Genomic DNA, 62463 nt, shown 5'->3' on the forward strand with positions numbered 1-62463 from the left:
GGAATCAGGCTGTCATGGACATAATATTTTTAAAGAAAAGAAGGAAAGGTGTTTCAAGAAGCTGGATCTATTTGTCTTGTTATAGAGGGCTAATAAGTCTTGAGAAAAATGAAGTTTGTTGGTTTTAAAATCTTTTACTAATCTCTCTCACAGGGAAAAATGGCAGAGATGAGTACAAGTGAACATCACACTGCTCTGCAGGACTAGCTTAAGAAGGAAAGCTGGGGAATTCACAATGAGATGAGTAACACCACCCCCCCCAAAAAAAAAAGAAAAAAGAATTAAAAAAAAAAAAAAAAAAAAGAAGAAGAAAAAAAAGTGAGCTGTGGTCAGGGAGCAAAAGAAGGAAATGTGACCATGTCTATAACCACTGTAGCTGCCCCAGGAGGTTTCTTACTGAAGGTTGATCATGCCTCTGTGAGGAGCAAATCCAGGGCCTAAGTTGCACTAACAGCACAGTTCAGACTCAAAACAAGAAGGAGCTGTCAGATCTCAGGTGGTGCCTGGTCTTCATTTTTCTTTTTAGGTAGCAGTCATCTTTTTCTAATGGCTTAATGCCAAAAGTATGCTTGAAGGAGGAATTTCAATGAGGAAAGCTGGCAGTCCTACCCAGGTTCCATTGATTCAGTGGAATTGGCTGCAGTCCTTGTGGGACAAGTGCTCCCTTAATTTTAGACAAGTCTACTTCAAATATAATTAGACAGGAGTCTTTTTTTTTTCTTTTTTGCCCTACATGCTGAGCGAGATGCATTACTTGTAATCATTATATACTAGTTTATTGATTGTGGCTTTTCAGTATTCACTGTAGAGAGGCTTGTTTTAACAGAACTGTCAAGAGACATGTCTGGTTAACAAACAATTACCAGTTGAAGGTATAGAAACAAGCACAGGGATTTTGCCAGGATATACAGAAATGTGCAGACAAAAGATGAAAGGGCTTTTCTCTTGAATCTGGTATTTTTTAAGAGATGTTCCTAAAGTCCATTTAATGACATTTTACAAGTGGTTCAATACATTGTTTTCATCTCTGCTTTCCATATTTCAATATTTGTAAAGATTGAACAAATGGAAATTATTCTCAGGAATATTGCCTATATGGAAAACCTATGAGAGCCCACACAATGCATTACACCAGCTCATTACTTACAATATAGGTTACCATTAAAATATAATCCAGTTATTAGGAAAGCTGGAAGTGAGTCAATTATTTGAATAAACAAACAAAGACCTGGTTGCCCTGTAGTTTAGTGCATCCCTGAGACGTCTGTAGGCTCCTTTCCCACGCCTCCTGTCTCATTCCTAAACTAGCAGAGGCTGTTGTGCAAGGCAGCCTGGCAGCTCCTAATGAACAGGCAGAATTCCTGCACTGTCCACTTCTGCACATTTGCTGCAGGCACAGGGCATCCACTGCAGCTTGTATGTACCACAGGAGGAAAAAAGAGGTTTTGCAGCTTAGGGAAAGAGCAGCATCAGCTTATCAGGCCAAAGGAATGTTACTGTGGTCCCTCCAAAGAGGCCCTGTGTTCTGACTGCTTGGAGAAGCTGAAATGCAGCAGTTTGCTGTGTCAGGCACGAGAAGAAGGTGAGAAGACAAAAGAAGGCGCCAGATTTTTGCTGTCTCCAAAGGACTGGAGAGGGTTTTTTGTGTCTAAAAGATATAAGAAACAGTGATAACTTCAGCAAAAAGAAGTAACTCAGCCTCACAACTGACTGTAGTTTAGAGCCTTGTTAGGAAGCAGTATCCCTACACACAAATTCTTAGGTAATTGAATGAGGACAAACAGAAACAGTACATGAAAGAAACAAACCCCAAACATCCACTGGGACAAAGTATGCATATTTCAGTTCCTTAAGAGTGAAAGTCTGTATTTTCTAAAACAACTAATGTTTCCTGTTTCCATTAAGGTCTCAGACTGGGCATCCCAAACCATGCAAAGCTGTTGGCCAACAGGTTTATATTTGCCCTGGGAGTCAAGGTGAGATTCATGACACTGCTGCTTATTAAAGCTCTTGTTTTAATGTGCTTGGCTTTTGCAAGTTATGACACAGTAAATACATTTGTGTCACTTAGCAACCTCAGTTGTTTCTACAGGCATGTCTTTTGTTCTTGGAAATCTATTATAAATGCAGATTACAAAACAATTATTGGGGAATCTAAACTTGTCTTGTTTGGATGGTGTTCTGGCCTCTGCATTCTGCATTTGAACTGTGCACAGGAAAATCATTTACTTTGCACAAGCACCCTTCATTGACATTATTGTTATGAAGAGAAGCTCTGCATATTTAACAAATATTACAGAAGTTTCTGTAGAAAATAAAGGATGTGAGAAATGCCTGGAGAAAGAAAGGACTGGAAAGGACCTGCTAGTCACTGGGTTCACCCAGTTCAAAGCTGTCTTACTGTTTTGTAAACAACACTATAAATACTTTAATACTGTGATGCAACACTACATAGTCTCTATCATGAATTTATCAACCTGATTCATTTCTACACATGCCAAAGTCTGAGATCACAGACCGTGCAGCTCCAGCAAAAGGGTTTGAAATGTAAACACCTGCATAAATGAACTATTATTTATAGTTTTCACATTGACTGGGTTACAGGGTCTCCTATAACAGATTAGAACATGTGCATGATCTTGAACAGGTAGTCAAAGGACTGAGATTACACTGGAATGCAGACTTCAAAGGATTTAAGGGTTTTCTTTCTTTGTCCTTAACAGGTTTAAAGCTCTGAATTAATCCAGTTGTCCATGTTGTCAGGATCAGTACAAAAGGTAAAATATATAAATTGACCTTGATATTCTGAAATAAAAAGGTATCCTCAGGAAACACAATAAAATTATGTCAATTTTTTTATAGATGGACACAAAATTAATGTTATTAGTACTTGTTTATGAAACTCAGATTTTGAGTTGACTTATTCCTCTACTAGGAATCTCTGAAAGACAAGTATTACTAAAAGCATCTTAAAGACTGTTTTCTAAACATTTGAACAGATAAAGTGAGAGTGCAAGTGAATAATAATCAATAAAAGGGACCAATGACTGTTCTCAACTATAATGTCTTGCTAATAGAATAACTTACATGACAAGTTGCCATGAGAATTTTGGCAATCCCAGCAGACCATACACAGAAATGCATCTGGAAAAAAAAAAAAAAGAATAGCAGCAATGGTAATTTTCTTCTCAGAAAAATACTGTCAGGGGTCATAAAAATTTTGTCAACAGTTTTGCAACTCCTTTTATACTTTTATTTTTAAAAAACCCTCCCCTATCCTTAGTGTTCTATGCTTCGGGGTTTTGGGGATTTTTTTACTTGCAATTACTGTGGTAAACTGCTAAAGTAAAAACAGTGCTGCAGAGCTCATCTCCAGCAGTAGAAGACCAAGTATGATAACCAGGCTGTGATTCTCCTAATTAAAAAGAGAACACAGTAAGTAAGCTATAGCTTACTAAGGACTTGGCCAAATGACCTGATAGCTACAACTGACAAGGCCTCAGCTTCTTTGGGGCTGACCTGGCAGCCAACCCTGTCACTTACGCTCACAAACTCCACACCAGCACACCTATGACAGCCCCTCTATTTGTTGAAGTTGTTCTCATTTCTTTGGAGAGGCACTAGCAAGCAGCCAGCTGTTCAGGAGCTGGTTTCTGCCCGGAACACTGATAACGGCTGCAGACACTTTAGATCTGCCCCTAGCATGGATCGGGGTTAAGCCCCAGAAAGGTCTCTGGGTGCTGACAGACTGAGATCCATTCCACAGATATGACTGCGATGTAAATCCATATTGAGCCCTCTTTGGTACAGTTTTCCCACATCAACAAATCTTTGAGGGAGAACCGCAGATATGGGATATACTATCTTCTCCAGCATTTCAGCTTTTCTCTCATCCTCCAGTGAAAAGAGCAGATAGTACCTAAGTAATGGCTGAGGTTCCCAATTCCTCCAGGAGGAAAATCTGAAACACACTTCTCCTGAATGTCCACAAATCTCATTTTCTTCAGCTGGTAACCTGATCGGTAGCATTCTGTGTAAACATTTGCAGTATGTTTAGTCCTAAAACCCTCAGCAGATACTCAGTCCATTGTCAACGAGTCATCACTAAAATTTTGCATTTAAAAAGATCTGAGGACATCAGGATTCTGCGAATGACTGTGCTCTGAGCTCCCTATCTGTGACACTGATCTGCACGATCCTGCAAGCTTTTCCCAGCACTGCCGTTGGTTAGGGATGCAACGAAGCACGATTTGCGATTATCATTCCCGGGCTCATGAAAGCCCCAGGTGTAGATGTAATCACAAGCAGCACTGAGCTTTTGCTGGTATAGCTTATTTTGCTTTTGTGGGAGAAGAAAAGGCTGGAATAAGCTGTACTGGTTTATTGCAGTTTTGCTTGTATAGAATACCAGATTACCTACTCAGAAGTGATCTGAATATAGATCTCCCTTGGAGCTGAAGTAGATCCATCCACTGCATCTCTGTAGGCCTGCTTCTATTGCTTTTGAATAGATACCACAAAAATAAAGAATAAAGGTGAAAGTGTTTTCTTAAAAATATTTGGGAGTGGGCAGGGGGCAACAAAATCTCACTTTTTCATCATCTGTAGAAAAATGTGATCTGAGTTTTAATTGACAGTTACCAAAAAGGTGCTGGAAATAAGAAAGTCTTAAGTATGCACACGAAAAAATAATATGCAATTACAAAACATGATTTATGCCCAGCTGATGCAAATCTAGGCAGGGGATGTAGTGAAGGGCTTGGACACCTAGGCTAGAGTGACCAGTACCATGTGCACACAGCAGGCATGCTGACAAACACGTGCATTTCTGCACAGGGTCTCCTGCTCTGTACAGCAAGTGGAAGTAGCTCAGGAGAACATGAGGACAAACGGACCAAAGGACATGGCCTCACCTTTGCCAACCGCTTACTGATTAATCAAGGGCACGGTGGTGAGAGCAGTTGTGTGTATGAGCAACTTACGCTTTACAAGCTGTTCCCAGCGGAACCGACCGCATGCCCCGTCACGTGAATAAGCGTGTCCTGGACTATGTCCCCAGAGTTCCAACACCCAGAAAACCTTTTTTAAGGCTCATCATAGAAATTTTAGCCCCTGCTTGAAAGATGCAGTGACAGAAACAAGGGAAGGAATGGGACTGGGACATGAAGAGACAGGACAGAACCTTGATGCAGGTGATGAAGTAAACCGCAGGCTGAGAGAAATCCCGACGGAACACCTGCACAGAGTTGCTGCACGTGTGCAAATCCTAGCGATGCAAAGGCAGGCTCCGAAGGCGATTCTACGCCAAGGAACTAAACCGCAAACCCACGCGCTGCCGGCTGCGGGCACGCAGCGGGCACAGCGAGCAGGGCAAAGACGCTCGCCGAGCGCGAGCCTGGGTCAGAGCCGGGCGCTGCGGAACGAACGCGCCGCGATCCCGGCACGGAACCTCGCGGGAGGCGGCGCTGGCTGACGGGGATTGCCCGCAGCGCCGCGGCCGCTCCCGAGAGGCCGGTGCGGGCCGCTCGCGCTCCGCTGGGAAGCGCCAGCTCCGCTCTCCAGGCGCGCGGTGCCGCGGGAGAGCCGCACGCGCGCAACCGCCGGGCGCTCACGGGGGCACCGGCGCGCGCCCGCAGCGGCGCCCCGCGGGCCGTTAACGGCGGGGCGGGAGCGGCACCGGCCGGGCGCTCACCGGGCGCCGCTCGCGCTCCCCGCTGCCCCTCGCGCCCCCTCCAAGCGATCGTCCCGAGGCGGCGCGGGACCCTCCGCCGCGCCGCGCGCCCCGCCCCCTCCTGCCAATCACAGCGGCCCCGCCCCCGAGACCCGAGGTGCGGGGTTTGAAAGCGGGCCGGTCCACGCGGCGCGCAGACGGGGGGGGAGGGGACGGGACAAGCACCGTCGCCCTCGGTGGTCACGGGGCGGCCTCGCCCGGCCGGCGGCGCCCGGCGACGGAAGCCGCCCCCGCGCTGTTGGCCGAGCCCTCCCCGCGCGGGGCACCGGCCCCGGGAGCGGCCGGCGAGCGGTTGGTCCGGAGGGCCGCCCCCCCTTTCCCCCCCCCCCCCCCGGCCGGCGCAGTGGGAGGCGCCCGGGCGCGCGCGTCACCCATTGTTTACAAACCAACGCCAGCGGGCCGAGCTCCAGCCGCGACCGCAGCGCCGGAGCCGCGTGTGCTCGCGCGCGCGCGGGGCGGCGGGCGGGCGGCGGCCCCGGTCCCGCTGCGGCGGCTGCGGCACGGCGGGGACCCGGCAGAGATGCCGTGCCGCCCGGGCGAGCGCTTCCTGCTGCTGGAGCGCCCGGTCGCCGTGGGACAGGCAGGCTCTAAGGAGGTGGACGCGCTGGTGGCCAAGCTGGGCGAGGTGCTGCAGCTGAGCGCCCAGCGGGCGCCGCCGCCGCCCCGCGCCCCCAAGCACCTGGGGCCGGGCAGCGCCCGCGACCGCGCCGCCCCCTACTCGCCGCGGTGCTGCAGCGGCGCCGGGGCCGGGGCCGGGCTGCTGGCGCCGCGCGGACCGGCCCCGCCGCAAGCTCACTCGCAACATGTGGAGCCTCCGCGGCCGGACCGGAGCGGGCAGCAGCGGGTGACCAAGCAGCTGTGCGGACGGGGCTGGCTGCGGAGCGCCGCCCGCCGGAGGAAGCAGCCTCCGCCGGGGCCGGGCGACGGGCCGGCGGAGGAGGAGGACCCGCACCGGCTCCTGCAGCAGCTCATCCTTTCCGGCAACCTCATCAAAGAAGCCGTCCGGCGGCTGCAACTGGCGGCGGCGGCGGCGGCAGCGGCGGCATCCGCGGCCTCCAGCGGCAGCACCTCGGCGGGGAGCGGCGGCGCGGACGGCGAGGCGGCGGCGGCGGCGGCGGTGCAGCCCCTGCAGTAGCCGGCGGGGACGAGCGGCGGCGGTGACCGGGGCGAAGGAGCGCGGCCGCTGGCGGCGGCGGCGGAGCCCCCGCCGGGCGGGCTGCGGGAGCGCGGTGCGGGCTCCGCCAGGATGTAAGTGTATCCCGGCGGCGGCCGAACCGGGCCGGTGCCGGTTCGGGCGGGAGGGTGTCCGAGCCCCCCCCCGCCCCAAGGTCACCCGCGGCGCGGACCCCGTGGAGCCCCGGCCGGCGAGGCCGCGCACGCCGCCCGCCCCGAGCTGTTGTTGTGCCCCCCTCCCTCCTCTGCCTTCCCCGGGAGCTCCTCCTTCTCCTCCCCCCGCCGGGGCAGCCCGGCCGGGGCCGCGGACCCCCCCGCCGCCGGTCCCCCGCTGCCGCGGAGCTGCTCCGTCTCCCAGGAGCCATTTGCAATAATCCTCGCTGACCCCGGCGGGAGGTGTTTCCTTTCCCCTCCCGGGCTGGTTTGGTTTTTTGTTGGGGGTTTATTTGTTGTTATTTTAACGTTTATTGTTATTATTTCTCGTTGTGACTGTATGAAGCAGTTTTAAAAAATGTGAATATCAAAGCTGGAAGGCAGCTGGACTTAATAACAAATGAGTGAATGGAGCCTGAGATGCATTGTTCACATAAGGTAGCCGAAACAAGTTTTTTCTACCAAAAAGAAAAACCCTGAATCCACCCTTCCCCGACAAACTCAATGGCTCAAGTACAAGATGCAGCTGTTGATTTTAAATATATGCACTTCGTACCGGAGCGTTTGAAATGTGTTCCTGATTTACAGGACTTACTGTCTTAATTAACCTGTCTGTATTGAATAAACGTGGTCTTGTTTTTATTTTTGGGTCTGTGTCTCATTGTTAAGGGGAAATGAATTCTGGTTCCTGAGAACAAAACTGTGTAGGCACGTTCCCCCTTGGTCTTCTTTCAGTTGTAAGATCTCCATTTTGCAAGCAAAAAAAAAAAAAAAAAATATGCCCACAACAATCCGCATAGTCTGATGCAGTGGGACACCGGTTATTAATGCACGGAGATGCAACTGAGCCCCTTTGTTTGCCAGCAGCGTTCATTCGTGAGCCGTGAGACGCCCCTTCGAGCAGCCGAGAATGTGGCTGTTGGAATTTATAAGTCAAATCATACCGAAACAAAAATTAGGTATTTTGTACTGGGAAAGGAGCATGGCTTGTGTTGGTCACTTGTTCGGGTTGTTTTGATTTTTTTTTTTTTTTCTTTCTCTGAGGACGGGGGGGAAGACTCAGGAAAAGAGAGAAGAGGTCTACACAGCGATCAAAAAAATTTTTTTTTAATCTGTAAACCAGAATTTGAAAATTCAATGCTGGTCATTAAGTTTGAATACCTATTATGAATAGCTTCCTTTGTAAAATCCTATGTTGGGTTTTTAGGAGTCATTGAGCTTCAAGATGAGAACTGAGCACATCAGACAGACTGGAGCTTAACAATCTCCCAGCCCCCACTCAATTTGAGGTAAAAGCTTCTCCTTTGAAGAAGGTAGCAATCCCACATGAAAGAAAATGGAAGATGTTTGCCTTTGTCCAAGAGAGCAATTTGAGCAGCTACGTTTACTTGTGTGATTAGTTCTTTCATGAATATATTAAATCCACCAAATATTTTAGATTTCTTTCTCTGCCACAGCTGCTACTAGAAACTGATGCTGAAGCATTTTATGATGTCTCACTGAATTCCTCCTGCATTAGGACCAGTATGTGATGTTATTATTAGCTTTATCTTGACTAATTTATAAGTTGAATGCAGTTTTTCCATATCAAAGCATGTAAAATGCAAAAAAGAAGTTTGGTGCATTTTAGAACCTCCCTAATTACTAACATCTGAAGTCCTTTTTCTCATAACTTGTGCTGCTTTCGTGGCATTTTGCACAACTTGGAAAAGATTCAGATCTGCCATTAGTTCTTACTCTCTAATACAATGATGTACTGTGTAGGTTATCCTTCAAATGAATTTTTATTTGCAATTTTCTTGTTTGTTTCTGCAGGAAAAAAAGTTCAATAGCAGATCCAAAGAATATAACCACTAGCCACAATTGAAGAACTAGTTATTCTTGTATTTGTCCTTTAGATGCTCAGGGAGGTGGGTATTTGCTGTGCAGATGCTGAATTTGAACCCTGGGATGGGTAGTTTAATTACTAAAAAAAGCTGGAGGAAACAAGCTAAAAGCTGGGCATAGCTGGTAGAGCCTGAATGGTTAATTATGGTTAAAAATATATGGGTGGAGGTCAGCTGGAATTCTGAAAGCTGGCGAGTTTGACTTGAACTTTTTACCACTGATAATTATGCATCGATTTTGCATCTCCTTTCCCTCCCCCCCTTCCTCCTCCCCAAACCCTAGCCCCTGTATACTAATGAGAACAGCTAACTTTACAAGTGTCCTTTGTAGTCATTGAAAGCCTCAAGACATTCCTTTTAAGGATTTTACTAGAATAACACTTTTCAATAAAGTGGCAGTTGAAGTGAGGCGTAGAAAAGATGCTAATAAATTTCACTGTGACTGGCTGGTTTTTAAGCTTCCTAAATTACTTCTAAAATAGCTTTTACTTTCTCCTTTGTGCAAGGCTGGGAGATGTATATATGGACAGGGTTATAGGAAGCTAAGTGTTATGCAGAGTGTGTGATGATTCAGTAAAAGGAATTTTGGCCCTTGTTTCAGATAACTTGCATAACTCACCAACACATCTTTGTCACATCTTCCATATAAATATTTGTCTTCTTCAAAATACAGAACATGTCACTCCTTCATAAGGGAACGGATCGAACGCGGCTCATTTCGGTTTTGGAAGACACATTTTAAAAGATGTTGGACAATTGAAGTATTGCCAAAAGGTTTTTGTTGATTTGCTGCAAATTCTCCTTTTCTTTGCCTTGTGCTACACTATGCAAGCATACAAACTGTGGTATGAAAGTCATCATCTGCTTTGTTTCCCAAGCAAGATAAAACGTGTTGACCTGGGAAATAATAATTTTTCTAGTTTTTATATATCTGTGTTTCAGAGGTGGGTTTCTTAAGTATATTAAGTCTGTGCCAGCCCTCAAATACCAGTTGTTGGTTTTTAGAGAAACAAAATGGAAATACATTTGGCCTTTACAGCATGCTTAAACTTTTTTCATTCATGAGTGAAAATGTAAGTTTACTTACAGGTTTAAATTTGGAATAAAATTGTCTTTTCATGATAGGCATTTAGCTAGGTTTTATCTCTTTTTTTTTTTCTGTACTGTGAAGAAAAAAATTGTTCAAAACACACACATTTTGCAGTGGATGACATGAACTGTAGAACCAAAAGTAAACCGTTTAGATTTTTGTAACAAGTAACATTTCAATGCATTGGGAAAGAAATCTAATTTCATTATATCTACAGAGGGCTATATGCTTTGAGGGCAAACTTGATTTTAAATAATGTAAACAAATGCACTGAAGGCTCACAACCTCATCTTTCAATGTGCCTCTCTGTGGTGTTGCACTAGCATGGCACTGGGCTGCCACAGATTTCTCATTCGTGGTTTGCATTGCTGCTTAACTCCTCCTGAGTTTTCTCTGTATGACTGAACAACTGTTTTCCTGACTGCCCAAAACTCAGCTTTGCATCCCAGTTATATCTTGTTCTTTTTACTCCCATGTTCCCTGAGCTCTTAAAAGAACCTCAATTAGCCAGAAGTCTGGCAGGTAGAATGATTTTTGTCTGCTATTTCCCTCATGTGACCCATATCCCTTGTAGCTCACTAGCGTGTATTGTACCAGCACTTAGAATCTACTGTAAAAATTATATTGGCATGGTACTTGGCATGATAAACATGGTGGGAAACTAGGAACTCCACCCTTAAAATGAGGATTAAAAAAGGCTTTCAAGCAAATAGCAAGCGCATCTCGTGGAAGGCAGAAGGGAGAAGAAGGATCTGTGCTGGTTAATGCACAATTTAAGTTCTGGTCAGCTGGGACCGGTCCCAGTGTTGGTGACTTCTCCTCCAGCTCCATATTAAAAGTGTTTCTCATTCCCTCATGGTGCCTGGCTCCATGATTTTTGTCTTTTCACCCTACATTCCCTGTCTTAGCCAAGCTGCTTTTTTCCACTTGTGGTTGAAGTATTTCACTTTTACACGTCCTTTGTCCCCAAATATAGTAGCTTTGTTCTCTTCAGTTGCTTTTTGGTGGGTGCTTTTGATGTGCTTGTTCACTTGACTTTCAAATATTGTCACTCAGTCACTTCTTGGTGGCCACAATCTGGTTAACTCCTTACAAACCTTGCAGTGTGAGTTGGAGGGCAAGTTACAAGTGTCCTTCATCTTCAGTTTGTACAGCATAGGGCAGAAATCAGAGGAGAAATCCTAGCTGCAATGAAATGAACAGATGAAGTTAACAGAAAAAAATATTTTCAACTTCTATGGGAATTTCCTCCTGGTTTTTTTTAGAAGTAGCTGGGAAATACCACTTAAAGTGGTACAATAACTACAAAAACGCCTTTGGGGGAGCACAAAAATGACATCAGCACACTCATTTCCTGAGTCAATGACTTTGCTTCACTTTTTCTCTTCCAAAAATTATGTTTTAGCTGTGTGACTAACCTCAGTCACCTTTGTCAAAGCTGCAGAACTGCCATTATGCAATTTCCTTGGCAAAAGGCAGCTGCTGGAAAAGAATTGGTGCCCATAGAGAGAGGAAGGCTGCAGTGTGCCCGAGCTGCATTAGTAAACACTGTAAACTCCACAGCAGAGGAAGCTACAGGAAATCAGGCACCATAAATTCAGAGGCGTGCAGCATTAGCTGTTCCTTATGCAATATCCTGTATTTAAATTGTATTATTTTTGCTTCCCATTATATAATATGGTGGTGTCTGGTGGAGTGATACAGCCAGCTAAGGGTGCTCTTCATCACTGCAGGCATTAGGTAGGACATGAGGAATCAAAAGAAATTGTAAAAAACACCATGTCTCTGTGTCCTGCTTGTTAATTACTGACTTGGCAGGACTTCATTCATGAAGAGGTGCAAGGATAGGCTGCAAGCTCCTGAGCTATATCAAGAAGTTTAATACATTCAATTCCAACCCCAAGAACATATTTTATAGCAGCAACAATTTTAAAGCTAGGGGCAAAAAAATCCTGCTGGAGCTTTGAGCTTGGAAGCCAAGTGGTAAATTCAAGAATAAATGGACCTGCTTTCATTTTCCTCCCATGTAGGTACTTCAGTCTTTATCCAAGGAACTTCACTGCTCTCTGGCACACTATGGGGCTTGTATCATCAGCTGCCCCTCAGGAGATGATCTCTGATTGATTTTACAGTCCAGGGAATTTGTAGTCTTCCAGCTCAATGGGATCACTTTCAGGAGCTGACTTAAATACGTTTTTCATTTGGTGGTAAGGGATGAAACAGCACCAGGATAAAAATGTTTTAATTAGAGGAAATGGATCCTGGCTGGCTTAATAGTAAATATTTACTGCTCTAAGCATTTTGCCATAAGAGATTGGGGCTTATTCTACCCGCACCACAACAATTGTCCTAGATTCAAGGCTTAAATCTACAGAAGCATGGGCTCACAGTTGAAGTGCAAATTTGGGTTATTAGTGTTCTTCAATCCACATTGCAACGCCTCTTCTTGTTTACAAGACTAACTTACTGTTCCAGAGGAAACCACACAGGGCTGAAGCAGGTGGCTGAATGCATGTGTGTACATCCCAGCTTCTCCTGCAGAATGGAAGATGGGGGGGTACCTAATCCTCTCCTGGTGCCAGCAGGCAGCACTGGCACGTGCTGTTCCAGCAATACTGACCTGTCAGTGCACGCCCCACTGGTGTGATATCTCATCTCTACATTGTTTTGGAAGGTAAAAAACCAGACAGTTATGTTTTCCATCTTGCAGAACTGCTCTGTTGTTAGTTTTCACGAGGCTGCTTTGACAGCTGCTTTCCTCCAGTGCCTCCGATGCAAACGTCCTCAGCTGCTGTCAGCTCTGACCTAACTGGGGCTGGATTCTGGATCACAGGACACAGAAAACTTATTCCCATAAAAAAGGAGTAAGTCAGCCTGGAGTGTGCCAGACTGGTAGTAGGATGGAAATAAGAAACATAAATTTCCACATCTGCATTTTTTTCTGTTCTCCTCCCACCTTTTTTTTTTTCCTTTTAAGAGAGGCCACAGATGTCAAGAATCTCTGGAAATCAAACTGCCTACCTCAGTAGGGGTTTAGAAGTGATCCACAGCCCTATGTTCACTTTTCCCCTTGTGTTCCTGGAGAGCCTTTCACAGCACATGTGTTTTGTGTTGATCCTGTTCTCCAGTCTGCAGTGAAACAAAGATGCTTTGGGGCTAAAGGGCAAACATGCTCAGCCTGGGTGCTGTGCATGTGCACACACAAGCATGGATCAGATGTGACTAGCTGAAACAGTACTTGTGTTCAGGATCACGTGTGCAGATGTTTTATTGACACTAAGAATAAATATAGACTTATACAAAGGACATGTGCTATTCATTAGATTTGAAACTAAATTTTCAGGGAAAAAATCTAGTAAAATCTGTGGAAGTGTATAGTTTTGCTTTCTGTCTTGTTGTAAAAGTTAAGGCAAATGTGTTTTAGTGTAATACTGCCTATGTCCTGCGTGTCTTTCCTTGATAGCTGCTCCTGAACAGGCCTTATCCTAGAAAAAGCAGATCAAACCCTACAAGAATATCAAATTATTGTATGGATTTTGGTTTCCCTGCTTCTTCCTAAACATAATAAAAATCCTTATTGTAAGGTGTATATCAATGATTAATAACTCTGTGAAGAATGTCTTCATGCAGGAGTGACTTAAGTTTGCAGCCAGCATAATACAGATCTGCCTTATTATTGCAATGGCTTTAGTTTATCTGTTATTGAAAGTCTCAATTATTTTGGCTTCAGTAATTTTAAATACGGTTGCAGACACATAGAAGTTAAATTTGTGTTATCCAGGAGGCACTACTTTGAAGCTCATAAACTTTAGAAAGTTTTAAATTGGAGAGGAGAAGTTAACTTGAATAGTAAACCTAAAGAGAGTACTGATTTTCCATGGGTAATTTCAACTTCACAAGTTGTTCAGTTTACTTGAGCTCTTGTGAATCAGTAGAGGAGATTAGTAAATTGACACCAAATGTGATCTTTTGGAGGTGATAGTCATAGAATCACAGATTGGTTTGAGTTGGAAGGGGCCTTTAAGAACAGCCTGTTCCTGTTGCCCTGCCATGGGCAGGGACACTTTCCACTAGACCAGACTGCTCAAAGCCCCATCAAACCTGGACTTGAACATTTCTGGGGATGGGGCATGCACAGCTTTCCTGGGGAACCCATTCAAGTGCCTCACCACCCTCACAGCAAAGAAAAAGCCATTCCCCCTTTTCCTGTCATTACACACCCTGGTCAAAAGTCCCTCTCCAGCCTTCTTGTAGGCCCCCTTTAGTACTCCAGGTCTCAGGAAAACAGAGCAGAGGGGAGAATCATCTCATCATAAGTAAACCTTTAAAGCTGTAGGGACTGTCATACTGGGTAAGAGCTGCCCTGCTGTGTGGCCTGTGTCTGCTCAGATTCAAAACTGCCTCCTGTGGATGGCAGTGGGAGGCTGATCACCCCGGTCAGGGAGCAAGGCTCTCCCTGTGAGGAGCAGAGGGGCTGGCTAGCCCACCAAACCTGACTTCTGCACTTAATGCTGAGGGCTGATGATCAAAGAGTAGGAATGGATGTTTCCTGTGGAAACTGCCTCCAGAGAGGAATGTGGGACTGCAAGTCATGCTCTATATGAAAGAGTCCTCAGCACACGTTGGAGCTGACCAGGAGGAGAAACAGAAGATGAGACAGCACTTCAGAGAGGTGGGATTTGAACCAACACAAAGATGGGAACAACCCTGGGGAAAACCGGTTTTATACACTCTAGATCAAAGGATCTACACTGAAACCCAAAAGGGTACATAAGCTTCAGTGCCCCTCACTAACTCCTAGAGCAGGATGTTACTGAAACTTTGACAGCAGATTATGGAGCCCTATCATGAGAGGAAAGATTGTTAGAGACCCATCTGGAGAACTGTCAGTAGAAACAAACTTCCTGATGGGAAAAACTAGTTGCATGGCAGAGAAAACTAGGACAGGCTTGAATAGCTATGCCTGACTGCATACAAAAGGGTGTGGAAATGTGGACACTGACTGTGGGCAGCACTGACTGCTCCTCCTGCTCTAGTGTGCTGTTGGCCTGGGTCTTGCTGGGGGTTTACCCTTTTCCTGTCACTGATTCACTCTGGGATTGTGGATTTGCAGGACAGATGGCAGGACAGACATAGTTTGGGGGCTTGCCCTGCATCAGTACTCCTCAACACCCTAGCACTTGAGATCTGAACCTTTTGTCAATGCTCCACTTAGAAGCCTCTGTGGGGAAGTGGGAGAGGTACAGCACTGCCCAGTCTGATTTCTATAATTGTGGCCATAAAACAACCTGTGTGGTTATTGACTCTTGGTTGTTGCAAAGTGATTTTGAAAGCACTGGAGTTGTAGCAGCTACACCTTCCTCTTAACTTGCCTTTTTTTTCCTTTTAAGTTAGTTAGTTGCTGCTGCACTTTGACCCATATTACACTGAATGAAATTAAGTGTATCTATTGGCTTGCTGCTCTTTTGATTGTACATTCAGCAACAATGACAAAATTTCATTGGTACCAAAGAATTCAGCACTTAAGTTGTCATTTATAGGTCATAGCTGAAATTCATGGCCCTGGGTGCTCCTGGCATCAACAGCTTCCCTTGAATAACTGCTGTTACTCAGTTGTTAACACTCACACTCTATTTGGTGATGTCTCTGGGGCACAACAAAGCTGATTATATCATTTTCCACATCCTTATGTCCTGGATATAAGGATAAACCTTTTCCCCATGAAGACAGCCAGATATTGGAACAGGTTGCCCAGAGGTTGTAGTCTCTCTCCTTGGTGGGTTTGGTTAGACTGGAAAAAACACAGAGTAACATGGTCTGACTTCAGAGCTGTCCCTGCTTCAGACAGGTTTCTGGACTTGAGACCTCTTGAGAGATGCTTCTGACCCAACTTATCCTATAATCCCACAAAAGTGGCACATTTGCTTGCAGCAAAATATTCCTTTCTAATGCTGTACATGGAATTCACCCAGTGTTTCCCTAAATCTCAACTAGGAATAAGGAATCCAGGCTATGTAAATGTAGTCCTTATCAAGGATGTAATTTCAAGGCTTTTCCTGCCATAGGTTCATTCACCCTGACTACTACTCTCATTTAGGGTTATATGATTGAAAAGACCATGCTTCTCAGTTTCTTCTATGATTCTGGTGTTTCTCACTGAAATCTGTGAGGCTTCAAAAGCAATAGCATCCTTTCGCCTGGCACCGATTACTCATCTACGGTGAGCAGGACCTCCACTGTTCTGCTGGTACTACTCAGGCAGACACATGCACTTTCTTCTCCAGCAGTAGAAAAGACAGACAAAAAGGCCAGAAAAGATGGCAGATGTCATCTTTGTGGTTTGGGCATTCTTACTTTCCTCCATGGCTCACCCCTGGATCATTAGATCATACCTTTGGACGCAAGAGGAAACAAACCAGTGCAATGTTCTGTGGGCCAAGGGCAAGGGTTATTCCTGAGGCCAAGAAAAAAGCCTTTTCCTGGATTTGAAGGAACCTAGTCCCCTGTGTTCTTAGGATTGTGTTCATAGTGGCAGCTCTTGTCTCTGTAAACCCAGTGCCTTGGGACTTGACAAGAGCTGACACCACCTTCTGTATCAGGAAGCAGTTTCCTGTGTACCAGTGATATCTCAGAAATTGTTCTAGGCTGGTGCCTGTGTGGGTGTTTCTGATCACTGTGCCTGGACAACAAAACCACTCCAATTTTGGTTGTTCAAGATGAAAATTAAATGTGAGGTCAAGTTTCTGTTTGGTACATAATCAAATTTACATCCTTTGCTTCAGATAAGTCATGAGCCTGAGACCACCTTTCAGACATACCTGTGTGCCCTGTACGTCTCTGCTACCCAGCACATACCCTCCTGTTCTTCTCTTGGCAAGGGTATTAGGAAATTCAGAAGAAAGCCCACATGTATGATCTTAACAGGGCATGGCCAGCCCAGGCAGTTCAGCTGTCCAGATCTCCTGAAGCTCTCACTTTAATCTCCAACAGCATAAGCAAGATGATCAGCTTTTCTGAATGACAGAATCTCTAAATCTCACCTGGAATATTGGTTGGATAGCTTCCACAAGGATGGCTTCTTCAAAGTCAAACCAAACTCCCCCAAGGTTTCAGTTACGTAAGGTCAATTATTAAGAAAAAAAAGGGGGGTATGTGTGGAGTTTTGTTCTACAGTGGCAGAACACTGTGGTATTTCTTAGCAGAGTCAGACATTTGTAACAGATACACAGATGCTTCCAGAGCAGAATGTATATGGCCAACACATCTCCAAGAGCCAGCTCTGAGGAACCAACCATTATTTCCCAATTAAATATCAAAAATGGGGAACGCTGGATGGTTTAATCAGGCCCATGGCATAATTTACTCTGGGATAGACCATTCATATTTTTTTCCAAATGTGTCTTGGCAGAAGGCTTTTCTTGATGCTTAATTCTTCTCCTCTCACTTATCTGAAGTGCCATTATTCTGTGTTGCTCTCCGTAAGAGGCGTGACCAGAGCCTCACATGGCAGCGCAGGCAGAAGTGCTGCTGCCTGCTCTGAACCACCACAGTCCTCTCCCTTGTCTCCATCCCTGCTTTCAGAAACGAGAAGAGCTTGTTTGGTTTTTTAACAAAACTGCTGAACCATCTCCTGTACGCCCTGTCATCCTATCCGTCTGCAATGTACTGCTTTTGATTTTTGCTTGGCTGGTTTGCTAGCAAGCCCCTTTTGCTTGTATATGTACTGCCATGTGTATGTGCATGTGTATGTGTATGTGTATATGTATATGTATATGTATATGTATATGTATATGTATATGTATATGTATATGTATATGTACTGCACTGTACATATGTATATGTACTGCCCTGTATATATGTATATGTATATGTATATGTACTGCCCTGTATATATGTATATGTATATGTACTGCCCTGTATATATGTATATGTCCTGCACTGGCGTGCCAAGAGGCGAGCAGAGATACGTCTATCCTGCTACGTGTTTGGCAAAAACAAACCAATCCTTCTAGCACCAAAGGAGATGTCATTATAGTCACCCTCTGGCCTCTCCCTCAGTGCAAGTCAGCGGTGCAGGGGCCTTTCCGTTGCCGGGCTGGCGGCGGCCGGGCAGGGCTGCGGTGAGTCAGCACGGGGGACGCGCCGCGCCGCCGGCAGCGCAGCGAGCGCTCCGCGGCACCGCCCCGGCTGCCCGGTGTCACGGCCCGGCACCGCACCGGCTGCCCGGTGTCACTGCCCGGCACCGCACCGGCTGCCCGGTGTCACTGCCCGGCACCGCACCGGCTGCGCGGTGTCACGGCCCGGCACCGCACCGGCTGCGCGGTGTCACTGCCCGGCACCGCCCCGGCTGCGCGGTGTCACTGCCCGGCACCGCACCGGCTGCGCGGTGTCACTGCCCGGCACCGCACCGGTGCGCGGTGTCACTGCCCGGCAGGGATTCACACCTCGCCTCAGCCGGGCACTTCTTGCGCGGTTTTCCTTGCACCTCCCTCAAGTGCGAAGTAGAGGGAGAGCGCTTACAAACGCCGTCTTTGAGCGCGGGGATTCAGGATCTGCGCCAGCGGCTCGTGTCAGCTTTGAGCCTCCGTGTTCCTGTGTCGTGGGGCTCTGACAGGGCCGATGAGTGCTTCCCGTTAGATACTCACAGACACCAAAAATAGATGCTCCATTACTGTAGCATGCTAGCTGACAGTAATGATAGGGCTCTGCTTACTAGTTCAGTTACATACTGGCAATCTAGCCTCTATGCATGCTTTATTTATCAGGTATTAATTGCAATTTCCACTTATCATCCCCAGCCGAAATCACTGCATTGTCTGTTGCATCGGTCAGACATTTACTTATTTTTGCTTTTATTATTAGCACGAGAAAACTCGATTACAGCAGGCATGCATAAACAAATACACAGTAGTAGGTCTATGCTGATGTTCTTAAAGATACACATCTGCTGATACTAAAAATAGCTCTTTGTCAGCAGCTTGGTAATTTTAGGCTCAATGAGAATTCATCCCCATGGTAACTGTACAGTTGTTGAATCATTTATTATTTGAGCTTCAAAATCACAACAGTGCCAGCAATTTTCATCCTCCAAACATTTTTAAGGACCTTTTGCAGTGTTGCAATACTCCTTGCTCCACACCATCAATATTTATCAAGCAAACAGCTGTAGCTGACTACCTGCTTCTCCTTGGACATAGTGGGGCTGGGATACTCGATAGCAGGATGACAGTTTGAATAGGTTTCGCTTTTGTGATAACAGCAGCCCCGTGATGTGGCTGTTTGGCCAGGGATGTTACACACGAAGCCCTGCAAACTCCCAACTGGCAAAAAATGAAACTTCAGAGTGTCAACCTAAGCCACGGTCTTTGTCTCAAGAGCCAGAAAACAAGATATCTCAGGTCTTGGTGTTGCAAGAGGTTTTGTAGATAAGAGGCTGTTAGTTTTTAACCTCTCAGATAGACGCTGTTGACCCCAAGCCGGTGGGGACAGACTGCCTGGCTTTGTGGAGATAAAAGCTGTTTGCACTTTCCCTTGCTTATAGATAATGCTTGTAGCCATCTTGTGCTAAACCCAAGAGAAGTCAGACCACTAGGCTAGCAAAGAGTAAGGTGAAACTCAGGTTCCCTGAGACCAGCAGTTGCTCAGACTCTGCTGTCACGGAGTCTCCAGAGAGTGGGACCAGTGTAAGCTCTGCAGGGTGGGGCAGGAGGTACAGAGTGAGCACTGTCAGGTTTGAAACAATAGAAATCACTGAGCAGCACAAACACTTCCATAGCACCCAAATTGCAGTGAAATGGGGTGCCAGAGACTGATTTCAGGATGGTCTAAATCACAGACACCAGCGCTCTCAGCAGCCACGCACATGACTTCTGTTGACTTTGCTGACCATTAGATGTACTGGAGTGCACAGTACAGAGAGAGGTAGGAGAGGTTCAGTCCCTTCTAGTCTGACAAACTGGGATCTGAAAGACTGACCCAGAAACACAGAGGATATTCCCAGGTGCCAGCAGTTGTAACGTGATACACTTAACAGAGCTGATTCTCCTGGGTTAAAACATTGTAGCTATTACACACTGTCAGGACTGATACCTTATTTTTATATCAAATGCACTTTAATTTTTTGAGCTTTTAAGAAGCTCTTGGACAAGGTAATCTGCAAGGTTCTTTGAAATTGCCTTTTGTCTTATTAGTTCAGTTGAGTTGAACACAACAAAATAAGAATGTGCAGGCACCTTTTACAGCTGCTGTGCAGCTGCCTTCTACCTTAAGCAGCATTCTGTAAATCTGTCAGTACCCCAAGTGTGTTGTGCATCACCCTGGTGGGATTTGTCAGGTGATCCTGGTGTGCACTGCAGGGAGAGCCAGTGTCTGCCATCAAGGAAAGCTCAGTTTTCCCTCCAGTGCAGTATGATCATCACTGATGTCAGTTCAAGTCACCTGCATGCCAAGACAATACAGTGGTTTTCTGACAGACAGGAGCAGGAGAAAGTGGCCCATCCACAAACCAGCCCCAGTTGTCTCCTGGAGAAGCAGCAGTTATTCTTTATTCTTTATTCTTTATTCTTTATTCTTTATTCTTTATTCTTTATTCTTTATTCTTTATTCTTTATTCTTTATTCTTGCATCAGTCTGCTCGTTTAACTAAACCAGAAATGGCCTTCCTTCCAGTTGGTTCAGATGCTGTACATTTATCCCAGAGCACATGCAGAGATAGATTTAGAAGACACTGCCTTTTGGTATTTCCACCTCCCAGGCTCCATCTTCTCAGGCTGGGAAGTGCTCTCTGTGGCCACAGCCTCAGCTGGTGGAGGTGATGCCAGGTCTCACTGTGCCCCAGACAGACATGTCAACAGCAGAATTACTCACTTGTAGCAACGAAAAAGTTGGTCACAGCTCATAGGTTTTATAATGAGTTGGGAGTGAAGGAAATCACCTGCACAATAGGCCAGAAGTGGAGTTTATTCTCAAACCCTTTGTGGCCAAGAGCTTGGTTTCCAGCAATTTTTCCCACTTGCCACACAGTGCTGGGTGGGTGGTTTGATTCTGCTGAGCAGGGTGCTGCCCATGAAGATGGGGTGGCTGTGCCAGAGGCTCCTAGCTTTTCCCAAACATTGTTTTCCTGACAAAGGATGAAGATCTGAGTAATGATCTCAAATATGCTGTTACTGGCCTGCAGTGTACAGCTAAGCACAGCACCCAGCTTTACATTGCCACTATTTATTTATTTTTACCTCATTACACCTTTTTGATCCTGCTTGGAAAGCAGTGAGTGGGGTGAAGAACATCCACATTGATGTCGTGTGATGTTCCAGTAGTATTTCAGACCAAGGGCCCCCACAGCCTGTGAGCTCCCCAGCTGGTTTAACCCAAGGTTACAGAAGCCTTCACCAGGCACCAGCGAGGGTGTTACTGAACCTGCAGAGCAGCTGCAATTGGTGACCTCACATGGAAAGGAGACCCAGCCTGCCTGAGACTTCGAGATCAGGTTGGGCTTTTTGATTTGGGTACAGTCTCCTTGAACAGAGGCTGTTTTTTAACCTGAAGTCAGAAAGAAATAATGAACATGTCATGCCATTCAATACTATTTTTGCAGTCACTGTCAGAAAAAGAATCAAGTGTTAAAGCTCGTATCTCAACTCTGCCTTACTAGCTTTTCCCATCTGGTTGTAACTGTATTTCAGGGATGGCTCACAAGCAGTGGGGTGCTCTAGTAATGTCACTCTGTCACTTTGTGCTTACTTTGTGATAGCTTTTAAGTGACATTTTTTTCATGTATATATCCCTTCCCACTTCACCTGAAGGCAGACTTGCATGGGCTGAAACTTTTTAATACATGGGCTGCTTTGTTCTGTATTTGGCCTGAATCTTGCACTCCAAGTTACACATCAGTGTCCTAAAACATGCAGGTGAAGTGCTGCTGTGTGCCTTTTCATGTGGAGAGCACGTGCCAGACGCTGCTGCCTGCGGAAAGCTGGGACTGCTGGGGAGCTTGTAGCAGACACCTTCCTCTGGAACCTGATGCTGGCCCTGATGTAGGGGCTGAGACTGGAAGCTAAGCAAAGCCATGGGTGATCCTTTGTTTCCTGGAAGCCAGAAGGGCAGGTAGAGGGACAGTATGAACAGATCAAGCAGCCTCTGGATAGCAGCAGCTCATGGAACTGCTCCTGTGCATGGAAAGGCACAAGACATGGGATTTGGTGTTAGAGATCTCAGAGCAAGCACTCACAAAATCCCATTCTGCTGCTGATGCTTCTTTATACGATGATGGATAGATTCTCTCTGCAGGCACCAAAGTTAGCAGCTCTCTAAAAAGCAAACCAGGCTTGCTGATTAATGTAGGCCATTTTTGATTTTCTCTGCACTCACTTCTGTACATTCTCATTTCATTCCTGTGCTATTGTGGTGGGCTCTCCCTGCTAAGTGCACTTAAATGCGATTGCAGCCACTGAGAGAGGACTCTCCTCTGTCTCTTTCTCCCTCTGTCCCTCCCCATCAAGGATCTCACTGCAGCTGAGTTCCTACAGCCTCAGCTCCTGCCCAAACCTCCCAAACATCAGCAGCAATTCACAGAAGGGCCTCAGCACTCCCTGTCCGGCTCCCTGACTGTGGTGAGCCCAGGTCCATTCTTTTATCACCAGTCAGGCTCACGAATCAGGATGAGATTAGTCATTAATTGCTTGGGCAGACAAGGCTTGTAGCTTTTGAGGTCCAAACCGCTCCTTCATTTGGTTTCTCTTCTGTGGTGCAACAAAAGTGGCTGGGAAAAGTGTCTTCCCCCCATTTGCCCATCACAGGAAGTCTTGACAAGCGTGGGATGATTTGATGTGCTAGTGCTGTCATGGGGGTGAGAACCTCCAGCTGGCCTGCCCCAAATTCCCCCCGGGTCTTCTCAGGCTGTTTCATTGCCTGTGATGCCATGATGCCCTAGTGACAGACCTGTGCTGTTGATGGTGCTCCTCGGTTCTGCATTGCTCATTCCTGGCTCAGCTCCCGTGTGTGTGCAGCCACCACTGTGGATCCAGCTCCAAACTGTGCTCAGTAATAGCCAACTATACAGTAGTTAAAGATCGCTGTTGCTTTTCCATGCCCAAGAATATCCTTGGACCCTCAGAGCTATACCCAGGACCCAAGGTGGTGTGTGATGGCACAGGGCTGGGTGCAAGCATGGCTGGTGGATAAGGGAGAAAGGATTTTCAAAGGGAGTTGCTTTCATACTATGAAATCATGGCCCCAGGATACAATTAGGGGCATATCTTGTAGGCAGAAGTGATATCTTTCATTAACTGAAGAGATAAAGTTGGAAAAACCCCCAAAGTTCAAGTGTGAGATGATATTTCTGTGTTTCAGCGGTTTGTCACAGGCAATGACAGGCAGTCAGGGTAGGGCTTACTGGAATTCACATGGGCTCCTTGCTCAGCTATGGCCACTCAATCAGTCATCTCCCTCAGCCCAGCCAGGCTGATGTATGCAGCCACATTTCTCATAGGAGTAAATGAAGAACTAAAATTGGTATTTAATAACTTTTCTCAGTGCAGGCACAGTCAGCTTTTGCAGCTGTTTTCCAGCTTGGTTCTGTAGGCAGCGCTCTGGCTGCATATCCTTTCAGCAGGGTTTGCTGCAACTCTGTTACTGCAGTGTCTCATTACAGGAACTCCCAGAGCAGACTAGAACCACATTCCCTGGGGAAATGCAGGTAATACACCAAGGAACTGCCACACAACATGCCAGAGGCACAGAAGAACAGTTTTTATCACCACGTTCCGTTTACACCATGAAAACAATTTTTCCTTTGTTTCCTTTAGTACAGCATGACCTTCCATCAGGTTCACAAACCAAGCAGGGCAGAGGTGCCAAAGGTGGGGGAAAGCAAACTCCTCTTGCTTACACTTGCTCTGACTGCCCAGAGTGACCTAGAGTGTGTAAAAGGATCACTTGACTCCTTTCTGGGTGAGGGTACAAGAGAGCACAGTTGTTTACATTTCCATTCAAGTGATTAACGATTAAATGACAACAAAATAAGGAGTTTGTGTGGCTGCAGGAGCTGACCATGCCTGTCAGAGCACATGTGAAATAACCAGTTGTTTGGAGGGGTTGGCAACACCAGAAAGGGACGTGGTCTGGATGGGAGGTGCTGGGGAGCAGATCATGCCTGGCCTTTGTCATCCTCTCTCCTGGGGCAGCACTTTGACATTTACTCAGGCTGACTGGTGCTTTGAGTCTCCTCTCATCCCCTTCCCTCCTTGTGAGGGGCACAGCCCAACTCTACCCTAGTCCCAGCTCCAGAGAGGCCAAGGAGGTGACTGGGAAAAGCAGAACAGGGCAGAGATGAGAGCATAGAAAAAAGAGAAGAAAGAAAAACTTTCTCCATGCAACACAATAAATTTAAATATAGTCTTCATGAAAGTATAATATGTATTTTCATTGTTTTCTTTCAGATTAATTCCAGTTACCTTCATATCATAAACTTTTTACACATTCAAACACATGAGCAATAGATTCCCATCTCAAGTTCAATCAATACTTTTAACCTCAAGAAAGTTACATCGTGGAATTGGACTTTCATCTTTACTGATGGAGTCTCAGGCTTTCCTGCTTAAATAAATAGAATTGCCTCTAGCTGAGAACCTGCCTAACTGAGATAATGGAGATAATTAAGGGATAGCAAAGCTGTGAGATTCACCAACTAATTTTGCAAAAAGAAAACAGAACAAACACATTTCCCCCTTGTCTGGGAAGCATTTCTAGTTTGTTTTCTAAACCATATACACATTATAATGGGGAAATAAATTCTATTCAGTTTCAGTTAAATTGTATTTAATGTTGTAATGAATTTAAACAGAGACATATTGAAAAGGAATAAAAAGAATTCAGTTCTGAAAATATAGAATACAAAAATTCCAAAACATGAGAGCTTGTGAAGAATAGCAAAATATATACGATCTGAGTTGGGAGCTAAGAGGTACAGCTAACTTTACAATATCTGAGGTCAGGGTCCTAAGAAAAAAGCACTATCATCACACAGATCTGAAGAGGACGTCTTGTCCACATCTGTGCCTTGACAGTGGGACCAGTTATACCAGTGCCATTTTTGATAAGTGCTTGGCCACCCAGTCCCAAAAGATTACCAGGGTGGAGACTATGCAGCCTGCCCAGGCAGTTCAGATCAGTATTTAACTACTGCTGGTAGGAGAAGGTTTGTTCTGAATCCTTAATCCCTGCCTGTAACTCCATCCCTCACTTCTGTCCCATGCACAATGGGAAGAATTTATTCCTTCTTTCTTTGTAGCCACATTTTTTAATATACTGTTCTCATGCCTCTCCCCAGCCTCGCTTCACCCAAATAAGTAATGTTAATGCCTTCAGCAGGCCTGGGGAGCTGCTTTCACATTGCTTCTCTTCACTTTGCAGTTTTTGAGCAAATTGTTGGTTATAAGTTTTTGCTGAAGTTTTACAGTTACCCTGTAGAGAAAACTTGGAAAAATACAAAGGCATCCCAAACTAGAAGCCCATTTGTGCAGCCCAACACGAAGCTTGTTTTTAAAAAAGCATTTATTTTTGCATTCAGTTTGTGATTTATATTTCCAAACTTTTTCTGGCCTACTGCTTCCCATCCCCTCATTGTCTGTGTCTATTTGCACACTTGAGATACTCCTGCACAGTTAACAGGCCAAAATTCTATTCCCCCCCATCACTTCCCTAGTGGCTTATATAAGCTAATTTTCCTTATGCATAACTACTAATTTGTAATTGTGCTACATAATTAAAGGCAGAACCATTTCTCAGATGGAAAAGTTGAAAATACCATTTAAAAGTATCTTGCATCAATTAATCATGTTCAATGTAGTCATGCTCACAGAACAGTGATTTAAAAAAAAGGCCCTGTCAAATACTTTAGACTGCAACAGTATGAGGTTTTCCAGGATAAAATGTAAATCTAGATTACTATGGCTCGAGTGAGCAGGAGAAGCTTGGACAAAGGAAAGAGAAGGGCAAAAACCAAGGAGGAATTAAAGGGGGAAAGATTGAGCTTTTTTAATTAGATGCTAGAAATGAGATTATCACTTGCCTTGTCTGGAAGACTTTTTCTACTTTATCACCCCACCACACTCTTTTGCTCTTTCTTCCCCTGTGCTTACTTTCAGGGATACCAAGGCACTGTTGTCAATTTGGATTCATGTTAATGAAAAACTCCTACAGCACCACCTACCTAAAGTGCCTCTTTCCTCAGTTCTGCAATATTTATTTTGAACGTGCCAAAGAACCTATCCAATTTTAGCCTCATACATTTCTGTTTCAGGGCTTCCTTCCCCCTTTCTTCAGCACAAATGAGGATTTTAATTGCCATGGAAAAGTGTAGTGATCTACTCCTGTGCCTGAAGCCCAGTCCAGGGTAGGCAGGGAGACCCAGAGCTGCTCAAAGACAGCAGTTATTTAGGAGCATGTATAGCATCTGAGTTCTCTGGCAAGAGTGAGAGTTGTGGTGCTGAGTTACCAGCTATAGTCCAGAGAGACCAAGCTCAAACTACCAGCTCTGACTGACCCTCTCTTAGAGCAGACAAGGCATTGGGGCTTAACTACAGCTAACGTTACTCTTCTTGCATAGAAGACAGCCAAACGCCAAGAACAGTGGGGAGAGCATGAAGTGGAAATATGAAAGTAGGACCACAGGAGAGAGGTTAACTGGATTTCTCCTTTTCTGAGTACACAGTGTGATCAAAGTTTGAAAATGCCTACTCCTGTAAGCCTTTTAAAATTTAAATACTGGAGTGCATAGGAAAAGCCTACAAGATAAGAATCAGAGACAAAGCATTTAACATCCCACACATATTTTTACAAAGTTACAGCATTTTTTTCCTTAGATAATCCATTTTACATTCCTAATTATTTCTGCACTGTGTAAAATATGCCTGCATATAAAGTTTACAGTGGCTTCTTTTGCAGAGATTAGACAAATATATACAAGACAAAAGGTTTTTTTTAAATTAAAATGTTAAATGCAAAATTAGAGGTTGTAAAACACTTTAATTGAAAAGAACTATTTTAAACTGTAAAAAATTATGTAAAAATACTTTTTTGCTATTTCAGATAATGAAAGAGATCAGACTTTGTAGGTTCAGGCTGAACATTTTTGTGTTAAAAGCAGCTTAATACTTTATCAAGCAGAAACCCTCAAGGATTTGCACAATTTCAGCACCTGTGCTCTCAGTGAAGGGCTTAGTGATCTTGGTGTGCATGTCAGAAAACTGTGCATGCACTAACAGACCCATCTGGTCACTTCCAGAGTTCTGGTGGTTTTTCTCTTGAGCACAACTGGCTTGAGAAGCAGTAAAGTTGGAAACATAATCAAAATCTCCATCTAGGCTTGCTGTTTATTCAAAACATCAGAAAGGGTAGAGGAATCTGCATGAAAGTTGTGCAGGTCACTGAACACCATGATAAAAGCAAATATTAATTTCTTGATTTCCTAAATTAAAAATCTTTACAGAAGAACCAAAAGCTTTAGTTTTCACCTTAGACACACATAGTTTTGATGACATTTTCTATTAAAGTTAAGAGTGCTGCAATAAGAGAATACCTGAATTTATTCACTATTACATGAACTTTTACCTTTGGGGGTGAAGCTTTAAAATTAAGTCCAACATGGCAATGCCACTCCTATGTCTCAGTGCCTGCTTTGGCCACTTCTGCTTTCCTGTCTCTGGGCCAACACAGGCAACAAGCACTGCTAAGCGGTAAACTGGCTGAAAACAAAGACAAACCCCATGAGTTTTTCCAGCTGGATCAGGAAGCTTCCTGATCTAGTCACTGGAAGACAACACAATAAGTAGATGGGAAGTGATGTAGCATAGTTTAGGCCAGGAGTCCACTGAGCAGCTAATTATGGCTCTGATGCAGGGACAGGATTTAGCTTCATCAACTCAGCCAAAGGCCAGCTTGTTAGACAACAAGCTGAGATGGTCACTTATACACATGCAAAAGTAGCACACTTGGAGTAGATGGCAGTGAGGTGATGATGCAGGTAAAGGTTTTGACCAGAAGGAGGTTACACCCTGGGCCAAGTTGTCTGTGTCAAAAGCAGAAGAAATAGAAAAACCAGACAGTTTTGTTGCTATTTTTCTGAGGGAAAGCTGAAAAAAAGAATAGAGGCAAGAAAGGGACATTAAAAAAATCGAATCACTTCTTTAACTATGTATTTTTTCTAAGACTAGAGATTACAGAAGCATTTTTTGCAAATACATTTCCATATCTTCCTTTGAGACTACAACACATAAGTCTCATGGTCCATCAATACACTGCCTTGCAGTTCAACTTGCATTTTTCTGCACAAATGCTTTCTGGGTGATGTCACCCTTTGACTGTTCCTATACAGAAGATCAAGTAAACCAAACTTGAAAGGCTGAAGTGGCCTGATCAGAAAGCTAACAAAAGCAAGAGAGTAGCTGCTATTATACAAACTACTTCATTGCTGCAATTTCACATCAGCGTGAAGCTTAGACATTGGATTCTGTAGTTACCTAAGAAAGTGGCTTATTCTGTCTAACCAACACCTCATTTTAGTGCATTGCTAGGAGAGTAACATCATCTCCACACTTGGCTCACTCTGAGAAGCTTTCTGCAGGCTCTCAGTACTGCTACTAAAGCTTAAAGTAGCATGGATTCAAAGCCCTAGGAAACATAAAAAGCAGCAGCCCTTAAGATGACTGGAGTAGTTAAAGTCCTTTAAATTATTGCTTTCATAGAGTTTTACATATTGCAGTGGGACATTCTGGACACAAAGTGTAGGAACCTTCTCAAGACAGCAAATGACATTATGTTGAGTATGGTGGTAATCTGAATAAAACACTATGGTACCCACAAACCCTATCTCCTGGGGTTTGTTATCCTTACCCTCACTAAGGAAGTCTAACTGCTGGGACCTTTAAATGCAAATCCATTCTTTGGACACTGTCCTGGCCACATCATTTGTGTGTACAAGTCCATCCTCTGCTGCATACTACAAGCACAAGTTAAGATGGAAGCAATCAGAAGCCAAACTAGTGCAGAAAAGAGCCAGCAGCTGGCTGTGCAACCTTAACCTTCCTTAAAGGGCTGGGCAGATACTGAAGTTCAGGCTGCAGAATTAGACATTCATAATGCTCCCACCACCATAACAATAAGAGTAAATTCAACAACAGAAACAATACTGGGGTAATCAACTTTCCCTAACAGCACAACAGATGGGTACACACAGGATCTTGTTGAAGACCACTGTTCCCAGACTCTGGCAGCCCCAACTGACTGACCTCAAGAGTGTCCCTGGAGGCAAACACCTCCTGCACAGCCACACATGCCCAAAGTCTCTGAAGGAAAAGCTAATATGCTCACTACTAAACAGATTTGCATAGACCACTCACCCCTAAAGTTGTGCTAATACTGAAGGATGTCACTGGCTTCTCCTATTTACTCAGTTTTATGAAAGTAGGAAAAAAAAATTAAGAACTCACTGCTCCAAGAGCTCATACTTGCTCAAAGCTACCTCAATAATTTTGCTTAATCTCCTGAGCATGGCATCAAGGACTTCCATTGCTATTTCAATGCTATTCCTTAGACCTGGATAACCTCTCCAAACCACAGTAGAGAGGTAGCTCTGATGACCTCCACTTCTGTGCTCCCAGCCCAAGGCTATGAAAATATCATGAAGAAATTTCTATTGGGCTCTATCAGTCTTCCCTTTGTGTCCTTACATTGGTGTTTCAATCCTTAGCTACGCTGGTATTCATGAAGACTAATTTTAGCCCAAAGGTTACTGTCCTAAGATGCCTTGTTGGAGGAGTCCTCTCTCCACATGAGTCCTGCAGTGTTAGCCTATATTGCACCTCCCTAAATTAAAGCTCATCTTCTTGAGTGCCTCTGTAGCTTCCAAGTCCAGTAGGCACATTTGACCCCAAACATATGTCCTCACCAGTTTTCAATCTTGACCTCACTGAGTTCCCATTATTTGCAAAGCCCTGAGTCATCTTTATGCAGCAGAGTATGGAAGGGAAGAGTTTCATCACAGCAGGTAACAAGTAAATCAGCAGCCAAGCCATTCCTGGACACAATATATAGATGCTTATAGCCTCCCTGCAGAGAAACCTCTTCAAGGTGTTTCAGGAAGTGAATGAAATTGACTGAGGTTTAACACTGCTGCTTCTACAGGGAACAGCTGTTCATGTCTAGAAAGAAAACTGCTTTTCCTTTTTCCACAGGAACTGCTTATATCCCCATAACTGCTTGTTATCCCCACAACTGCCTTCCTGGGTACCTTTGTGACAACATCTTCACTGGTGGTTCTACTAGATAGCAGAGAAGTCTGGTGCCAAGGACAACACTTATAATCATTTTTGTCAATTTTGAGGCTATTATCAGAAAAGACAGCTGAAGGAAGGTAAGACTATGCTGTAGAGAACCATCTTCATACAAACTTATCACAACACTTCCCACTAATCATTTCCTGCATGCCTTTTCTGTTACATTAGTAGTCATACTAATCCCTAAAAAACTACCACAGTCAATACACCTTTGTAGTACTCAGATTCTCAAACATAATACCCAGGGGTCAGCTTATGACACTAATGAAGCCAAAAATAAGTTTTCCCCACCAGTGCACCATTCAGCTTTAGAACTTATAGCCATTACATGCTGTCTCCAACCTTTTTTAAAAAATGTAGCTATAGAAGAAGGATATGAATCCATGGCAGATATGCCCATCCACAGTTTGAATGCAAGCTCCAGGTCAGTATCTGCCAAATTCATCTGGGGATGGAGCTCCTCCCAGCTGCCAGCAAGGCAGCATTTGCTTCCATTTACTTATGTTTCATGGATTGTTCAGACACAGCATCTTTTATGGTCAATGGCAACTGCCAGATGTTAAAGGTTAGTGCCACAAAGGGACAGGCTTGTCTTGTTTTAAAGCAATATTAATGCCCCAATAATATAATTTATTCAGGAGTAATAAAGAAAAATATTTTCTTATGCCCAAAATAGTCAATCTGTAGATGTTAGAAACTTTGATATTCTTTTTCAGGTCTTTCATAGCCTTTCTCAAAGGCTAAGGGTGCTACCTGCTCTGACTCCCTAAGAGAAGATAACATATGGACTGTTCCCAGACAATTCTATGTTCACCCAGTCTGAGGGGTGACAACCTCCCAGAGGAACAGCCGCAAGTGACTTAGAGTGGTCATGCCTCCAGATGGAAAAGAAGTCAACAGAAGACACATGAAAACATAGTGAAAAGTGTCTAGGCAGGCATACAAGTATTCCAGCCTATATTCTCTAATCAAACAAGGAACAAAGACTTGCATGTTTTACATCAAGCCAGACAGAATTTCTACAGTTGTTCTTAGGTGTTTACCACTATACAATAATGCAGTGCAAGAGCTTGAACTCTTTTTACATCTGTTTAGTTCTTGAAATCAAATATGATATGAAGCATTTCCCAATGCAAACCTTTTTTCCTTATGAACTGATCTCTCTTCTTGAATCTCATCAACAGGCAGATTGGATTTTTTCCAATCAGTATTTCTGAGATTGTTGTATTCTCCAAAGAATCTCAAAATAAAACAATTAAGTTTCAGAAATCAGTTTTGGATGCAAGAACAAGTTTTAACATGTTCTAAAGGTTGATATTGGCATTCAAGCAGCATTTATACACCTCAAGGGATCCCAAATATTCATCACTACAATATTAGGTGGAAACATTGAGGTTCACTGTCTCTCCTGATTTTCTAACAAGTTTTTCCATTATACATTTGCTTAACAGATACCAATATCCAGAAGGAAGCTGTGGTTTATATTACAAGTGGGTGTGAGTTGGGAGCAGTCAGAATACATAACCAAGCAGCTTTTCAGATCTCTGCCAAGTATCTTGCAGGTCCATCAGGAGAACCACAAACATACCCAGCACTATTTGCACATAGAAACAAATATGTGCATAGACACCATCTAGAGGTTTCAACTCTCTCCCTGCAGATTTTCTATCCCTATTTTTCCTTTCACTTTTTTTATCTGTAGCCCTTAAAGTTTTTTGTTTGTGAAGTATATTAACAATTGTCTGCTTTGTGACAGATACTGACAATATCCTTTCATCAAGCTACTGATTAGCTTCTATGAATTTCAGGACTGTAAGACAGGTCCTGATTGCAAGTTAGTCTTACTTCATATCCCTTACTCTAATACCCAGAGGAGCACTAGCAGTGAAAGAACTTGTCAGACTTATCCATTAGTTTTCAAGATTAAGTTGTTTCTCCTCTTCTCGAGGCCTAGGAAGCTCAGCAGACCCAGAGCACCTCTGCAGCACCTCAAAGTGAGATCCTCTGACTGAAGCCAGCAGGAGGAACAGAGAAAGTAAAGGATGCACATTACCAAGGAGCCTTCAGAAAAAGTCAAAAAATTTTGACAGATGATCCCAGACTTCAGCAAAGAGCAGATCTTTTCAGAAACTGGTAGGGATTTTCAAGTACTCTTTGGGCTGGTATGGGACATGATTATAATGTGCACATATACACAAGCTTACAGCAAAATGTCTGTAGTGTTCACTACTGGAAAGCAGCCCATGAGGAAATGCAGCTTCAGTATAAAGCTTTTTTAGAAGTGGTTCATGCAAAAGTTTATAATAAATTTTGTGGTATAATCACCGAAGTTGAAAGTTTTAACACAGTACTTCGTTCACAAAAACTAACAAGACCTGTTACTAGCAGAAGTATTTACACAGCCAGAATGATTTTCCTGTTCCACAACTGGAATGTTTATCCACATTTAAAGAAAGGCTGTATGACTTGACAAATAGCAGAAGTAGGAGCACTAAACCATCAGGTCACCTGTTAATCAAACAAACATTTAGATCCCTATGACTATATAATCACGGAGGAATATTACAGATGGTATACTCAACAAGGCAGACTTTTTTTAATTAAAAAAAAAAAAAAAGCATTCAAATCCAAGAAGTCTTATTCCAAGATCAACCCAGCTTTATCCATGGAAACATCCTCCTTGAAGAAAACCCTCCTTCCACCTATCCCTGAAAACAAAGCTCCTTCAATACAGATACCTCCCCCACATTTAACCCGATAGCCTGCTGCTCACTCTGCCTCCTGAAATCAACTTCCCAGCTGGATAAGGCCATGGTAGCATGACAACAATAAGCAGGGGGAATGGATCCAGGAGCTCTGCCACAGAAGACTACAATAGTCTGCCCTGGGTAGTGCTGGGACTTCCAACACACCCCCGTAGAAGGCTGCTTCTAAGTAAAGTGAAGCATCCAGCAATGTACCTTGGTGCCATGAATAACCTGAGACCATTGCAAGTGTTTTAAAAAGCCACCTGCATGGATGACACACATGCCTTCAGGCACAACAGGCAGATCATCTCTCCCACCACTGATCTGTGTTGTAAATAGACAAAAAGAAAAACTATACTCATACCGATCTCTGCAACAAGCTTGCACAATGCTGCTGTAACAATTAATCCCTCATACAAATCCAGTTGTTTTACTAGATAACAGAGGAACAGTCAGAAGATGACAATAAGAGCTGCTACCTGAAAATCAAGTCATTGAGTATCTTAACAAAAGGAAGAAGTCCCCACCAGTCTCCATGGCAGAATTTTCTATGGTGGGCTGAGTAAAAACTTCGACACTGCTACCAGCAACAACATTTTAAGAGATGTACCAGCCTTGAAGAAAGGTGGGGTTTGTTTGGTTTGGTTTTTAATTTAAATAATTTTGCTGTCCTGATATCCAGATAGCTGTTGATCAGAGCATTATGTTCTGCTGCTTTCACACACCATGGCAGTTTTACTAATTAGAACCTATAAATGAAGGGATAATGACAGCCTATGGAGGCATGCAACAATTAGTCTTCCCTGCTAATGCAATGAAATATGGTAGTAGTTAAAGGCATCCCTGCTGTTCTAATCCATGGCAAGTTACATTTATTTTGAAAGTGAATAATTAAGTGTCCCCCCCAAACAATCATTCTGGTGACAAATTTGTGACATTAACTAAAGAGTTAAGGTTATTTTGACAAATTCATGATGGAGAGCAGCTCAACAGAACAAGGACAGGTAATGAAGAGTCCCAAATTCAGACATTTAATTTAAAACATTTGAACTCCCATTTACTGGACAGCAACTAAAAGCCACCAATAAGCTTTTATATCCAGTGAGTCCATCACTGCAGATGTGATTTCATGCAATCCAAGCTGACATACTTAGCATAAAAATAATAATAAAAACAAAATCACAAGAGTTTAGGAGATATGTTCCAGAGTGTTGATGTGATGCTGTGAGTACAACTAAAAGAGGTTTTATTTCTGGCTGCTGCTGTTCTCCATCTGTGACAGAGCTCCCAGGCTAAATACACATATGGTTGTTTCCTAACCCAGTTCTGTCAAGTGATGCTGGTTAGCCAGACACAGAGAGATGTAAACAAAGCTGCTGGCAGCAGCTCTGAATGGTATCGCCCACTTGTTCCTAGGTTTGCCAGTTTTAAATTCCCTGTAACTTTAATTGTGCTTCAATAAGAATCTGAGCAATAACCAAGGTTAGAAAACACTCACTTGTTTCCCTTGCTGATCGTTATGGAGAATCTGAGTCATCACAGAGAACAAGTAAGACTTTTTTTTCTAACCTTGATTATTGTTAAGATTGGGCATTGTACTTTTACACATACATCTGCATGTATGCATACATAAATATAAGTGCTATATGTATGCTGCACATGTATATGCTTCTACAAGGTTATAATGTATACACTTCTACAAGGTTATAATGAGAAAACCCATACCTTATGCAGAGCAGGAAGGGACATAAGCAGACATGAGAACACTAAGACTTGACCCTGTATTTCCCTGTGCAGCAAGTGTCAGAATCATACCTTTATCACACAAAAAGGCCTTTTAACTCAAACCACTCCAATGGAGAGAACTGTACACACTGGCCCAACAGAGAGATAACCCCAGCTTAGCCACTATTAGACAAACACACTGCAACAGACCCACACTCTCAAGTAGTACCTGTATCTCTCAAGACAAGTCCCACAAAGGTGTGAACAAACAGGTTTACTTACCCACCTTGGTTCAACAGCACAAGAATTTACCATAGGGGACAGAACACAAGAACGCTCTTCCACTTATTTTGAGTTCAAGGACTTCCTGAGCCAGGTGTGGTTTCTGTGTATTCACTAACTCACAATGAATTTCCTGCCATGGAATTTATCCAGTTTGTTTGAACCTACACACGGTTTCAGTTTCCATATCATGTTTTGGCTATGAATCCTACAAGTAAGAATCTCCTCTTTCCACTACGATATTTAAAATACTTTTTTAAAAAGTAAAAAGCATAAATGTATTACTACATGTATGGATTTTGACAGATACTTTTGAGGCTTTGAAGGCACTGCTTAAAAGTGATAAAAACAGCATCAGAACTTAATAAATATACTAAGATTCAACTTTGTTTTAAAACTGTTTACTCTGTAGCAACAGCTTTCAAGTTTGTATACAGTAAAAGTTTCTATAGGATGTGTTAGCAAGTGCCAAGTAGTGCAGTTATTTCCAATGTACATACAGCACCTATTACACCTAGGATTAGATAAAGGAAAACGCCTCCTTCCCATGAATCCTATTGTTCTTTCTTAAAAGCTTGAGACTAGGCAGAGAGTAAGACCACTGATTTGCTGTCAGAACATGTTGCCAGATATAATTACAAGCTGAACAGTGATATCAAAGACTGACAGATCCTGAATTACTTGCTCTCCCTCCTTTTCATTAGGAGTTCACTAAAGCTATTTTAATAGCTTAGAAGGCATCCATTTCTTTACACCACTGGTTTCATCACCAAAGCTGTAAGAGCATTAAGACAAGTCTGAGAGTTTCAGGATATCTGATAGGTACTGAAAACCAAGCCAATGTCTCCCTCCTTTCCACCACTTAAGTTGATTTCTATGCAGAAAATGGACTTGGACTATTATAAAGCAACTTGACCTTGCAAAACAAAAGTTGTAGAAGCTTTTGGCAGCAGCTCAAAGAAGTTTTCCTTATTTCCATAAATATTCACCAGTTAGATTTATGAACCATTGTCTGATCATTACCTACCAGCTCTATATTATTTTTCCTGGATGTGCTTTTAAATGGAACACTTAGTACAGAGGATACCCCATTCTTTCCTGTTGCACATAATTTTTGACTTAAACTTCAGAACCAGAGAGCTACATTTAGGAGAGTTCTGATTGCTACTTCAAAGGGACTCTACTTTTTGCATCCTGGACAAAGCATAGGAACTTGCCAGAAAAGCAGTAAGTATTAAAGGAAGAAGAGAGAAAAAAAAAAAAAAAAAAACCAAACACAAACCAAACCCCCCAAAAAACAAGCCAAAAACATCCTCTACAAAGAATCACTACATCTATTGGAGTACATACCACTTGTAGATAAAACATTCTGGATAGAAAAGCAATACCTAAACAGCAAATCCCACAACAAAGAAGGCAACTTGAGACCAGAAATTTTTCCTTATTTTCTTTAAAAGGGCAGTATTTGTAACTGGCAGAGAAGCTATGTGGTTTCCTAAAAAGAGTGAACAACTGCCAGTTAGACAAGAATATAAAAAGGATATTTTGGGGTTTGGGATTGATCAGTCTGTGACCAACATTCCTGCCCACAGCCCGAGCAGCCAGCGATGAGACTCATGTGGGAACCCACTCAGTGAGAAATCACTAGGGCCTGATGTTTAGCCTGCAGTGGCCAGTCTATTCTTATCTTAAGAAGTAAAACATGTCAGTAACCAGACTATTACTGCTACTATGTTTTCATCAAATATAGAACTATTATTGAGAACCTTGTTTTATATTGCCAGTGCAAGTTTGGAATTTTATTTTTCTTAATCTTACATTAACAAGGCTGAGTTTGGTAATATCATAAACAAAACATATTGAAGGCATTATAGAAAGTAACTCATGAGTGAAGGAAACATTTTAATAAAAAACCACAACAGTTATTTCACATACATATAGGTTAAGTAATAAGAAAACCTTTGCTATCTTACAAGTATTGAAGTGCTCATATTGCTTAACAGCTTCCTAAGCAGCTATTTGGTCCCTGCTGCAGAGATAAAAAACTTGAGTTGTGTAGCAGATTTCCTAACAGAGAAATGGTTTATGGCTTAAAGGGAACATGGCTCCTTCCAAGGCCTCATGACTGCAGAGGGCAACAGGTATCCAGAGATTTTGTTCTGTAGCAGGTAGCCAATACATCCAGAAGAACCAAAAGCCCTTTGTGAGAGATGTTATGAGGACAGGAAGAACACATACCTCTGTATGCTTTATGTATGCATTCAATACAATATGTAGTCATAGAAGTAAACAATTTTCATCACAAAAGTCAAAAGTTACTTCGTTACAAACAGGCAGTATTTCAGAAGTTGCTAAGGCAGACCCCAGTCCAGCCATTCTAAAGAGGGGCCAAGGGCTTCTTTATGGACATGGGAAAGAGTACTACAAATATCAATTCCCACTGAGGGCATAACAAAGCAAACCAGTATGTTTGAGAGGAATGTTAGGTGAAGCAAAAATAATAAAAAAATATCTCACTTAACTGTGTGTCCTAGGTTAAAAAAAAAAACAAACCAAACAAACACATTAACCAGTCCCCCTGCCCCCCAAACATTGCTACCTGCAATACCCTAAAACTTGGAAAATCCCTAGTTTTCCTGAAATTGTTTTCCTGAACAAGATACCAACAAGCTGTTCATGGTATCACAAGTCCTTAGCAGAGCAGACAATGCTCTTTTGTGCATTTGCTGGGGGGAAAAAAAAAAGAAAAAAAAAAAAAAAGACTTCTTCGTTGTTGCTTGGGTTCTCCTCTGCTTTACCTGGGGTAATAAGCTGTGTAGTTCATGAAGAGCTGAGCCCCAGCAGGGTAGTAGGCTGTGGAGGGCTGGAGTGTTCGTGGGTTCAGAAGCATGGATGGCTGATACAGAGCAGCTTCTGTTGGCACAACTGCAGCAGGAGCTGGAAAGGAGTAGGCAGGGGGTGAAAGGCCTACAGGGAGCAAATGGAAAATAGATTAGGGCCTCTGAAATTCCAGAGCTAATACATACATACACATACACACAACTCCACAGTACATCAGGAACCTTCTCATCCTTGCTCACCACAGAAAAGAAATGTGGACCACCAATGTGAGTGTGACTACAAAGTGTTACACTCAGCCTCCAGTCTACAGAAAAGTCAAAAATACACAAAAAATCATCTCTTGCTCTGGGAATAGGGTCCCTTTCTGATACACAGGTCAGTTTTGCTTGTCTAGGCTAAGATTTTAATGAAGTCTGTATTCAAGTACTACAAGACTTCTGCACAGTAAGAAGTAAGTTTCTGTGACAAAGATCTGTTTAACATTCAACAAAACAGAGAACACTTTCGTCCTGGTACTGGTGTTAATTTTATCCCTTAATTAATCAACAGCAGAGTGAGAAAAGTCATGGCTTTGCAGCTTGAAGTGTTAGCACTAAATTAAAAAAAACCAACCAAACAAAAACAAACCAAAAGTGTACTTTGTGCTGTTTCAACAAGATGTTAGGCCCTAAATGAATCCTCACTGACAACAGTTCACCCTCCTTCTTTGCTTTACTCTTCTCCTCCCCATTGCCATAGAAGTGAACATAAAGCCTTAGATAAAGTAAGCCTTTAATTTTACTATTCAGAGTTACAGCCAGCATCTCACTGTATTGTATAATGTGGAACGTCAGGGCCAAAAAGCCTTATCTGAGGAATACATCACAGGCATTTGTAGTTGGAAACGGGAACATTGACCTGTGTGTTTCCAAAAGTCGGTGACTCTGCCCAAGAACCTGTCCTGGGGGTCTCAGGTTCCAACCCATCTGGAATAGCCATCATACACAGGACTATCTACTGCTGACCCCTGCTCAAGATACTTTGTTGAAAGAAAAAACTCTCCCAAGGATTAGCTGAAGGTCTACTTGCGCTCAAAAGAAACCACCCCAAAGGAAGTTTGCTGCTGTATTGGCAGCTCTGAATAGCATGTAGAGGACATTTCTTAAAAGATCTACAACAAAACATAACAAAACAAAAAAAGCTTGCACAGAGAGACACAGAGAAAGCTACTACTTGACTACCTTGCCGTTTCTGATTTTGGAAGCAAAGTATTATTTTTGCCATAGGCTCAGATTTATGTGGCACAGATGCTTAGCAAGTTAGCCCTTAAGCTCCTTAAGTATTTCCACCAAAATATTGCATAGAAGTCAGTGTTCATCCTAGTAGCTCTGAGAATCAAAATATCAAAATTTAAAAGGAAATACAGATTCTGCAATTCTCTGAGGCAGAAGCCATATGTATTTCACTCCCACAAAGCCAACCTCCATTTCATATGAACAGCAAAAAACAAAGGAAGAGTTCAGTCAGTTGCAGTTCAAAAGGCAGAACACATGATCAAGTCTCCAAGGGGAGCATTACCTGCAGTTTCTCAAATTAAGTTTTGGAAGTCATGCTCACCATGACAAGAAAATATAAGTACAGGTCAGTTAAAATACAAAACAGTTCTTTAAGGCCTAGGTTAAGGTCCAGGTGGGGCTTAGAAATTGCTTTTCAGAATCATCACTCACCCCAATCAATTAAAGTTTCAGGGAGGGGAGGGAAAATTTGCCACTGGAAAAACAAAAGTAGTTCTTCAGTCATAATAATTTACAACCAAAGGGAAAAATAATGATTGCAAGCTGGTGATGATTTAAGACTAAAAACCCTATTTTAACACCCTCATCTCACAATGCTATCCAAGAATCAAGACAAGAGTCAGCAAAGCAGCTCCAATACCTACCCACACACAGTGTAGAGCATAGTGGCAAGACCCAAGCAAAACTTACATGGTAACTTACATGGTGGCGGGGACAAGCCATTTCGATTTAAAGTGCCCCCCATTAATACAAAGTTCATCTCTTCAGCAGAACATTGAAAGACTTCAACATATCTGTCCTTCATAGTCTTCTTATGACACTTCTGTGCAGCCAGGAAAGCTCGATCTGCAGATTTCATCTGAATGAAAGCATCTCCTGATGGACGTCCCTACAAACAAGGCAGACAAAAAAGAAATGTTTCTGTAGGTTCCATGAAGGAGCAGAATAGCAATAATTTGTGCTGTTATAAGAAGTCTCTCCGAAGTCAAGTACAGTCAGTCATCCTGAGCACTCATCAGCATGTTTAAGCTCTCCTCTCTAAAGTTTTTCCCACTTGTGATAACTTGATTGTATTTATTCACCTGTTTTGATAAAGCTCCATTGTAACTTGTTACATCTATATCTAAAGAAAAAAAAGACACCTATGGGAGAGACTGTAATTCAGTAGTACTTTGGTGCTTTGAGACTTGCTTTTACAAATTTACTATGAATGCAGAATTGGAAGATCTACTCCCCATTTATTACCTGTGATTGTTAAAATTCATGATAAAAGTGCTCATTGCTAAACAATTTGTTTTAAATTTTATTTTCTGAAGACCAACATGGGCTGGGATGTTTTAGTAGAGTACTAACTAGCCTAACATTTGGTATGAGCTTGCAAAGAGGGGAAAAAAAATCTTTACGTGTGTAAATGACTAGGATACACCACTGGGAGGAGTTATTTTAGCCACCTGCAGCTGCTGATTTGAAGTAGAAATCTAGAGAGTAATCTGAAGCCGGCTCTAACTCGAGTTCTGGGCCAGTCCTCATTTTGGAGGGGACAACATTATCAGCATCCTTTACACAGTAGTTTATGATTAAAGGATTGAAACCTGGGAACTTTGAGAAAGATAAAAATCTAGTAGTCAGGCAAAAGCAGTATTTGGGGAGGAAAAAAAAAAAGCCTGATAGCTTTGGGCAGGGCAAGAGTAGCAGACAGCCCTTAGGGTTTTATGCATACACCAATTTCTTCATCCAGGTTCTTTCATTAGCGCTGTCAAGGGCTGATACGACTGTAAATGACTGTAAATCATTACTTGTGCTTTAGTATTTGCACTTTTCTTAGTCTCTCCCAGCACTACACATTCATTACAGTTTTTTAGCCTTGTCTAGGTCAAGTTTCCACAGACACAGGAATGTCTTTAGATAGACAGGTACTGAAATAACTGCAGTCCCTTCTCCATCCCCATATTCCTTAAACAAAGAAGTCCTACTTGGGACCAGGAAGTATTTGTTAGTTTTGGTTTACATTCAGCCTAAGCTAAAACAATTTTAGACCCATAATTCTTATACGTTTTTTTAATCAGCTTGTTTCATTGAACCACTCAGAGTATCTCCCTGGAGTTATAGGACTCCTCCCTCTGAAGTCACAAGAATAGAAAGATAAAGATCACAAGAATGCACAAACCTTTGTCTAAAAGGTTTTCCTAGAAACTGCTTCCAGAAAACAATGGCAAAGATGTGACACTTTATACACATCAATGAGCTGTTAATCTTGGTGCTTAGCTGTGACTGTTTAAAGAAAGCAAGAACACAGGAAACCTTCTGACTTTTGACATGGGAATTCCTGTCTCTAGAAGGCTGCAGTCACATTTGTCCTCATATATACTTGTGGCACATTGTTCAGCAAGGCAGGGACAAACCACTCCTTTGAGAGCTAACTTTGCCCACACTTGTGTTTTGATGGCACTTCTCACCAGGTACAAGAGGAATCATGCACACTGTTGAGCAAGACTCTTCACTTCAAGCCTCCCGCAGCTCCGGATCATGGCTGCTATTCTGGGAGCACCAACCCCTCCAAGACTGGCTTAGCTTTCAGCACATGGGTCTCAGTGAAAGAAACCACTGTACAGAAAATGCAGCAGCTGGCACAGCAGGGTTCAAGTCATCAGTACACTTTTAGAGGAGAGCTGGAGGCACATTAATACAAGTACTGCTAGTCCCAAAGGTGCTACCCTATGGATATCATCATCAGGACTGTATTCATATATACAAGCATTTGGCAGAGTGGCTATAAACATGTTGCCTACCAACCTGGTGATTTAGTACCATGTGAACTCCATGGGTCCGAATATCTGTAGAAAACTCTCCCAGGAAGTCCAGAATGTCCTCTATAGTAGCAGCATAGGGAAGACCACGCAAACGTATGCAGTCTCTGATGTTAGTGGGAGGCACAAATTGTTGAGGTAATACTGGAAGAATTGGAGGCGTTGGGAGAGGAATGAGAGGTGTGGAAGAGTACCTGTTCAGCACCTGTGCAAAACAAAAGCAGATTACAGAAGCCTTCTTACTCATTCTTCAACTTAGAAGGAGTAAACATAACACCAATGCCACCTGTTTTCACTCTGGGCAGTATTTTAAGATACAAATGAGCTAGATACAAGTATTAACAGTAAAATACCTGATTTCTAAGCACTGTGTTGCGGTTTAAGCTCAGAATCTAGTGGACTTCTATAGTCATTCTACGATAAATAGTCATGCTATTATCTTAAAAATTTTGTTGTTTTTTTTTTTTCTTGAAAAACAGTTTTGTTTTAGGAAATTTACTTGAACAGATAATGCAAGTCTCCATAGAGATCTTAGTATATGAAACCTGTATATCTACAGTATTTTTATTGTGAAACTATCCTAAAACAGAGTCATGATGACACTTCTGCCCAAAAATATCTCCTCTGCAAAACTTTAGGAGAGTCTGGGAACTGGAAACACATTTCACTACCACACATCCCTAACTGTGCCTCCCATAGTCCATTCAAGAAACATTAGGAGCATCACTGAGTCACAGTACCCGTGACACACTTTGAGATTTCTTGTCAATAATTTTAACGGCAAAAACCCTGTCTGGTGAAAAGTTGCCTGAATATTCAATCACTACTCCTGAACTCTCTCTGAGTAAGATTAATATTTATTTGCATTTATACAGCTATCAGAAGGTTTTATTAAACAAAGAAACATATGAGAACACTTGAGAAAAATGCAATGACAAGTGAGTACTGTGGCTCTGCCTTCTAATCACTAATCTCACCTTCTAAACAAAGCACTGAAATCTTTACATATTCGGGAGAACAGAGGTGCATAATTTCTTGGATGCAATGACATGGCTACAATTTGCATCACAGATACCTTTTAGAATCATGTCTAGAAGTTATTTACCTCAACTGAAGCTCTGCAAATATTTTTGCAGACTAAAACAGTCCGATCAGCTCTCCTTCCCTTCCCTGACAGCTTAGCTGCAATAAATGGCCCACCAAACCCTGTTAAGTCAGACTCATCAGTTTCAAACTCCTACTCTGCTAGGTAGCCTGTGCTGGCAGAGGATGGCAGAGATCTGCTCTTAAAAACAATTTGTAGAATTCTTCAGATACATTACACTAGAGAGGACAACTACATCAAAAGGCTTTGCTTTTTTGTGTCATTGACTAAAGATAAATCTTTTGGCTCAAGATTTGTGGCTAAACACTCCTGAACAGGTCATCACTGGACTTAGTCAAATCCAGAATATATAGTGTAAAGCACAAGACCCACATCCACATTTTACAAAGCTATTGGAAGCCAAAATCCCAAAGGTCTGTATAGGATTGAGAACATCCCTATACCATAAGATTTTACATTTCAAGAGAGCAGAGTCACAGAAATTCATACAATACTCATTCCAGCAAGAGTCAAGAGTGAGAAAAGCTAAAATAAGCTTTCAAGTCAAGGCCCAGCATCGCTTGCTTCCTCTACTGCCAGCACAGAAGTTTGGACTACAAAAAGCCAACATTTGAGAAGTTTGCACCTACCTGCTGAACTTCTGCTGCAGTGCTCCGGAAGAGTTCAATATACCTTTTCCCCAGCAAATCCTTGTGCTTTTTCAGTGCATTTTGTGCGTATTCCTCACAAGCAAACAAGACAAAGGCATCCCCTGTTGGCCTGCTGTCAGGGTAAGTGACAAACAGGACTCCCTCCTTTCCTCCTGTTACAGGGCAGTGCTGGCCAAAGAAAGTCAGCACTTCTTCTGTTGTTACATTGAAAGGAAGACCTCGCATCCTGACAATCACTTGGTTTTCTTTTGACAAGAACTGTGCAACCTCATTGGAAGTACCTTTAACAAGAAAAAGTACAGAAGCACTTCAGTTTAGTATATAAAAATCATGAGCATAACTACATCCTCTCTCACAGGTGTTTTTTGAGCAGGTAGAACACAATTTGCCTCCAAAGTCAGGAAAGATGTCCCTCTAATAAACTAGATATATTGTATAGGACACCTCCCATTAAAGTATAATAATGCTACCCCATCATTTAGAGGAGATTCATCTATTCAAAGGAAAAATAGGCAGTACTTGCAACATTCAAAGCTCAAGGAAAGCACTATCTGTCAATAACTTGTATGAGCAGGGCCTGTGCTATTGTGCCCCTTGTCTAACTGTGGAATACCTCTGGCATGCTCTGGAGCAATAATATATGGCAACCAAGCGCCCAGATCATTGTCCTGGGAAAGAAAGCTGGAAAAGCAGGTTGAAAACAGCTCAGGGATTTAATCCTATCCCAACAGAACTGTCAAAGTCTGACAATTCTATTTTCAGTACCTTCAGAAGACCAGTGATGCTAATAACACTACCTTATTCAAAGGCAGCTGCTAACCAAATTCATATCCTAATACAGTCCTTTCACTTACAGCTCTCTTATTCTGCAAAATTTGGTTGTACCAGACACACCATTCTTCACAAATGTCACTGTGCAATGTCTTTCCTTGGAATGGCATAACTACTTCCAAACCTATCAGTGAGCTATGCAGTTGACAGCTTAACAGCATCTCCCACTCTGAAGCCTTGACCTCAGCTCTCCAGCTAGTCACTTACAAACCTCAGCCCAAATCTCGGTCAGGAAGCAATGAGGAACCTAAAGTAGTATTGCAGATAAAACAGCTTATTGGCTTTTAATTGAAATTTTGTATAATTGCAGACAAAGGGGAAGGAAAAAGAGATCAAGAGAGAATTTGAAGAACAAATTTTGCAGCCTTTCAATTATCAGCAAATATTTCAAGATTCCCCTTAAATAAGTATTTCCCTTAAATCCTCTCCGTTAAGTCTGAGGCAAAGATTTGATTTGAAGAAAATCAGTTCCATAAATCCCTTGTATTTACACCGTGATATCTGTTTGCTTTTATGTGCAAGCCTCCACAGCAACAGCAGTTACATTGTTTTGAAAAACAACTCCGGTTTCATTTTTTCAGCAATCAATAGCATTTAGATTCTCACTCTCATGAAGATGACCTAAAAAATTAAGTTCACATACAAGATCACTTTGACCAATCAAATCCTGATTGACAGGCTGCTTGAAAATGGCAAGAATGTGGAAGAGAGGCAGACAGATAAATCATGGAAAATCTTGCACTGCTGATAGCAGAATACATAATAATCAATACAGCAGCCAACTTCTTGTTCAAAGACAGAAAAAAGGGCCACATTCAACAAGAGCAGTTTGCAGTCAAAAGTTAGACATGCTGATGGAGCAAAGCATCCCTTTTCATCTCCTAAGAATTACCTCCTGCAATTTTAAGGAAGTCTTCACCTGTTGCCTTGTATACCTAAAGGAAAAAAAAAAAGGAACATGTGATTGGCATGTACTTTGCATTTGTTTTGAGAAGAGGGTTTCAAAGCCCATCACGTCACATGTCACCCACCTCTATGTATCGGTTCCCCATGTGATGCTTGTGCCTTTGTAGTGCTAGATCTCTATGCTCTTCACTTACGAACCTCACAAGAGCCTCCCCATTCCTCCTACCTTGGGCATTGAGACAGAGTGCAGCACCTCCTCTGCAAGATTTAAATCAAGAGATGAAACTCCATGACCTATGCAGCTGAAGAGCCACAAAGGTACAAGTAAATTCTTCACTACTAACTTGGCAATATTTAGACCTTTGAAGAATCTCGCTATGTCCTGGTCAGATGACTGCCATGGCAATCCTCTTGCTCGGATAACAGCATTGTCATCCACAAGTTCCATCTTGCTGCTGCAGGTACAGAAAGAAGTAGTAATGCAGAGACATCTGCCACATACCAACGTGTCTGCTTGTCATTTATACTCCAGGAACAGGCTTCTGTCCCTGCTCCATGTCTACTGGATAGCAATGCCAAGGCAGTGAGGCCCAAGTGCCATCAGCAATTGAAAGGTACTGTACAAGTTTCTCCAAGGGAGAGTTTGCTTTGTTAAGTTGCTCTTTTCCAAGTTCCCCTTTCCTGTTTTACCACATTTTTACTCTTTGAGCCGTCGTCTCTTCAATCATATTCCCAATTAACTTCCCTTTCCTGACATCATTTGTGCTTCTCCATTATCTGAAGAGTGTTACTGGTATAAAAATCAAGTACCTGCAGTTCTAATCTAGCTAGGTACAAATTGAAGCAGAATAATTAGATGTAACAGAGATTAGTGCTTATTATTTCTACTGTGACAGTGTATAAAAACCAGTCACAAGCCAAGACCAAATCTGTTCTGGACTGTACTCAGCACACACAGGACTCTGGCCTGAAGAGTCAAGCCTTAGCATTACTGGTTGGGGCCATCACTGAGCTACTAGAGACTAACATAGCTAAAGGCTACATTGGCCGCTTAGCATGGGAATAGCTTAGCCACAGAAAGCCAGGTTTAATTGGTCATTACTACAGTCCCTTTTGTTCCCTTATTTCTTGAAAGTGTCAAGTTCAACAAAACCTCACAGCTACCCAAGCCTGCCTTTCTGGTTATTGCAGGAACAGCTTTTTTGCACAAAAGGGCTTAAGTGATTGATTAAGCAGATGAAGTGTTGTTCAGTAGTAGAGGACTCTCTATACAAAAGAGCTGTGGTATGCCTGGTGGGTCGTGTTTCTCACTCACATTTTCATTTCTCAGGTGGCCCTTCTGTAGTCTGTCTTAAACTGTTCCCCCTTGCCTCCTAGTTCTGTACTTCTCATTATCTCAAAGAAAATGTGAATCTTCCACTTCATCCCAGAATTTTGTTAGTGAAGAGAAAAAAGCTTAGAACAAGGCTGAACATAGCCTCTGGATACTTTCCGCCAATGTTGCATTTTTTCTTACTTGTTTTGACTCAAAAGTATAAGCATCATCTACCATTATGACAGATCCTTAATCTGAAAGAGGGAAGTGTTTGTGTAAAATGGGAATATAAATAAGGTCAGTTTAACACTAGTATCTTGTGATATTGCAGAGAAATCATTGAGAAAACCACTGAGAAAAATCTGTATTTACACATAGGAAAAAGGCAGTTACACAAAAAAAAAAAAAAAAAACCCAACAAAAAACCAACCAAAACCAACTACCCAAGCAACAAAGCAGGCATCAAAAACCAATAAAGCTTTATGTTTAAAACATATTTGGGAATAAGAATCACCATAGATTAAACAACTGAGTGGTAGCACAGTATTCCTGGCACAATATCTATGAAAGCATTTCTTCCCTATTAAAAAAATTTTAAAATATTATGTATATGCAATACCTGTATAGTAAATTGCAAGAAGAGTGCAAGAATTAGTAACTAACAGGGTTATTTCTGAAACACTGCTTACATTCTTTGTTAACAGCACAACACACTTAGTATCCATTATAAGCACTTATTAGGAGAACACAGAACTCAGCAGCTAACAGGCAACACTGAAGCCTAAGAAGAAAACAAGTTTGCATCGGATCATAGATTAGCTGTTCTCTTTCCCACTTGAAGGATCTAATCATTTCCCATAGCACTGGGAAGGTAAATAAATATAATGGTAACAGCTATCGGCAAATTAGGAAGACAGAAGTACAGCTGACCTAAACAGTAACCTTAAATAAAAAGTGGTGGGGGTTGAAACATGTGCAACAAGAAGAGGGAGAAAGTACTTACCAAGGCCCACTCTCAAATTTGTAGTTCACCCTTTCTGGATCTGAAAATCGGTGATCTATGAAATACAGCACAAGTTATTTCCTATTTTGTCAACGTACAGGACAGGCAGCAAAACCAAAAAAGGAACAAAGAAAACTCATTCATCATAATCACTTACTGTATGGTTCAGATATTAATGTTAAAATAATATTCCCCATATCTTCAACTTGAGAGGCTCCATAGGGAAATGCTGGACTGTTCTTGTCAAGATTTAAATCTTTTTGCTGGAGTTAAGTCAATCATCACCAAACAGATTTTTAACTTGTTTCCTGCTAGAGCAACACACTTTCATGTTGTCCTTGTATGTTGCTTCTCAGGGGAAGATTTAATCCATTTTCCTGCTGGGATACATTAGCTGTTTTGCCTTGGCCTCTAGTTACCGCCACCTGTGGGGGCATAAGGTCACTAGAGAAAGTGTCTGGGGACATGAGACATAATAAGGACATGTATTTAATATGTATGTTTGACAGATACACTGCTGAATGTGGAAGAGACTGGAGCCCTGTCCTCTTTAATTAATATCCTCTTTAATCTTCAGGAGAAGATTTGGGGCAGGAGAAGAAGCAAACAATCAACTAAAAGCTCCAGAAATGGAGGGATATATCACATGCTTTTTTACCAGGTAAATCCTAAAGCAGAGCAAGTATCTTACCACTTCAACAAAATTCATAAGTGACACCTTGTCTAAACCTTGCCTATTAGAAGTTACAACCCAAGTTTTGTGCTGTTGCACAGAAGCATTTTGAGAATCTGGTTAGAGTCCATCAGTCATGTCTTTTGTCAAGAGGCAAAACAGAGCCCCACAACCCATAGATGTGGGGCTAAAGGATTTTGGAAATGACTGCAATAGAGAGCAGGAAGCATCCTGTCCCAGGAAGGCCTTAGAAAGACCATTTTTTTCAGACAACTGTAAACAGTTTACTATGGTATCTCCTGCTTTCCATCATATTTGCCCCTCTCCAACACCAGGCTACAGGACTGCAAGATTATTTGCAATTTTACTCCATTATTTATGAAGTAAAATATTTAAAAAGGTCTTTTTCACTCTCTTTCTTTGAGGACTAAAGGGTAAAAAATGTAATCAAGAACAGAACAAAAAATAAGGAAATCTGGGAATAAGGGTTGCACTTTTTACTCGCTTTGTCAGTTTGCATCAAGACTTCAGAGCAAAAATTAGTTTCTTTAACAAGACTGATCCTGACATGGAGGTACAATAATGCAACACACTGAAAACAGCCAAGGGCACCAATTATTTGCCCACATGCCCCCCAGACTACATTAAACCCATTTCAAATGCTCCAGAGCCCTCATTATGATGTTCAAAGGTTGCTTCATAGTCCAAGATAGTATTCCACTTTTAAGAGGAAACCTGCTTTCTCCACCTAGAGCTGAGCAACATTTGAGTTGTCAGATGCCTACATGAAGTGCAGGGAACAGAACAGTTTCTGTTTGAAACAAACACCTCATACCAGCTTGTTGTATCATCTCATCAACAGGTGAGCCAGCACAAATTTCTTTGTGAAATAAGGTCTTCCCTATTATTCATAGGATGACAGCAAGACATCCTACAGAAACAGATTTTTAAAAAACTGTTTAACAGTTGTCTTGTTGCAAGTGAAAAATAACTTTAACTGAATTAATGCATTCCTCTTCCACAGCAAGGAAAGGAAAGCTGCTGTGCCAACAAAAGACACTTCAGGCTAATTTGATTTTGAAACTTTGTTGGTTTTAAATGTGCACTGGAGTATGGAATGTGAAAGGATGATGCTTAATCTTAGAAGAACATTTGAAGCTTAAGTGAATTATCTTTGTTTAAAAACCAGAATACTTAAAGCAGTGATTCCTCCCCTCTAACTGCTGGACTATAAATAGCTCCCTAGTCATTGTCTTTACCCTCCCCCTGCTAGTACCTTCTTTGGGGTAAAGTGCTGTGAACATTAAATAGTTTTCTTAAAAACCAAGCCAAAAAGCCTGAGCAACTCCAAAACATGGCTTAAGAGATTACGACTATTTATGACAACAAAAAATTTCTTAATCACAGTCTCTCTTCCTAAGCTTTAAACACACTCAAGCTCACTACCTCCTCTACCCCCAGAAAGGGGGGGTTGGAAAGAAAAATAACCCACGAAGAGACTGACAGAGAGGGTGCCTAAGCAGCAGCACACAGATGTTTCTGGGCACCTTGTGTATCGGAGCAGAGTAGGGCTCCTCCTCCCTTTCCTGAATCTGTTCCTCCTGTAGCACCTAACAGCTCCACACTGGGCTTGTGCAGAGCCTCTGCTGTTCACATAGGGAACCAGAAGCTGCTGATGGTGCAGGTGTTGGAACCCTGGTCTTGCCTGACCAAGTTTTATGACGATTTTGGAAATGTGTTTCCTCTGTCAAAAGTCAAGAGAAATGGGGCAGGAGTTTCAATAGCTATTCCAGCAGGGGACATGCATACACATGTGCTTGGCTGTTAGACTGTGCTGTCAGAACTGAAAAGACATTTCAATATTTCCTTTGTGCTGAGCCAAAGATTCCTACAAGTGATCAGCATTCAGAGAGGGGAATGAGCAATGTGAAAGGGGCAGGAATCTGAAGAGAAGCGATCACACAAGGAACACAAACAAGGATCCCACCCCATAATAATTTTCTTCAGTGAAACTGTTTTCTGAAAACACTGGTCCACAGGAGAAGCAGCTCTTGAAAATACTCTAGTGCCAACAGAAGCTGGTACCAGTTGTCAGACACAGGGAGTCAGTTGTGCCAAACTCTAGAGAAACATAAACACAGTGGAGAGGAGGAAGTAAGTAATCAACATTATTGCAGACATAACCTCACACACCTTCACCTCTGATTAGTTAGAAGCACAGCTTTTAGGCAAGACTGGAGAAGAAAACTGATTGTTTTCTTCATGTTTAAAAAACATGCTAAGTAAAAATCTGTATTCTAATGAACAAGATTGACTACACAGAGGTAGACACCTATGGACAGAGGCACTAGAAGTTATGGTACTTAGGAAAAAATATAAATGAAACAGTCTATAAACCCCATTCCTTGTTCTGTGAAGGGATAGGAGACCACATATATGTTTCTGTACATTTATATTTAAGGGATGCTTCTCCTGGGCAATTGGAGAAAGACAATTACAGGGGATAAGCCAAGTTCACATTTAAAGAAGCATTAGAAACCAGACATGGCTGTCCAGAGCTAATATATGCAGAACATCCACATGTATATTCTTAATGAAGCAACAAGCAAAAGCCAGTCCTAAATAAGGCAGGATGGGAAACAAGGAACTACTTAATCTTTGTGTGCAGCTGTGGTACCACCTCCTGCAATACTCAGCAGGTTAAAGGGAGCAGGAAGGAAAGGTATATTCTATATTAGGGTCTCTCTAATATGGAAGGGCCTCTCTAATATGGAAGAAATTTCTAAATAATTTCCTCAGATGTATCACCACAGCTTCATTCACTGTCAGTGTCCTCCAAGACTTATTCCTTCCCACTGTCTCTTAACTCCTTTCTCATTGAATAACTAACTTAACCTGAGATGACATGAAACAGCATTGCAATTGTGCTCTGCACTGATCCTTTCCCCTTTGTTCTGTTTCTTAAGTCCCTTTAGACAGAAGATTACATCTTTCTACATAATGCTTTGCATAAAGGTAATATAATATTACTTAGTTCCTGAGTACTATCACAGGAAATACAAATAGCAATATCCAAGATTCTCACCTAATACCCAATTATGGGCATTTTATTGTCAGAGTTGAGCACTATTGGTTATAATTGTGTTCCACATTATTGTTTCCAGGACTCCCAGGTAAAAACACAAAAACAAACCAAACAATAAAACCCCAACACATCAAGTTTCAGTACCACAATATCCAGCACATTAAACAAGCTGTTCTGGAGCACCCCTGAGTTTCTACTGACAACACTGGCAGATACTCCTAGTAAGAAGTTATCCTCACACATCCAGTTCAGAAGTGAACGGAGCAAACCAAGTACTGGAGGAAGCAAGAGCTATTTGCCATTTAATAGCTTCTGCACACCCAATCTCGAGGCAAAGGATGAGTCTTCTGCAAACCTAATAGGAATAGTCATGCAAGCTTTATTCACTCCACCCTGAAGGCACTCACAGGGTGAAACTGGCTCAGCAAGCTTTGCAAATCAAGAAGTGTAGCAAGTATGGGAGGTACAGAGGGTGCAAGAACAACCCTGCTCCTTTTGTATGCTTACACATAAAAAAAAAATGTCGACAGACCCAAGTCCTTTTCTCTGCTGGAACATGATCACTTCCCTCAAGTTTTGTTACTCAAAATTTCTCATAATTGTCCTGCTGTCATTACACTTACACAATTCTGACAAAGTCTGCCAGAAAACTGTCTCATACACAAGAACTGTTTTGACACTCTGAGTTAGACAGCAGTAGTACTCAGAGATTATTACAACTAGTCTCAGTTCTGCCTTAGTCCTTTGAATTTCATAGCATTTTAAACATTGCTTTACTTTTATCTAAAAGAAATGAGTGGCTGTTTGTTGCCAAATGTATAACTTCTTGCAGGGATTGGGAATACAGATTTGCAAAGCTTTCACCTGAGTTCTTAAGTTTGGCATGGTTTCATTGCTGTACACAAATTTCAAGTAGCCTCCTGAGAGAGTAAGTCCACAAAGTACTTTCTAAAGGAAGAAAAACCCAGCCAGTTATTTAGTCGATTATCTCTATGCTCTTTTGCAAGATTGTGCTTGCCTTGTCTGCAAGAAATACATAGCCAAGCACCTACAATGTACTGTACAATGTACTGTATACTGAAATATGTATCTGGAATTGACTGTGCAATAGGAAGTTAGCTCCCCTGACATTTGCCAACAGCTGTGTACATTTCTCATTTGCCTGTAATTTGTTGTTTGATCAAAAGTGACCCATCAAAGCAAAAGCTTTTGAAGAATTTAATAACTTCAATGACTGTAGATTAATACTGAACTTTCTTCTAACTATTTAATAGCAGAAAAGTTTCCTCTTACAACCAGGATATACACATATAAATGGAGATGTAAGTACATGAAAGGATGTGCCCAAAAATCCTTCTACACATGCTTCTACCAGTCTGTAAACGCAGGTCTCAAATATCTAGTCAGTACCTTAGCTCCATACTAAAACCTTCCATCCTCACCAAATGCTAATGTAACTGGCACACTATAGTTTCTGTGGCAGAAATCATGGAAGATTCATACACCCTCTTTAGCTGTGAGGCCAAGAAGCTGCACTTCTTACAAGAATAAAAAGAGCTTGATCGCACTAGTCTGCAGCTTCATTTTGACCTACTGTACTTATTTCTGATTTGTTTTTGTGTTCACACCCCAGCATATCTATACATAAAGGAAGAAGAATTAAACAACACTGCACACAATTTATGGAACTAGTCGTTAGACTCCACACCTGCTTAAACAATCTTTTTATCCTAAACATCACATACACGTCCATGGTCGACAAGGGCAATTAACCTATGCAGCTTCTGAAACTGAGGAGATTAGGTTGATACATTTCAGCAAGGTGAGGAGAAAAAATTATCAGATTTGTCAATAAAGGAAGAACAAAAATTGTTTTACTCTTTTTGGTCTCTGCATCTTCTACTCCCACACAATAACAGGGGGGAGAATTGATTTTAGCTATGTTGCATAAACACAGCAAGTTTACAAATAAGAGCCTCAGCAGTCACAAAACAAAATAAGCCACAAAAATAAATGCAAGACCAGAATGAAGTTAGGTTTATTTACCTTAAGAAGCATATCTTATTCAGAACTTGGACTCAAGCTGAGTGCATTTGGATAGACTGACTAAGCTTCTAGGAACTTGGAGAAAATATTATTGGCAATTGCCAAATCTACTTTCAGGCAGCACTAACTCACTCCTGACAGTCAGGTAACACAGGGGGGTCTGCCCCCCTCTCCCAGCAGGGAGGGCATACACAGTCCATCACCGTGCTCTAGCTGACCAGTGACACTCCAGCTAGCTACAGTCATACAACTCCTTCCACAGTGGAAAGGCATACCCGAGACATTTACATAAGGAGAAAACAAGGGCAACTCTCTAAAACAGCTGAAGTAGCTTATTGTCTTTACCTTCTCCAGATCATGTCAAAGCATTCCCTAAACAATGTATTAAGTTTTTGACCATAACTTTAAGAAGTTTCCATCATCCTGCTTCAATGGACCACGGCATGTATTCCACTTTTCTACATAAAGATTCAGATTCATTCAAATTCTAAGTGCACTGCTTTCCTTCAGAATATGGGGAGAAATAATTTTTGCCCCTTCATTAACCAAGATTAATCTTAATTTGCAGATAACAGAGCAGAATGGTTAACAAAAATCCACCCCATATGTGTATTTTATGCCCCCAAGAGGTACAAAGCCCAGGCAATACCAGTTCTGCAGTGAATGCCCAAAAATTTCTAAAGCCACAGACATCTCTTAATGGCAACCACTCCAGGGACACAACAAGCAAGTCAGAAGAAAAGCTATTAAAACAATAGCAGCAGCATCAACCACCAATACCAAAGACAAACATCTCAAATTCCTTTATTCCTCCTTGATACCTGACTTGTGACCACTATTCCAATAGCTCAGTAGCTCTGTGGCCAGGAATATTTCTGGGATAAGGACTGAAGCTTGCAGCAAGAGGGGAGACTGCCAGGGAAGAAGGCACAGACAAATCACAACTTCAGCTCTCAAGTTCAGACTAGGGAAGAGCCAGACAGGATGGGGTTACAGACCCCTTCAGACTATTCAGAAAGCAGTTTTAGACATCCCTATCACTGAAAATGGAAACATACTACTGACTGCATCTTGGTGCCAGCCAAGCCTCACCCTGTGAGGTATAACATGTGCACCTTCTATGAGACTGAATGCCACATGTCGCAACAGCATTCCTGTGTTAGAGATTCACTACTAGGTCACACCAAGAATAACCATCTCCTCTCCTGAAAATTAAGGTGGTCTCCCAGCATTTGCTCTTGCCTAAAAAAAAAAAAAAAATCTAACTGATGCTATAAAACTCAATGCTCAAACTTAATATTATAATTCACAACAGCAATTTGAAAAAAAAAAAGTGCTGCTTACACTAAACCGTGAAGTTTAAAGAGAGACTAATATAAAGATGGTCAAGAAAACACAGAGAAATCAAGAAGACATACAGGATTTTCTCCATGGAAGCATTCATCCTCATATGCTTTTATCTTTATCTTTGTGAGAAAACTAAGTACAGCTCCGAGTCACTCATTAAAGTTATACCACCCCTAAACATGTGTTGCAAGCATTACTCATACACCTCTGTCCTAAAATTCAGCCAAGACTGTAACAGCAGCAGAGACACCATCACTGTTAAAGGATACATTCTGTCATGGCTGCAACATCGAGTTTGCTAACTTCAGGTGAGCCAGGGCAACACTTCTTGAACTCTTTCCGCAAGTCAAAAAAGGAGTAGAAGCATTCAGGCAGCAAAATATTCTGTAAAAGGCACAAAATAACCACTGTCAGTTAGGGTGACTTTAACCTACTTTGTGTATAGATACCAAACTTTCTAACAATAGCTTTAGAACAGATAAGAAACACAAACAATCTTTGCTACAGATTGCTCTTCATAGCTCTTCTTAGCTAGGTATGTTCATAAACTTTTTTTTCTTAAACAACTTTCTCTTTATATTGTTTAATATGAGAAATGTGCTTTTGCACTGCCAGAAAAACATTTGCCATTATTACTGGAGCTTCGAATCCAATATATATGCAGCAGAGCAAATGCCTCCTATTGCAACACTTTTCATCAATTCTTGATTGCAATTTTAACTGTATAAAGCCAGAGGGTAGTAAGTTCAGTTTGTAGAATTAAGCAAATTTCACAAGACTAGCAGATATTTTAGTTTATAGAAAAGGCTCTTTTCAGGGAATAGTCACACTTCAAATATTAATTTCCAACAAATAAATCTGACTGTGCAGAAGAGGGTTTGACATGGTGCAGAGGTTGTCAGCCTATGCATGGTAACTGCTTGAACTGCAGCATACAAAACCAGAAGCAAGTTATGCAGCCCACTAGAAGTCAACTAAACCCTTCTTGCCCCACCACTGCATCTACCACATGCTTCTAATTTTTTTGGAGTGGAAAGGAGAAGACATGGAGAAGTCTTGGGGGCAGCTACTAAAACCAATGCAAACCCTTAGTCCTTCAGCTAGCTCTTCACCCCAGACAGAATACTACATATTCCTTTTGGCTGTTTGTTGCCTGCAAGGCCTTTTTAGACTACAGATAAAGGCTTTCTGGGATTTAACAACTAGTTAGCATGTTGGCATTATAACAGATAGCAGCCTATGTGAAAGCACATTTTGGGAGCCCAAAGAACGCAGATTAGGCTCTAAAACAAATTCTGCTTTGAGAACATTAGAGCTTATCTTAGCATATGGACAGGTGTATTAGGCAAACGATACTCTTGAAAGACTTATGAAAATGTATATGGGCTTGCCAACATTTCCTGCTCTAGTGTTAGCATGACTTTCTTCCTTGATGTGAAATGAAGTTCTGTACTTCACTTACGTTTTTTTTTTTTGAATGGCTGAAGCCAATTCATTCTCTGAATACCAGGAGTTGCTAGATGGCTTCAGAATGGATATCTTTGAAATAGATATCTATCCCCTCAAGAGCCTAGAGATTTCTGCCTATCTGGATCTTAGTGATCCCACACTCCAATCCCTGCATTAGGATATTCATCAAAAAACTATTACAAGTCTCATAAGCATCTGCTTTACTTAATCTACAGGCAGCACAAAGCTAATTACAAATGAACCATTCTTAACAAAAGAGCAACAGAAGATTTCGATAAAGATTTGATGCCTGTGACCCTGCTATGATACAGAAAAAGGATACCTGACATCAAACCAACTAAAATAATTGTAGGATGCATCCCTTCTTTTACTCACATAATTTAAATGAATAACAAGTTTTACTTTATTAGCCAAGAAGAAAGTATTTTAAAAAACTGTTTCCACATTTTCTCATGTTTTATGTCACAGAAGGCAAGTTACATATATAAGAACTATTCCTTCATTGGGAATAATGCTCACTATTCCTCTAAGCCTTCAAAGCTATCAATACTTAAAGCACAAACAAGAACTCAGTATTCAGTATCACTTCTGTAGCAGCACAGACCTGCAGCAATGTCCCTTCAAAGATGGGACAGCAAATTGATGGCCACAGAAGTCAGGTACAATGAGAGGAGCAGAACAGCTCAGTGACAGAGTAATGCATGCTCATACCAAACCACAAAATGAGGTGTTATTAATATTGAGGCAGTTATTTCAGAATGAGAGAGACTCACATATTGCCGCAACCCTATCACTAACGAAAAGCAGGCAGGACTTCATAACACTGTTAGTGATTTGGCAACTCTGAAGTTATGGAAAACTCCAGACTACAGGACTAATCATCACTCATAGCCTGCCTCACTCTACTGTTCAGCTCCCTGGAGTGTCAACTCAATACCCAAAGATTGAAAGTTGCTATAACTAGGCATGAATGTAAATTTTCAAAAAATAGTTTATGGCTAAGATGGTTAATTATTTAGCAACAATCCCACATCCCACCTGTTAACCCTGTAGAAGCTACAAGTACTCTAAATACATTGCTCCTTTCTCAAACATTTAAGAGGCGCTTCCTTCTGATTTAACTTAAAAAGGCATCTCAAGACCACATAAGGACAGGGCACTGTATATGCCTTCCACACAGACAGGCTCTTTAGCCTCTAAGTGCACTACATATGAGCAATGTTTGCACTATGGATGTGTAGAGGTACCCTCATGCTAGAAAGAAGTTGATTTGTTTTGCAAGAAATTATAAAAAGCACATTAAGAGTAAGATTTAAGCTACAATTACATACCTTTTTGGAAGCTTCAGGGTGTAGAACCTGCCTAATGTGCAACTGTCCATCAGTACAGAAACAGAAAGAAGTACCTACACCAATGTTCAGTTCATTGCTCACGGACTGATTAAACTGTTGGCAGGAACAAGAAAAGACATACATGTTACAGAGATCAGAGTGGCACCACTAGGCAGTGTCATCAGTTGGTAACATGTTATTCCTGGGCAGCAGGAACACAGAGCTGAAATTCTTTTTCATATAAGCCTATTCCTTCACTTCTGTAGATTTGTTTCTTACTAGCTAAGCGCATGCTAACTTCCATGATAAATCTCTTCACAAGTAAACCACCTCTTTCCCCCCTTCTAATGAGATATGGCTACACAGACAGCCCACACTACAGAAGAAAATACTTTTCAAGATTTGCAAGAGCATTGCAATGAGACAAAGTTGATTGCAAAGACCTGAGGCAGAAGAACTTTTTAGACAGGGCACTCAAACATGTCAGAAAGAAGACAGGCTTTCAGCCCTACCCTCAATGGGAATCACACACACTTCCTTGTTAATCTAGAGGCTTCAGTACCATCATCTTCTCAGGACTGATGAGCATAAGCCTTGACAGGGGACACCTAAAGCTGGCTTCTTCCAACACTGATTAGGGCTCACCCTCAGCTGAAACTCACTCAGGGTCCAGCATAGCAGGAGAGCAGGGTAGAGAAATAGCTAACCCTAACCTTCCTCTCTTAGAGTTCAGTTCTTCCCAAGGCAAATAAAGAAAAGGGAGAAAGGCCCACAAAGCCCTACACTTATAGGCTTCCGAGCCCACACGTGTTTGTGGTGCTCCCGTACCAGGCTCACTGCTCTGATACTGGGGATAGGCCGATGATGATACCACCTCTACCCCACGGGGGAGCTCCCAGAGGAGACCGGCACTTAGCGGCCAGTTATGGGGTGTCACCTGTCTCAATGCCTGCTCCAGCGGTGGAGCCAGTGCCAGGCTCTCCACATCCACTTGGGTGATCTCCTGGCACTCAGCCGTCAGTTCTGTGTGGTCAGGCCGGACCAGCACGTCATGCAGGTGCCCCAGCTCCAGAGAAAGCAGAGGAGGGGGTGAGTCAGCTCTCCGGGCTGAAAGTCCCCACCTGCAGCACCAGCCCCTACCCTCCACCAGAGCTTGCTCCAGCCTGGGACACCCACTACCAGCCCAGCGCCGAGACCGTCCTGCCCGCATCCAGCATGGCAGGCGCCAAGGGGAGCAACAGGTGGGGGTGCTCCCCCGTCGGGTGAAAATACCTCCTTACTCCTCAGGTCGACCACTTTCCACAGGAGCTGGAGCAGCTCTCGCTCGTCTGAGCCCAACCTTGCCCCGTTGGTGCCCGCCGTGGTCACGAAGAGAATCACCAGGTAGTCGGGAGACGCCGTCATCGTGCCACCGGGCCAGCAGAGAGGATAAAAAGAAGGAAAGGAAGAAGCGGGGAAAGAGAAGAAGCCGGAAACTTTCCTTGCCCCAGGCGCTTCCAAGCGAGACCCAAGCGGCAGAACCCCCAGCTGCAGCCTCACTCCCCAAGGACCTGGCGTGGGGGAGGCGCACGGCTCCCCCTCTTTCCCACCCCCTTTTCCCCGAGGTGGGTGGTAGCCGCTCCCACACTAACTGCGCTCCTGGGAAAGCGCAATGGCTGCGAGCTTTTCTGCGCGGGGCCGCGGCAGCACCTGCCCACCCCCGGCCCACGTGGTGCAGGTAACACACACCTGGCGCCGCCGCCCATTGGCCCCGCCGGGCGGGGACGTGGCAGCGCGGCGGGGGCGGCAGCGGCAGCCGAAGTGCGGGGCCAGGATTGCGGGCGGGACGCCCGGCTCGGACCGGGATTGCGGAGATGTTGCGGGGGCGCGACTGTGGAGGAGGAGCTCCGGGCCCCTGAGGAGCCTCAGCGTGCCCCGACGGCGAGCCCGGACCCTGCCGAGCCGCGCCTTCCGCCGGCGAGGTGCGCTGCACCGGGATGGTGCAACTCCTCAGCGACGGGGCGGGATCGCCCGGTCCTGCCGGGACATGTCGCAGAGGGCACTTCTGCTCCTGCCCTGCTCTGGCAGCTCTGTCCTCCGGACGGAAGGACAGGGGAGATGGCCACGCCGCTCGCAACAGCCGCGGCGGGTCCCCCGCTTTGGTCGGGGGCCGGAAGGGCCAGTGCGGTGCCAGGGAGCGCTGTGTCGGCGTGCGGGCCGGCTGCCCCCGGGAGCAGCTCCGAGGGAGACCAGGAGCTCAGGGCGGTAAAGCCTTTTCCTCTGTCGTCCTTAAGGCAGCGGCATCGTAGCTTCTCTACGGTTCTGGCACGGCGGGTCAAGTCGTGTGTTAACAGCTGGCTGGTTTGGCTGTCGCAGCCTTCCCTTGATGAGCTGGTGATTTTGGCTCTTTTAACAATTTCTCTTGTTTTATGGTGAAATCTCTATTTTAAAATCTCCTTTTTAAATGCATAATTCTCCAACACAATTTTTTTTCATGACAAATCACAGAACTCAGAGTAAAGAACACTAACTTTCTGCGGGGAAATCCTGTAATATACTTAATTCTTTAGGACCTTAGTTGTTCACTTCCAACTTCATTGAGATGCTGCTTGTTGAAATTTTTACTGATATCACAAACTCATGGAATATACTGAGTTAGAGGGTGATGCTGTTTGGGTTTTGCCTATTTTTTCTTTTATATGTTCTCTGTGTTTCTCACACACACGTTTGTAACTCTGTCACCTATTGAATTAGTAGCTAGTTTTCCCAGTACTTTTCCATGGTGTTTTCCTAGGCAGAAAGACAAAATAAATTCCAGAGCTCTAAGCCCCAGTGGGTACAAGGCCCATGCGGTTCTGGTTCTTGGTTCTTCCTGGGAACCAAGGCAGAGAAAAACTCTTTGAGATACATTCTCATGGACAAAGTACAACTACTGCTGAAGAGAGGGGCTCCAGAGAAGGGGCTTGACCTGGGGGTGAATTGCATCACTGCTTGTCCTTCTAATTAGTGCTTCTTATCAATTTTGCTAATTTCCTAAAACCTATAGAAATGTACTCACCCCTGGAGGGGGTAGGTTTTTGTGGACATTTTCCATAACTGCCCCTGAAGGCCTTCATTAAAGATCCTCTTTTATATTACTGCCTTACTAAAATTATCTTGCTTTTCATTTCCAGGTTGGGAAACAGGCAACAAGGGGACCTATCAGGATCATTGAGTCCAACTCCTGGCCCTGTGCAGGACACCCCAAGAATCACACCATGTGCCTGAGAGCATTGTCCAAATGCTTCTTGAACTAATGAAGGCGAACTAATGAAGGCTTGGTACTATGACCACTTCCCTGGGGATCCTGTTCCAGTGCCCAGCAACCCTCTGGGTGAAACACTTTTTCTTGATATCTAACATAGACCTCTCCTGACTCAGCTTCATGCTGTTTCCTCAAGTTCTTGGTGTTTCCTCAAGTTCTTGTCACTGGTCGCAAGAACGAAGAGATGAGTACTTGCTCCTTGTGAGGATGTTGAGGACAGTCATGAGGTTTTGCCTCAGTCTCCTCCTTTCTTCTCAGGTGCTCCTAATAAAGTTTCCCTTCAAGGCCTTTCACTATTCTGATGGCCCTCCTTTGGACACTCTCTAAGAGGTTTATAGCTTTCTTATATTGCAGTGATCAAAATGTCACACAATACTTGGGGTGAGGCTGCCCCAGGCAGAGCAAAGCAGGACAATCCCCTCCCTTGCCCTGCTGGCCATGCTGTGCCTGATGCCTCTCAGGACAGGGTTGGCCCTCCTGGCTGCCAGGGCACTGCTGGCTCATGTTCAACTTTTCACTGACCAGGACCCCCAGGTCTCTTTCTGTGGTACTGCTCTCCAGCCTCTCATTCCCCAGGCTGACCGTACATCCAGGATTGCCCTATCCCAGGTGCAGAATCTGGCACTAACCTTTGTGAAACTTCATACAGTTGGTGATTTCCCATCTCTCTTAATTTGTCAACATCCCTCTGCAGGGTCTCTTTGCTCTCAAAGGAGTTGACAGCTCGTCACAATTTGGTGTTGTCGTTAAATTTACTTAGTGTGTCTTTGAGTCCGACATCCAAGTCTTCAGTGAAGCCATTGAAAACAACTGGGCCAAGGATGGAGCCTTGTGGAACCCCACTAGTGACAGGTTGCCTGCCTGATGTCACCCCATTCACTATAACTCTTTGTACCTGACTTGTGAGCCAGCTGCTGACCCATCGTGTCAGCTGGTTGTTCATCTGTGTGCTGGACATTTCAATGAAGGTGTGCCTTGTGTGTTTCTTCATCACTATTCCTTATACTGCTGCAGGTTCACAGCTTGCACCACCTTTTATTAGAACAAACACATTTGTTTGTCAGGAAGGGAGCAGATGTGTTTCACCACTGCTGGGGATCCTGTCAGCCACTGACTTGTCCTCATAGTGCCTGGCGTCCTCTTCCTGCCCTGCTGTGGTTTGGTGCAGCCTGGTTCTCCTTGTGGGGGCTGCTACCAAATTCCAGCATGACACATGATGGCTGGAGTGATTTTTACTCTCTCTGGTCCAAAGATTTCCAAGATTTCAAAATTGACATTCACTGGTAGCAGAGACTGCAATTTAAGGGCTTAAAATGTCAAATTAATCCCTCCAGTTTTTAAAAGAGGTAGCTGAAATTTTTCATGTGAATCCACTATCA

The 62463-nt window shown here is 43.0% G+C and overlaps 2 protein-coding genes and 1 long non-coding RNA gene across 4 annotated transcripts; 1 reads left to right on the forward strand and 2 right to left on the reverse strand.

Moving 5' to 3' along the window:
* Nucleotides 1–488: 488 nt before the first annotated feature.
* On the reverse strand, nt 489–5720 carry LOC311157215. Of its 2 annotated transcripts, none has more exons than XR_014616398.1 (3): nt 4421–5720; nt 3088–3144; nt 489–1648 (listed from the first exon to the last, which is right to left on the reverse strand). It is a non-coding gene; the product is annotated as an uncharacterized lncRNA (long non-coding RNA). The 2 variants fall into 2 exon arrangements; XR_014616399.1 differs by having other exon boundaries at nt 4417–5720.
* Nucleotides 5721–5826: 106 nt separating this feature from the next.
* Nucleotides 5827–7699, forward strand: LOC311154160 (GSK-3-binding protein-like). The gene has a single exon (XM_084206388.1). The coding sequence runs from the start codon at nt 6252–6254 to the stop codon at nt 6864–6866; it is 615 nt and encodes a 204-aa protein (XP_084062514.1). The 5' UTR covers nt 5827–6251; the 3' UTR covers nt 6867–7699.
* Nucleotides 7700–28936: 21237 nt separating this feature from the next.
* Nucleotides 28937–59205, reverse strand: ESRP1 (epithelial splicing regulatory protein 1; the record flags this gene model as incomplete). Its single annotated transcript, XM_084213203.1, has 14 exons — nt 28937–29027; nt 37916–38084; nt 39923–40121; nt 42026–42244; nt 43774–44075; nt 45518–45560; nt 45657–45789; nt 45876–45986; nt 47850–47904; nt 48007–48105; nt 55270–55384; nt 57802–57915; nt 58739–58867; nt 59074–59205. The coding sequence occupies 14 exons, from the start codon at nt 59203–59205 to the stop codon at nt 28937–28939; spliced, it is 1911 nt and encodes a 636-aa protein (XP_084069329.1).
* Between the last annotated feature and the right edge of the window lie 3258 nt (nt 59206–62463).

The sequence above is a fragment of the Fringilla coelebs genome (genome assembly GCF_963513975.1).
Source record: "Fringilla coelebs genome assembly, chromosome: 1".
Lineage (NCBI taxonomy): Eukaryota > Metazoa > Chordata > Aves > Passeriformes > Fringillidae > Fringilla > Fringilla coelebs.

Excerpts from the sequence above, each read along its gene's own strand:
- LOC311154160 (XM_084206388.1), top strand. The coding sequence starts at position 6,252 with ATGCCGTGCCGCCCGGGCGAGCGCTTCCTGCTGCTGGAGCGCCCGGTC.